Source organism: Ylistrum balloti, unplaced genomic scaffold (genome assembly GCF_031769215.1).
Source record: "Ylistrum balloti isolate Yb309-2 unplaced genomic scaffold, AGI_CSIRO_Ybal_v1 Utg370530, whole genome shotgun sequence".
Lineage (NCBI taxonomy): Eukaryota > Metazoa > Mollusca > Bivalvia > Pectinida > Pectinidae > Ylistrum > Ylistrum balloti.
Window position 1 is genome coordinate 7884 of NW_026782338.1, and position 69406 is coordinate 77289.

The 69406-nt window shown below is 36.5% G+C and overlaps 1 protein-coding gene across 1 annotated transcript; it reads left to right on the plus strand.

The window, feature by feature from the left end:
* Positions 1–22862: 22862 nt before the first annotated feature.
* On the plus strand, positions 22863–60199 carry LOC132555946 (myotubularin-related protein 3-like). The gene is made up of 16 exons (XM_060220316.1): positions 22863–22944; positions 34238–34323; positions 44257–44549; positions 45361–45533; positions 46188–46290; positions 46709–46822; positions 46997–47190; positions 50449–50562; positions 53303–53414; positions 54057–54252; positions 54597–54782; positions 55059–55232; positions 56514–57722; positions 58060–58299; positions 58533–58729; positions 59719–60199. Exons 2-16 carry the CDS (start codon positions 34309–34311, stop codon positions 59903–59905), a joined length of 3507 nt encoding a protein of 1168 aa, XP_060076299.1. The 5' UTR covers positions 22863–22944; positions 34238–34308; the 3' UTR covers positions 59906–60199.
* The last annotated feature ends 9207 nt before the right edge of the window (positions 60200–69406 follow it).

A 69406-nucleotide genomic window follows, 5' to 3' on the forward strand; every position in this document is an offset into this window, starting at 1 on the left:
GAAGTGTCATGAAACGTTTTACCGCTTACTGAAGTCACGCAATAGTTTAAAGAGAAAACTTTTCTAACAGATTTGTCTGGACCAAAGATATTGATTTAGAAGTGCTTTTTTGAAATCAGATACGTCAGCGTGAATTTGTTGTGGCATAAGACAGGGGCGAGGCCAAATGGAACAAAATATCACGGTTCAAACTCTGAAAAGAATATCATGGAAGAAAATGTTATATTTAGCGATATTTTAAAAGAAAAATATTTATCAATATGCACAGCATTTTAAACGTAGGCTAGGAAAAAACAAACAAACAAACAAACAAACAAGGCAAATATCAACTTCTTTGCTCTGGTAAGAGATTGGAAGTTTCAACTCAATGGGGGTGATATTGTGGAATCTCAACCCAGGGGGAAATGTTTAAATTAGCAAACGCATGACTTGCCAAGTGTCTGCAAATTAATAATCATTGCTATTTTATGTCGCCTACTTCACCAACAAGTGGGTGAATGATAATTTTTCTCTTACCGTGTATATATGTAGTATATATATATATACCAATATTTCGTATCGTTGACATGACGTCATATGAAAGAGTAAGCCTCTATCTCAATCCGAGGGTGGGACAAAGAAATTTGACATTGTTAAAAGGGCGGAAACATCTTTCCACGATTTCCAGGGTAGGGGAAACTACCATACCTACTGACAAGGTAGCAATCTAGTGTGTTGCTCTCCGAATAACGAACGTATGTCGGAAATGACGTCATCATATGTCTTCTAAAATGTCACACTCTAGAATGGAAAGGATGACAAAGCATTGAACGAAACCAAGGTCGCCCCCACAAACAACAAAGTATGGAAGATAATTCAAGATTAGATCCCCTAACGCGAGCCGGCTTGAAGCGTAATGACATTTCCGTCGTAAACGTCAGCGACATGTTGGGAAAAAAATCTGGAACCATGATTTGATGGTTGGATGGTCCGGTTTTATGTGGATAAAAGACTGACAGGAATGAAAATTTAAAACAGGTTGATGTTTGAGATATTTCGGCCACATTTTTGTCAGATAAAAAAAACAAAAAAACTAGACTTAGCACTGTATGCAATGTATATTTTGAGCAAGTAACATGTACATGTTGTAAAATGATCTTATCAAATTTTTCCTCACGTGCCAAACCTCTTTATAGAAAACAGGAAGTAACTTTCCACAGTATTTTAAAACGATTGAGGCCATAAATTTAACATGGTTTTGATAAAAAGTGGATGATGCCAGGAACATTTCTGTGTGACAGCGGAAGTTAGCCTGTCTTCTGGGCCTGTCAATATCACTACACACGAGTTGGTGAGACGGGGAAACATTATCTGAACACGTCGTTTTAATGACAGTCTTCAAAGTGCTGATAGGCTATTCTTGTCCGTAACAGTAAACACGTGTTGAATAGGGACAATGACTCGATAGAATCGACCATGTAGAATGCCTGCCATGCGTACTAAAACATACTTATGTAATTATTACAACCTCATGTACACTTGAATTTTGTCAATTTTTTTTTCTATGGATATTTTCTGCACCAACTTCTGGGGGTTATTGATCCGGCACGATTCCCTAAGAAAATCTTGTATTTTACAGAAACGCAGTGCTCTTATGACCTAAAAGAATGTCTAAAAAATTTGGTTTTTTTTTTTTGTGCAATAACAAGTTTTGGAGACAGGAGTCGAGCACGAAGAAGAAAGGAGAACAACATTCAGTTCAGGAAATGATGTGACATCGTACAAAATGCTTGTTTTTATTTACAACCTTTGCCTATCTGTTACTCCTAAATATATAACATTATCGACATTATTATAACTAAGTTATGATGACGTGGGATAATAAAATTTATTGCATATTAGAGGAAACACCGTTACCACGACTCAGGGTGACACTGATCTCTATAAGATAAATTAATAGCGACAGAACAACAGGTCGATGTCCTCAACTCAATTTATATATATATAATATTTCGAAAAAATATGTACTTCTATGTGAATGGCGTATTTCCAGTATTCATTTTAAATGTAGAAAACGATACTCTTTCTGTTTCAGTGAATTCGTAAACGAATGACTGTCTAACACTGCTCTGTTATAGAACTGTCGATCCTTGCGTTGGCGTTTTCTCGTCAGAAAACCGTTTCACTAGGTTAAGAGACAACTCTGATTTCTCCTTACCCTTTCTATCGACTGACTAATGTATAATAGCCGTAGATCACTCGAGAGTTCCTTAACGATTAACGGTAATGCTTGCCGTTTTTTAAATTACGTTGCTCCTCCTCATACACTTTCCGCGTCATTAACCATTCGAGAACGTGTGCACTCTGTTTTGAACTTACCACATCAGCGTTCGCTGATAAAGGGGAGATTATACTAGTGGAAATAGTCAAAGTTAAAAGCCCATAATACTTGTAAAATTCCATGGTAGCTCATGTCATAACAAAATCAGAAAGGTTTTTAAATTCCATTTTTGATTTTTTTTTGGTCATTTACTGAAAAAAGATTCTTCTGAATATAGAATTTTAATTAGATACAGACAATTGAATGTGTGAAATTAGGCACGCACGTGATGTAACTGCGCAAACAATGCACGGAAAGATGAATGCACGTGAAGTTGTTACGCAAGCTATGTAACAGATGATAAATGCACGTGATGTGCTCTTTGTGTTATGACGTACTTGTGCGTTACTATAAGTTTTCTTATGATAGATTATCTATACAAAAGATTTTTTTCAACGATTGCAAGACAAAATCGTGCAACATGTGCATCGTTTTCCTTTATAGAAAAATACTTTCATTTCCTTATGGTTTTCATATATATATATACACACCTGTTTTTATTTAAATGCTTGTTATTTTTAACATGGCGTTGGTGCATTTGTTGCCTTGACGTCATTTCATTGCAAATAATAGGAACGCTTCTTTCTCTCTACTTTCATCGATCTACAATCTGAACCGAGATTTGTCAACCCGTGGTTAACAATTCTAAAGTTAACCACGAGACTTTCCCGGTGCTTAACTTTGAGTTCAGTTGGCGGGTTTTGGTGACAACGTTTGACATTCTATATTTAGATCTTTAAATGTTACCGGAAGTCCATGGATTCCTGACTCGCTCGGCGCGTATACGGCTTGGTCTAGTCCCATTTTTCTTGTTCTGCAGAATGTGCATATTTACAGAACGAGATCACTTAACAAAAGATGTAAACAACATTTGGTGTAAATTCATGACATAAGCTTAGCGTGTCCGATTACTCGTACACTATACACATGTAGCTTACATTATTCTACCAGATATACGATAATAACGAAATTTATTGAATTACAGGGCAACTGACTTGTCCATTTAGGTTTTAGCATGGTTTTTATCAGTTTTTTCCTCGTTCAACTCCTAGATTTTCAGAACTAAGGTCCTTAGCATCATTGACGAATCCTAAAAGGACACAACAGCTGCATACAGCAGCTTAATTCATCGTACTGGTCTACTGTATTAAAACCTGAAATATGTTTTAACCTTTGTTGTCCTATTTTTTTTTTACAATTTTGTAGACACTTACCTGTCGAAGTTCTGTGAAAGAGGTAGAGTAAAAGGTTGGTTGATTTCTATATATATTATCAGGATTTTTCAAAATTTCATAGTCACAGCGATTCCTCATTTTTTTCGTCTGCCATTTTGTAAGAATTCGGAAATCGGGGTGATAGACCCATAACTCCTACCGACTATTAAGAGAGATTCCGAATGGGGGCGACTCGGACGCGCGCCGGCGACTTTATGTATTGTCAGTCCAACACGTGCTCAATTCAATAAGGTATAATATATATATATATATATTGACGGTACCGGTATGTTTACTTTAAACCATCAGTTAATATGCTAAACATCCTTTATGAATGTCTAGATGATCATTACCGGCAGTTCAATTCTCTCGATATAGGCACGAATCGACGGATGATAGTCGTCTCCATGATACAATAATGACGTCATAATGGACACGTAATGAAAATTCCATTAAATAGCAATAGTGACATATATATTGTGGGACTGTCGTTCTAATGTAAATAAATAATAAATAAAATATGTATAAATTTGTGAGATAAATATCGATTTCACTACTTTGTTTGATGTCAGTCACGCAACAAAAACAATGACATTCTCGACTCACTGAGCCTCGTGACAACAGCTGTGTGATACATCAATTTTGTTTATAAGTCTGACGTCGCACCTTTAACTAAAATGAGTATCTCCAAACGGAAAATTAGTTATAACACTTGTTGAAATGAAAAAAAAATTAAGTGTAAAGAGAAAATCACATTTTATTATAATGTGAAAGTTTACAAGTTCATGAGTGGGTTAAATATTTTTTAATTATTGACGAAATCAACACTAATGGTCTTGATATCCATTACATCATTACTGATCAGGTACAGATGAAGCAACTGAAAACTGTCTGGTTGCTCTTGTTTTTCTACCAAAGTTTTCGTTTTGCCAAACGTAAGCAGAAAACACCGGAGTTGCCCAAAGCAACTCATTTACAATAGCACGAACCTTTATCAACCGTGACGTCGAAAGGATGTCACTGTTTTGCTATTTATTTCACCACTTTCTATTTAAAACAATTTTGTCACGTGATTTTCAAAGATAAAAACAACTTAGAGTCTGTTTTAAGATGGAGAATGTCGATAATACAATACGTAAGAAATATATATCTCTAAATGCATCCGCTAGGAATCGAACCCGGAGCCTTTGGTTTTCTAGTGTTCACTCTAACATAGCGGTATACTTCAGATAGTATGTGATTAAAGCTATGTGTATTCATTGTACATCTTTTTATTCTCTACACTTTCTCTCGTTTGAGCTTTAAAAAAGAATAACATGTTCCAAAATCCGAGATGTGTTTAATTCTTTCTGATAATACTACCGTCGAAAGAAATACTACATCGTAATTACTAAACAGAAGATTGTTATTGAATTTGGACTCAAACAACGTTCAGCAGTGTGATGATACAGCTAATCCCTAGCCCAAAACACTAAATGATAAAAAAAAAAAACAAAAAAACCGGAACTGAGGCATTTGTTTCATCCAGATCTAATAGATATAATTTGTTTCCAGATATGTTACAACGTCGGATCGACTCTTAAAAAGGTAGATCCGAAAATCACGATAAATGTATTAAGCTCGCCAGTAATTAACAATCTCTCAGCAATTCACAATTTCTCAAACAAGTTGTCTTGAATCTAAGAAAACCAAATTATCCTGGGATCTAAAAGACGAATTACTCACCTTTTAAAAGGAAACATTGCAAGATTGCGGCTACAAAGCGATGCTCCATGCTTGGAAGTCTACGCGCACAAATCACAGATATGAAGAAATAATTGTATCCAGAATTGTTTCCTTTTCAACGGTGAGCTAAGGTTTATTCTAATACATTCCTAAAAGACTTGGAAGTACGCGGAAGGTTTGTTTCCTCCTGTCGGGTATACGTTAAGAATGATGATAGCAGTTAACCATTACACGTGTCCATATGTTGAATGTAGTATTTTGTTTGTATTGGTAGATCAAATAAATCGAAATTGTGTCTGAAATAGGAGTATAATTCACAATAGATAATCCTTCAGTGTATTCAATTACTGGTTAACGTCATCTTTTTGAAACACAATAAAACTTCTTCTACGCATAATTTCCCTTTGCATCCAATAATGTTGAAAGTTATTTCCCATACTGCCCGGATGCAATAATTTCTAATACAGGTTTCACATAAAAACTTTAATATTTTGTCACGAGCTACAAACACGTGTTTGAATATGTCGATACATCACATAGGGCTTTACTTGTGGAAATCTACGTCTTCCAAATTATTGCCTTTTGATATTTGATGTTTTGAATTCCTGGTTGTGACTTGGAGAACCAGATAGATGAAACCATAATACCACATCCATTATTGCCGCGCAGTTTCCGGAAAGGTGATTTCTTTTATAGAAACACTAAAGCCATTCAGGCATTACTTTAAGTCAATATCTATGTTAAGATAAACTTATATCTATTCTTTTTATTAAAAAATAAAAAAAAATAAAAAATAAGAATATGGTCCTTCAATGGATTAAATTCCAGTTGTCACTGATTTTTTTTGTGGAAAATCACGAAAGATCCGTAAAACAGGCATATTCAATGCATTGATTCAATTGCAATTTCACGGTGACGTTGTCCATTAGCCGTAAATGTCCTCCATAAAGAAATTGGAAGGAGTTCCAATTAAGTACTTAATTCTCCTGAGAAATTTTATCTTGGTTTTAATGTTTCTTTGACAAAGGCGATGTTTCAGGAGACGTTATCCATGGCGTGAAACCTAATGTTGTGTGTGTGCTGTCGTAGCTTCAGAGGGAATACAATAACGTGGATTCTGCAGCAGTCAGAAATAAGCACGTGGCTCCCCTACAACCCTAGAAAGACGATACACACGTCAAAGGCGGATATACATATCAAACACCGTAACAAGAATTTTTCACAACTGTTTCCATTGTAGATATTTTTCAGGAAAAATTATGTATGTGCACACAAAAAATCAATAGTAATTGAAAGACAGTAAGACAGTGCATCTATACACCTGGCACCTAAGTGAAAGAAATTTAAAATAAATAGATAGAATATATGTTTTTAATGTAAAAACATCTTTATCTGTATATTGAAATTTTATCCATGTTAGTAAAAAGCAGGAAAAATTGTCATCAAATTGAATTTCGTCTGTTTATTAGGTATTCCGCGTGGTATTTGATATACAAGTTTTATAATGACTGATAAGACACTGTACAATATTCACAAGGGGTTGTATAGCATGTTTCCAATATATCTGATAGCACGATGCATAGAGTTTCAGTGAGTATGTGCACACGTATTCTATAGCTAAATAAATGCATTTCAAAATTATAAAAAAAACAGTATAATGAGGATATTGTACACGCATGTTATATCAACTGACGGTGACACACACCTCTATTACCATTTCTCAGAGACACATTTCCCTATTACCATCTCACAGAGACACAGTCCTCTATTACATCTCACAGAGACACAGTCCTCTTTTACCATCTCACAGAGACGCACTTCACTATTACCATCTCACAGACACAGTCCTCTATTACCATCTCACAGAGACACAGTCCTCTATTACCATCTCACAAAGACACACTTCTCTATTACCATCTCACAGAGACACAGTCCTCTATTACCATCTCACAGAGACACACTTCTCTATTACCATCTCACAGAGACACAGTCCTCTATTACCATCTCACAGAGACGCACTTCACTATTACCATCTCACAGAGACACAGTCCTCTATTACCTTCTCAGAGAGACACAGTCCTCTATTACCATCTAACAGAGACACAGTCCTCTATTACCATCTCACAGAGACACACTTCTCTATCACCATCTCACAAAGACACACTTCTCTATTACCATCTAACAGAGACACAGTCCTCTATTACCATCTCACAGAGACACACTTCTCTATTACCATCTCACAGAGACACAGTCCTCTATTACCATCTAACAGAGACACAGTCCTCTATTACCATCTCACATTGACACAGTCCTCTATTACCATCTCACAGGGACACACTCCCCTATTACCATCTTACAGTGACACAGTCCTCTATTACCATCTAACAGAGACACAGTCCTCTATTACCATCTCACAGAAACACAGTCCTCTATTACCATCTCACAGAGACACAGTCCTCTATTACCATCTCACAGAGACACAGTCCTCTATTACCATCTCACAGAGACACACTTCTCTATTACCATCTCACAGAGACACAGTCCTCTATTACCATCTCACAGAGACACAGGCCTCTAATACCATCTCACAGAGACACACTTTTCTATGACCATCTCATGGAGACACACACCTCTATTACCATCTCACAGAGACACAGTCCTCTATTACTATCTCACAGAGACACAGTCCTCTATTACCATAACACAGAGACACAGTCCTCTTTTACCATCTCACAGAGACACAGTCCTCTATTACCATCTCACAGGGACACACTCCCCTATTACCATCTTACATTGACACACTTCTCTATTACCATCTCACATTGACACAGTCCTCTATTACCATCTCACAGAGACACACAGTCCTCTATTACCATCTCACAGAGACACAGTCCTCTATTACCATCTCACAGAGACACAACATCTCACAGGGACACACTCCCCTATTACCATCTCACATTGACACAGTCCTCTATTACCATCTCACAGAGTTCTCTCACAGAGACACAATACCATCTCACAGCGACACATTTCTCTATGACCATCTCACGGAGACACACTCCTCTATTACCATCTCACAGAGACACACTTCTCTGTTACCATCTAACAGAGACACACTTCTCTGTTGCTATCTAAAAGAAAGACATTCTCTTTTACCATCTCACAAGGACGCATCTCTTTTACCATCGCACAGGGACGTGTGCCTTTATAATCTTGTAACAGTGACATTAGCTACAGAGGCAGTCCAACCTATTTTATATACCATGTAATAGAGACTTCTATTACCCTGACCCAATGGCGAACTCTTTTGCCACCATCTCTGAAAGGTCACGTGTCCGTTTGAAAATTGACATCTAACCATATATACAAAAATGGTTCCTGTTGGCAGAAAATATAAATCAACGTTATCTATCGAGGTAAAGATAAATGTGTCACTCTTACCCGTGCGGATTACAGGAACGGCCGGCTGGGATATTAGTCTAACACCTTCCTGTTCCGTCTTGACCATAACTGTTAATAGCCAGCTACTTAGGTACGCTGCAAGCGTCCGTTTTATGTCCATACATAGTATACTTTGGGGAGAAGGCAAATTCGAGAGTAATTTCGTTGTTGCCTTACATTTATGTATTGATCAAGTGTGTATATAGATCGTCAGATTTTATTTAAAGTGACATTCTGTCATCTTTCCGCCCGGCCCGTCCCATTTATCCGTGTTGTCGTACATTTGCCCGTGTCTCAGGATTACCAGTCATTAGTAGTATAGTGCAGCAGTGGACAACATCAACAATGGAGATTATGGTATTGGACTAGTAATTACATAGGTAGACTGGTGGGCTGTAATCTGGTCTGTCGTTAAGACTTTTGTTTTCTCGGTAAAACTATATACATGTATACGTAAATCCTTGTATAGAAATTGCTGAAATTCCTGATGTTGTACAACAGAAATAGACATAGTGTAAAAAAAGAATATGAAAAAAGGAAAAAATGCCCTGCTGACAGCAGTTTTGTGTAATAATGGACACCATTGTTGGCGGTTCTCATGAAATGACACCACGCATTCTAAACTCGCCACACTTGAAATTGGCGATCCGTACGAACAATGAGAGATATCTAGTGAGGCCGACATCTTGTTGGGCGAGAGTAAAAACCTGGTCCCAGTGGAATTCATGAAGCCGTAGAGCTGTATTATTCAACAGTAATACTCGCTTAAATCGCCAATCGGACAACTGTGTGTCATTCTCAATCCTCAGACCTTGTTGTCCGCCATTACTGTAGACTTGATATTTTCTTGTTCAGCCAAATACCATGTCCTGATCCTGAAAGAAAAAAAATTGCAGGCTTTATGATAACTTAAATTTTCTGATTTATTTTGCCTTTCAATCGTGTTTAAATAAAGGGTTTGTATACTCCATGAGTCCTACCTGTCTGTGCTCATCTCCAAATCAATATAACGATTGCGACCCTTGAATTTTGATAGCGGATACCTTTGTTTGAACAAATGATCAACTTTGAACTTACAATAATTGTTTGGATTAACCAAAATTGGATTGATTATATATTCATTGTTGTTCTTCAAGGGAAAATGTCACACACTCCCCGATAGTATTTATTTTTTTTGCATTTAAAAAATGTTTAGTTAATATATACCCCATCGATATTTCTTCGATACTTTCCAGGAGTTACAATCACTTTCGCTCTCTGCACCCTTGGAACTATCATCGATACTCCAGGGGTTACAATCACTTTCGCTCTCTGCACCCCTGGAACTATCCTCGATACTCCAGGGGTTACAATCACTTTCGCTCTCTGCACCCCTGGAACTATCCTCGATACTCCAGGGGTTACAATCACTTTCGCTCTCTGCACCCCTGGGACTATCCTCGATACTCCAGGGGTTTCAATCACTTTCGCTCTCTGCACCTCTGGAACCATCCTCGATACTTTGGGAGTTACAATCGCTTTCGCTCTCTGCACCCCTGGAACCATCCTCGATACTCTGGGAGTTACAATCACTTTCGCTCTCTGCACCCCTGGAACTATCATCGATACTCCAGGGGTTACAATCACTTTCGCTCTCTGCACCCCTGGAACTATCATCGATACTCCAGGGGTTACAATCACTTTCGCTCTCTGCACCCCTGGAACTATCATCGATACTCCAGGGGTTACAATCACTTTCGCTCTCTGCACCCCTGGAACTATCCTCGATACTCTGGGAGTTACAATCACTTTCGCTCTCTGCACCCCTGGGACTATCCTCGATACTCCAGGGGTTACAATCACTTTCGCTCTCTGCACCCCTGGAACTATCATCGATACTCCAGGGGTTACAATCACTTTCGCCTCTGCACCCCTGGAACCATCCTCGATACTTCAGGGTTTCAATCATTTTCGCTCTCTGCACCCCTGGGACTATCCTCGATACTCCAGGGGTTTCAATCACTTTCGCTCTCTGCACCTCTGGAACCATCCTCGATACTTTGGGAGTTACAATCACTTTCGCTCTCTGCACCCCTGGAACTATCATCGATACTCCAGGGGTTACAATCACTTTCGCTCTCTGCACCCCTGGAACCATTCTCGATACTTCAGGGTTACAATCATTTTCGCTCTCTGCACCCCTGGGACTATCCTCGATACTCCAGGGGTTTCAATCACTTTCGCTCTCTGCACCCCTGGAAACTCGATCCTCGTTACAATCACTTTCGCTCTCTGCCTGATACTCCAGGAGTTATGATCACTTTCGCTCTCTGCCCGATACTCCAGGGGGGTTACAATCACTTTCGCTCTCTGCACCCCTGGAACCATCCTCGATGCTTCAGGGTTTCAATCACTTTCGCTCTGTGCACCTCTGGAACCATCCTCGATACTTTGGGAGTTACAATCACTTTCGCTCTCTGCACCCCTGGAACCATTCTCGATACTTCAGGGTTACAATCATTTTCGCTCTCTGCACACCTGGGACTATCCTCGATACTCCAGGGGTTTCAATCACTTTCGCTCTCTGTACCCCTGGAACTATCCTCGATACTCTGGGAGTTACAATCACTTTCGCTCTCTGCACCCCTGGAACTATCCTCGATACTCCAGGGGTTACAATCACTTTCGCTCTCTGCACCCCTGGAACTATCCTCGATACTCCAGGGGTTACAATCACTTTCGCTCTCTGCACCCCTGGGACTATCCTCGATACTCCAGGGGTTTCAATCACTTTCGCTCTCTGCACCTCTGGAACCATCCTCGATACTTTGGGAGTTACAATCACTTTCGCTCTCTGCACCCCTGGAACCATCCTCGATACTCCTGGGGTTACAATCACTTTCGCTCTCTGCACCCCTGGGACAATCCTCGATACTTCAGGGTTTCAATCACTTTCGCTCTCTGCACCTCTGGAACCATCCTCGATACTCCAGGGGTTACAATCACTTTCGCTCTCTGCACCCCTGGAACTATCCTCGATACTCCAGGGGTTACAATCACTTTCGCTCTCTGCACCCCTGGAACTATCCTCGATACTCCAGGGGTTACAATCACTTTCGCTCTCTCTGAACCATCCTCGATACCAATCACTTTCGCTCTCTGCACTATCCTCGATACTCCAGGGGTTACAATCATTTTCGCTCTCTGCACCCCTGGGACTATCCTCGATACTCCAGGGGTTACAATCACTTTCGCTCTCTGTACCCCTGGAACTATCCTCGATACTTCAGGGTTACAATCACTTTCGCTATCTGCACCCTTGGAACTATCATCGATACTCCAGGGGTTACAATCACTTTCGCCTCTGCACCCCTGGAACCATCCTCGATACTCCAGGGGTTTCAATCACTTTCGCTCTCTGTACCCCTGGAACTATCCTCGATACTCTGGGAGTTACAATCATTTTCGCTCTCTGCACCCCTGGGACTATCCTCGATACTTCAGGGTTACAATCATTTTCGCTCTCTGCACCCCTGGGACTATCCTCGATACTCCAGGGGTTTCAATCACTTTCGCTCTCTGCACCCCTGGAACCATCCTCGATATTCCTGGGGTTACAATCACTTTCGCTCTCTGTACCACTAGAACCATCCTCGATACTCCTGGGGTTACAATCACTTTCGCTCTTTGTACCCGTGGAACCATCATCCATACTACAGGGGTTACGATAACTTTTTCGCTCTCTGTTACAATCACTTTCGCTCTCTGCACCCCTGGAACCATCCTCGATACTCCTGGGGTTACAATCACTTTCGCTCTCTCTGCACCCCTGGAATCCATCTCTCTGATACTCCTCGATACTTTGGGAGTTACAATCACTTTCGCTCTCTGCACCCCTGGAACTATCCTCGATACTTCAGGGTTTCAATCATACTTCGATAGGGTTACAATCACTTTCGCTCTCTGCACCCCTGGTACCATCCTCGATACTCCAGGGGTTTCAATCACTTTCGTTCTCTGTACACCTATAACCATCCCCGATACTCCAGTGGTTACAATCACTTTCGCTCTCTGTACACCCGGAACCATCCTCAATACTTCAGGGGTTACAATCACTTTCGCTCTTTGTACACCTGGAACCATCCTCAATACTTCAAAGGTTACAATCACTTTCGCTCTCTGTATCCCTGGAACAATCCTCGATACTCCAGAGGTTACAATCACTTTCGCTCTCTGCACCCCTGGAACTATCATCGATACTCCAGGGGTTACAATCACTTTCGCTCTCTGTACCCCTGGAACTATCCTCGATACTCCAGGGGTTACAATCACTTTCGCTCTCTGCACCCCTGGAACTATCCTCGATACTTCAGGGTTTCAATCACTTTCGCTCTCTGCACCTCTGGAACCATCCTCGATACTTTGGGAGTTACAATCACTTTCGCTCTCTGCACCCCTGGAACCATCCTCGATACTTCAGGGTTTCAATCACTTTCGCTCTCTGCACCTCTGGAACCATCCTCGATACTCTGGGAGTTACAATCACTTTCGCTCTCTGCACCCTTGGAACTATCATCGATACTCCAGGGGTTACAATCACTTTCGCTCTCTGCACCCCTGGGACTATCCTCGATACTCCAGGGGTTTCAATCATTTTCGCTCTCTGCACCCCTGGGACTATCCTCGATACTTCAGGGTTACAATCATTTTCGCTCTCTGCACCCCTGGGACTATCCTCGATACTTCAGGGTTACAATCACTTTCGCTCTCTGCACCCCTGGAACCATCCTCGATACTTCAGGGTTTCAATCACTTTCGCTCTGTGCACCTCTGGAACCATCCTCGATACTTTGGGAGTTACAATCACATTCACTCTCTGTGCCCCTGGAACCATCCTCGATACTCCTGGTGTTATAATCACTTTCACTGTTTGTTTTCCCGGAACCAACCTCGATACTCCAGTAGTTACAATCACTTTCGCTCTCTGTACCCCTGGAACCATCCTCGATACTCCAGGGGTTACAATCATTTTCGCTCTCTGCACCCCTGGGACTATCCTCGATACTTCAGGGTTACAATCATTTTCGCTCTCTGCACCCCTGGGACTATCCTCGATACTTCAGGGTTACAATCATTTTCGCTCTCTGCACCCCTGGGACTATCCTCGATACTCCAGGGGTTTCAATCACTTTCGCTCTCTGCACCTCTGGAACCATCCTCGATACTTTGGGAGTTACAATCACTTTCGCTCTCTGCACCCCTGGGACTATCCTCGATACTCCAGGGGTTTCAATCACTTTAGCTCTTTGCACCGCTGGAGCAATTCTCGATATTCCAGCTGTTACAATCACTTTCGCTCTCTGTACCCCAGGAACCATCCTCGCTACTCAAGTGGTTACAATCAATTTCACTCTCTGTACCACTGGAACCATCCTCGATACTCCAGGGGTTACAATCACTTTCACTCTCTGTACCCCTGGAACCATCCTCGATACTCTGGGAGTTACAATCACTTTCGCTCTCTGCACCCCTGGAACCATTCTCGATACTTCAGGGTTACAATCACTTTCGCTCTCTGCACCCCTGGAACCATTCTCGATACTTCAGGGTTACAATCATTTTCGCTCTCTGCACCCCTGGGACTATCCTCGATACTTCAGGGTTACAATCATTTTCGCTCTCTGCACCCCTGGGACTATCCTCGATACTTCAGGGTTACAATCACTTTCGCTCTCTGCACCCCTGGAACCATCCTCGATGCTTTAGGGTTTCAATCACTTTCGCTCTGTGCACCTCTGGAACCATCCTCGATACTTTGGGAGTTACAATCACTTTCGCTCTCTGCATTCGTGGAACCAACCTCGATACTTCAGGGGTGTTGCAATCACTTTCGCTCTCTGCACCCCTGGAACCATCCTCGATACTCCATGGGTTACCAACACTTTCGCTTTCTGCACCCCTGGAACTATCCTCGATACTCCAGGGGTTACAATCACTTTCGCTCTCTTTACCCCCTAGAACCATCCCAGATACTCCAGTGGTTACAATCACTTTCGCTCTCTGCACCCCTGGAACTATCCTCGATACTCCAGACTATCGGTTACCCTCAATCACTTTCGCTCTCTGCACCCCTGGAACCATCCTCGATACTTCAGGGTTACCCTCACTATCGCTCTCTGCACCCCTGGAACCATCGATACCTCGATACAATCACTTTCGCTCTCTGCAGGTTACTCCAGGGGTTTCAATCACTTTCGCTCTCTGCACCTCTGGAACCATCCTCGATACTCCAGAGGTTACCCTCACTATCGCTCTCTGATACTCCAGAGGTTACCCTCACTATCGCTCTCTGCACCCCGAACCATCCTCGATACTCCAGAGGTTACCCTCACTATCGCTCTCTGCACCCCGAACCATCCTCGATACTCCAGAGGTTACCCTCACTATCACTCTCTGCACCCCCCGAACCATCCTCAATACTCCAGAGGTTACCCTCACTATCGCTTTCCGCATACCTGGAACCATCCTCGATACTCCAAAGGTTACCCTCACTATCGCTCTCTGCATCTCTGGAACCAACCTAGATACTCCAGAGGTTACCCTCACTATCGCTCTCTGCACCCCTGGAACCATCCTCGATACTCCAGAGGTTACCCTCACTATCGCTCTCCGAATCCCTGGAACCATTCTCGATACTCCAGAGGTTACCCTCACTATCGCTCTCCGAATCCCTGGAACCATCCTCGATACTCCAGAGGTTACCCTCACTATCGATCTCTCCACCCCGAACCATCCTCGATACTCCAGAGGTTACCCTCACTATCGCTCTCCGAATACCTGGAACCATCCTCGATACTCCAGAGGTTACCCTCACTATCGCTCTCCGGATCCCTGGAACCATCCTCGATACTCCAGAGGTTACCCTCACTATCGCTCTCTGCATCTCTGGAACCAACCTAGATACTCCAGAGGTTACCCTCACTATCGCTCTCTGCACCCCTCGAACCATCCTCGATACTCCAGAGGTTATCCTCACTATCGCTCTCCGAATACCTGGAACCATCCTCGATACTCCAGAGGTTACCCTCACTATCGCTCTCTGCACCCCGAACCATCCTCGATACTCCAGAGGTTACCCTCACTATCGCTCTCCGAATCCCTGGAACCATCCTCGATACTCCAGAGGTTACCCTCACTATCGCTCTCCGAATCCCTGGAACCATCCTCGATACTTCAGAGGTTACCCTCACTATCGCTCTCTGCACCCCGAACCATCCTCGATACTCGAGAGGTTACCCTCACTATCGCTCTCTGCACCCCGAACCATCCTCAATACTCCAGAGGTTACCCTCAATATCGCTCTCTGAATCCCTGGAACCATTCTCGATACTCCAGAGGTTACCCTCACTATCGCTCTCCGAATCCCTGGAACCATCCTCGATACTCCAGAGGTTACCCTCACTATCGCTCTCCGAATCCCTGGAACCATCCTCGATACTCCAGAGGTTACCCTCACTATCGCTCTCCGAATCCCTGGAACCATCCTCGATACTCCAGAGGTTACCCTCACTATCGCTCTCTGCACCCCTCGAACCATCCTCGATACTCCAGAGGTTATCCTAACTATCGCTCTCCGAATCCCTGGAAGCATCCTCGATACTAAAGAGGTTACCCTCACTATCGCTCTCCGAATCCCTGGAACCATTCTCGATACTTCAGAGGTTACCCTCACTATCGCTCTCCGAATCCCTGGAACCATCCTCGATACTCCAGAGGTTACCCTCACTATCGCTTTCCGCATACCTGGAACCATCCACGATACTCGAAGGATTACGATCAATTTCACTATCTGCACCCCTCGAACCATTCTCGATACCCTAGAAGTTACTCTCACTATCGCTCTCTGCACCCCTGGAACCATCCTCGATACTCCAGAGGTTACCCTCACTATCGCTCTCCGAATCCCTGGAACCATCCTCGATACTTCAGAGGTTACCCTCACTATCGCTCTCTGCACCCCGAACCATCCTCGATACTCCAGGGGTTACTCTCACTATCGCTCTCCGAATCCCTGGAACCATCCACGATACTTCAGAGTTTATCCTCACTATCGCTCTCTGCACCCCGAACCATCCTCGATACTCCAGAGTTTACTCTCACTATCGCTCTCCGAATCCCTGGAACCATCCTCGATACTCCAGAGGTTGCCCTCACTATCGCTCTCTGCACCCCGAACCATCCTCGATACTCCAGAGGTTACCCTCACTATCGCTCTCTGCACCCCGAACCATCCTCGATACTCCAGAGGTTACCCTCACTATCGCTCTCCGAATCCCTTGAACCATCCTCGATACTCCAGAGGTTACCCTCACTATCGCTTTCCGCATACCTGGAACCATCAACGATACTCGAAGGATTACGATCAATTTCACTATCTGCACCCCTCGAACCATCCTCGATACTCTGGGAGTTACTCACATCATCGCTCTCCAAATTCCTCGAACCATCCTCAATACTCCAGGTGTTACGCTCACTATCGCTCTCTGCACCCCTCGAACCATCCTCGATACTCCAGGGGTTACTCTCACTATAGCTCTCTGCACCCCTCGAACCATCCTCGATACTCCAGGGGTTACTCTCACTATCGCTCTCCGAATCCCTGGAACCATCCACGATACTTCAGAGTTTATCCTCACTATCGCTCTCTGCACCCCGAACCATCCTCGATACTCCAAGGATTACGATCAATTTCACTATCTGCACCCCTCAAACCATCCTCGATACTCCAGAGTTTACTCTCACTATCGCTCTGCGGATCCCTGGAACCATCTACGATACTTCAGAGTTTATCCTCACTATCGCTCTCTGCACCCCTCAAACCATCCTCTATACTCCAGGGGTTACTCTCACTATCGCTCTCCGAATCCCTGGAACCATCCTCGATACTTCAGAGTTTATCCTCACTATCGCTCTCTGCACCCCGAACCATCCTCGATACTCCAGAGTTTACTCTCACTATCGCTCTGCGGATCCCTGGAACCATCCACGATACTCCAGAGGTTCACCTCACTATCGCTCTCTGCACCCCTCGAACCATCCTCTATACTCCAGGGGTTACTCTCACTATCGCTCTCCGAATCACTGGAACCATCCTCTATACTCCAGGGGTTACTCTCACTATCGCTCTCCGAATCACTGGAACCATCCTCTATACTCCAGGGGTTACCATCACTATCGTTGTTGAAGAGACCTATCATTTCTTTTTCATCTGTGATAATTGCATTTACCAACGAATGTAGTTGTTTCGTCAACTTAAAGGATATACACCCTTAAACTTAGATTTTCTCCCATTCGTTAACACTTCTCTTTCTGATCAAGAAACCCAAACTATATTTTTGCATACTCAGCAATATATCAACGAAATAAACAGATTTCAGCAAGCATATTTCTCTAGCCCGCTTTTCCTCACTCTTCTGAAGCCAAATATTCTATACTTTTAATATATGTGAATGACATCACTGGTATCTTTATGAAAGAAATGCGATGTTGATGACTAAAATTAATATAATCATTATGATGAAAAAGCATGCGTGTACCTGCCCCTTCTCTATGTAAGCGGGAAGTGGAAACAGATATTCCAGAGAGCAACGAGTGACAAGGAGGAAGTATACAAAGTACGGGAAGTGATGAACATTGCCAAGTTGTGAGTTTACATGGAGAAGGAGCAGGTGCATGATCTACATATAAACCAGCTATTCTCAGCATACAGAGAACGTGTTATAACCCCCACTACCCCCTGGGTGCTGATTTCAACACGAGTTTGCGACTGACAAAAAATTTCTAGAATGAAAAAAAAACATATGATAGATTTATTTTATTACTGAATTCTTGTTTTTAGTCATCAATATCAACCATGAGTATTATCACATCAAAATAAATTTACAAACTGCATTAAACTTATTCTTATGATAGCAATGATATCAAAACTTCACAATATGTGTACAAAACAAAATCAATATATTATGATTGTAAGACTTCCATGCTAAAATTCCGTATCAGAATTAAAGTGACTTCCCCTTTAACGTCGGTGGCGATTTAACTAAATACGATTTGGTATTTTTGCTCGTGTCACCAGTACCCTAAAACGTTTTTCATTGGCTGCCTATAATTGATATTGTCCTCCACACATACAAGTAACATTTTTTTACTTATAAGTTAAATAAAAAGTACCTTTATTTTGTTTTCGTTCCGTATGAGAATTTGTGAAAATCGTCTCAAATTTTTAATTTTTTTTTTATAACTGAAAAGCAAATTAAATATCTCCGAATAAAATGTCTGAATTGAAATTTATGACAGGATTTTCAAAAAATACCTAACTTTATGGACTACAACACGCAGGTTGCACGATGTGGGCTTGCAAAATCGTAAAACGAGCCTTGAGCATGTCACAGGAATGTGATCAAAACTACAAAGCTTTTCTACCTCACTGAAGTGAACACTAAACTAAAATATGGGACAATGACAAAAAAGGCATTACGCCGAAGAAAGATAACTAGAAAAAACAAAATGTTACAATTCCAGGTTTAAGTCGCTTCTTCGATTAGGCAACAGGGGCAACACGGTCATTTTACGTCCTACCTGTAAGGCAGTGATAAGCGTGGTTATTTCAATTTCCCTATTGTGAATGTTTCATTTCTGGATAGCAACGATCCTGCATCCCTAAGCTATAGTGTTTACAATTGGTTTGATATTCAAGGGCCCGATCCCAAACTTGTAAGATAGGGTTTCAAAAGATGGTTTTTGATGAAAACTATGGGGAAATTAGTCTAATTAAGTAACATTTCTTTGTGCGATATAGAGCAGTACTTGTTTGATGTTCGTTAGTTTGCCTGTTGCTTCCGTCGTTGTACACCTTGTTTTTATTTGACAATGTGACATTACTTACTTGGATTGACCAAGGTTTTCCTGGCAGGTGTCTATGAAGAAGCACAAGACGCTTACTCTTCCGTAACACCTGGTCTTATTTTATTTGTATTTTTTCAGGAGTCTCCGTGGAAATCTTTCTTTTCTTCATTTTTACCCCTAGTCTTACTGAATTTCATTTTGGATTATGATTATGTTGACAAGTTGGTATTATCTTGGTTTTTATTTATTTATTTGTAACAAACTGCAGAACAGGTTAGCGATTTTGGTCATTGGGCCTCTTGTTTTTTGGATTACTCCGAAATCCAATATGGACGCCATGGCCTTAAATATTACATAGTGTATTATTTTACAACATTTTGATTCAAGAAGAAGAAGAGGCAAAAGACGAAGAGAAATAAATGGAAGAGGGCAGACATTAAAATGATTTTGGCATACGATCCACCAATACTGGAAGAATATGTTAAATACCAAATCTGTCTATTAAATCTGCTTTGTTCTTTTCATTTTTGCGATGGTGAATTTTGTATTGGCTTCGTTTATCTTTCTATGTGTCTTTATAAAGTGTCAATATAATACGGTCATCAACTGCTCACTTCAAAGCCATTTCATCTACAGCACTGATAAATGTCATTTCATTTACAGCACTGATAAATGTCATTTCATCTACAACACTGATAAATGTCATTTCATTTACAGCACTGATAAATGTCATTTCATTTACAAATACACCATTGATTCGTGGATTAGGTAAACATTTTCAGTCAATATTTTTGAGTTCGTGTGAAAATTTGTAAGTAAATCGAGATTGTCATTTTGCTTGAATATTTCAAAAATTGAAAATTATGAACAAAAAGGTCAGCTAACAGGCAACATATGCCTTTATTAATAATCTGTTCTAGGTTGAGACTTTTTATCAATTAACAATATTGTTAGTTTGTTTTTTGTTGGTATTATGGAAATATTCTAATTTTTTTCCTATGTACACAAATAAGAAAACATGATGTTCTCAGTATGAGGAGAACAAATACTGTCGTGATGTCATCTCTTTTTTGAGGTTATTTTAAATATGTCTATATAAACTAACATGACTGACACCCATATTTAGTGTCCCTAGATCATACCACATATCGACCGGATGCAATTTACGATAACTAATTAAAAATTCAAAAAACGGATTAAACAAGCCTGTTGGAACCAAGCATATTGATTAACAACATCATGTACAGAAAAGAACGGTAATAAATACCTCGTACTAAAACAAAGCTTTACAAACTACACAAAAACCTCAAAAGTGTATCGAAATTCAGCAGGTGGACTTAGCACGTTCGACTTTTTAACGGCGATTAGGAATAAAGGGACAAAGAGAACACTACCTTTGGGAGCTTTGTTCATGTGACAACCCATGCTTGCCAGGAAAATCACACTTTGCTTCGTTTTGATGACATGTTGAAGTCCTGCTTTTGTATTCTATATACACAACAGGAAAAATCTTAGACGCGGTGTTTCAAACCATTCGTTTCAAAATACGCCACTTTAAGAATACTAACGGAATCAGACAACAAATTAATGTCAGGTATGTCATTTTGTAAATTGTGACAATCAAATTCGGTTTCCACACTCGTTCAACTAATTGTTTTTAACTATGTTTAGATGATATCATTGTGTATCATGAGAAATGTAACGTATATTGAACGTATGTAAAAAGGATTCACTACACCAGAACCCATTAGCTTCAAAATCTCCCCATATTTTAGCTTTATTTTTCCTTTGAATTTTTTGCGAAAATATTGCTTCGTAGCTAGTTATTTTAAATGTGAATACCTTTCGATAGGTTGCTTTTAAAGGTTGCATTGAATTTTATGTGGAACAGCACCATGTATGCTAATGCCTCTACACCAACATACACGACTTCTGGAAAACAATATGAGAAATTCACCTAAGGGTGAATGGGGGCGTGTCTTTGTCTCAAATAGAACATTTAAACGTCACTATGTCCAAATTGTACAACATATTTAAATGAGTTATTTAAATATGCAACAGATTTTTCCCGGTATTCCCGGTCTACGCTAGATCAGATACTATATATTATAAAAAAAGTAATTAACAAGGACTAGAAAGGTTAGCTTTTAATCTGCGAGCATATATAACTGCAGATTTACTTATTACCTTTTCATTTTCTATTAAACCTTTTTTCATTATTATTGAATTATTGTGTGTGTTTTTTTTCTGATTTTCTTTTCTTGGTTTCTATTTCGCTTGTTTGATTGTCTGTTTTGTGTGGTTTTTATTTTTGTTTTTGTTTTGTTTTGTTTTTCAATTAGGCTTTTTGTTTTTTTATTATTATTTTGTGTTTTAGGTGTTTGATTTGTTTTATTTTCTTATTTGCTTGTTTTATGTTATTTACTGCAAACTTCCTTTAATAAAATAAATATTCACAATTGTGTGAAAAAATATTAATAGAAAGAGCAACAAAACCACCTATTCGTATAACAGGGAACAACTAAGGTAGAGTTTTACGAGTAAGTCGAATTTAAATCTTTTAAAACAAAACATTTTTGATGAAGAAGAGCAGTATTAACTTCTATAGCCGTTTAAACAACACCATATATAGTAGCACATAACAATTTGTAGCCAAGAAGATCAAAATGGGGAGAGATTCAGAAACAGTTACAAGAAATAAAACCTTTTAAAAAAGGTTATCTGAAAGGTCATCTGTATAAAAAAAGCAACCTGTTAAGCAATACATGGCATTACACGAACAAATGTTACTAAGATTTTTCAATGTTGACGTTACATGGTTATTCGTCTATTTGATAAGTCCAGATCGGTTCTGTGTGTAATATCAATATTAAAGGAATTTAGCCACGGTTTTTCATGTAATGACAATCATGATGCTTGTAAACCGCTGTATCCTGTCTCTCTCAGGTTAAACCTGGTCGCATCCTCAAAATCGCTTAAACCTTTTTAATCCGATTGGCTTCCCTATTTTTCAACGATTGAAAACATTTTCCTTTCATTAATAATCCAACAATCCAAGGAATGGAGATTGCGTTTCGGTAATAATCAGCTTTATGCTTTCGTAAATTGTATTTACCAACAACAACCTTGACCTAAGTCATATGACAACTCCCACCCTGACGTCACCGTCTGTTGACATTCTGTACCGCCATCTTAGGAAGTGCCGGGGTAATATAGGACAACATTGTGTATATTGGAAATTACGGCGATTCTTAGCCACATTTGGTGGGTCTTGCCCGAAAGGGCCTGAGATCGAGATCTGCAATACCATTCTGCTTACTGGTGAGTATGCAAATGTATCATAAAGTACGTAGAGACTCAAAACATTTGTGTTCAATGCGTGCACTTTCGATTTGTGTTTGTGTTTTAGCTAGGTAAGCAACTGTCAAAACAATATTGCTTACGAGCTTGATTTCTGTCGTTGTTTTGTAGTCGAAAGAAGATGACCTTCTCCATTTTGTATGGTTATTATTCATCCAAATTGGTGAAATGAATTTCAAAATTGCAGTTTGGCATCGCTAACTCTTCAAACAATAGACTGAGGTCAAGACGCAATATAACTATCACCTTTAAACCGTACAAGATGTAGTTTCCGGAGGCACATTCTAATAGTTATTCAAGTGTTAAACTGTTTTAGATGAGAATAGTATATATGATTGACAAGTACACGCTGTCCATATTTAGTACGAATGTGAACTCTGACATCGTCAGAAATCGGTTCTCATAATGTCTTCTTATGTTAAATTATGTATTGCGATTTAAAACAGAGGTGTCATTCACAGCATGGGACATAGTTAGACGTATCATTCTATAATTATACTTAACTTAATCATACAAAAAAACACAAAACGTGATATAATTATTGAAAATAATACAGTGATTGTAATTCTAACACGACATCAGTTTTAATTAACATTGTTAATAAGTATCATATATAGGTGATCAGTTTAAGTTGAAATAACAGGTAAATGTGAAAAACAGTAATTCATAATATGCATTTTTTTTACTTATGTCTTTTAATAAAATAATATATTGAAAAATTATCAAAACCACTATAACATTCACACAATAACAGTCACGCAAAAACATGCATGATGCAACATTTTCATTGTGGTTATCAGCTTTTATATAATAGATATTGATATTTTGTTGAAAGAGGTAGGTGAAATTATGTCAAGCTCAATTGAATTTGGAAGATAAAAGTAATAAAGTCATTATATGTAGTTTGAATTTTCGAATAATTTGTTCAATCTTCTAATTATATACTTTCTATTTAGATGTTGACATTTTGTAAATAATATTCCAAATCATTCTTTAGACATTTGTGTCTTGATACAGCTAGTGAAATATTATTATACAAGTACAATTTTGAGATCAACAATACTAAGTTTTGTTTTTTTTTAAAATGACAATTTGCCAACATTTTTGGTGCCTTAGACTAATACATTTCTGGGAAAACCAATATCTAGCAAGGAAATCTAAATATAGAAACACAATGATTGTTTGGAAAACTGAGTGGTTTTATAAATAAGAACAAGTTTCAGTTTTGTTTTGGATAAACCGTGTACAGGATATTGTGAAATAGTATGATTATACATTTACTTCCTATTGTTGAAAGTTAAATGTTTTTATGATACTCCGCGTGTGTGTGATAGCAGCTGGATTATCATCTGTCCTATCTGTCACTGTGGTAAGGTCATGATTATATGTGAAGCTTTTAAAAACCTTCCCATGTACAAGTTGTCTAAATTGTTTTGACAAGGCTTAAAACTCTCTGCTTTATTGAAATAGATTTTCCTCAGATTTTGAAATATGTACAGAATCTTGATCATGGGCCAAACTGAAAAAGAGTGGTATGATATAGTTATATTTTCAAGGTTTGAAGTACATCGTTCAGCTAAGGTATGTTTTGAATGGAATGTCTGAAAATCAACTTTGAGGCTTTGAGTTTGGAATCAGACAGGCTGTTCAAAATTTAATGAGTAGTTTTAATTATGTATCACTATCAGTTTAATTCTGGCCATTCTGTCTTTGAAAAAAAAAGATAAGGAATAACTATATTATGTAAAATTTTATGTTATTGAAATTGTTTACAGACTTCAAATTTTTTTTTTTTTTTATTGAAGATGGGTCATTCATTATGTTTCAAAATATTAAATACATGTTCACTCAGACTGTATTACACGGATTTGCAAAATCAGGTATTGTATATTTATCAGCCATTCGGCATTGATTTGAAAGGAATCTACCCAGGATCTATTTACATAGTAACGTAAATGTTAAAGAATTCATTATATAATTTTCTTTGTCAGTAAGTCTGCTTGCCATGGGCATCACATGCTTTGATCTAGAATATATGCACTTAAACCCTGTGGTATTCATCAATGGTCTACAGAATTCACAAACCTGAAACCTTTGCTTACTAGTTATTGTATTGTTTGTTTGTAATTTCTGATGAATAGAATTTCCTACAAAAACACCATCCAGTTTTAATTTCGTTGATTTGTTGAGAATTTTTATGAAATTTTTGGAAATTTGTGTTTCAGTTTGATTGTTGTAGTGTCACATCAATTGATGTAAATATTGAACGGTTAAAAACAGTAGCATCATGTATGTTTCTAGATCTCCTGTTATACCAATTAGATATTTTTGAAAATTTGTTAATAGGTCCACAGGCGGTACTCGTTATGGATTGAATATAAATGCTTTATATATTGTACATGTACTGTAAAATATCTGTACATAGCTTGAATGCATTGTTTTGAAGGTAAGATTAATCACACTGTACGTATCAAGACTATTTTTATACTTCTTTGGAAATGGAGCAATTTGCTTTTAATTGAGCTAGGGAAAAAGTACAACAAAATCGCTGAAATCATCAAATAGTACAACATCTGTCGGGGTAGGTTATATTTTGATTTTCAAAGCAAATACACAACCTGCTCAACCTAACCATGAGCTGTTACCAAAACGATTAAGATTTAACTTCTATTGTTTTGGTAATTTACAGTCGAAATCGGGAAAATATGATAGATTTTGCTATTGGGAGCAGGCCTCATATTCAGCTCCAAACGAAAGAACAGTGTGCATGTGCATACATATGTCTAGTGATTGTGTATCCAATCGCATTAATTAATGTACATATGGATTTAGTGTTGACCTGAAATTGTAATCATGTGTATATATAACCATAATTGACCCATTAACCACAAGTAAGAAGATCAGAATTGGTCATGACGAGGTATAATACACTTTTTCATTAAGGACAACGACAGTAAATTCTTTATATTTCTGTTACAGTTACCAATGGTAAAATAGTGTTCTTCTGTTACTGGGACCAAAGGGGTGGAGTAGGGGGTGGATTTGCTTAAACATAAACTAAAACCTTCTTGGTTGTACACAAAAATGTGTATTTAAGCAGACCAAATGTTGTGCTAGGTATAAATGGGGGAGGGGCATTTATAGGGACATGGACACTTAATGGGTTGACTATTGTAATAACAGTACTAGCTACCTTAAATCTAAGACCATGAAAATATCTTATTTACTGGCGTGTGAAAAAATGTGATTAGAATCAAAATTTATACACTTCTGTCATACATGTACATGGTATATACTGAATTATACTTTGCATGCTGAATATAGCCTCTGCCTATATCTGCACAACACTAGGTAGGTCTTGCTACCAGACAGTTACAGGAAGTAGACAACACTGTTAACAGTGATGCAAGTTTTGAGGTTTAGCAACTCATGACAATCTGTATGTACAGGAAGACTGTAGATTCACACTTATAATGTACATACTAATAGCACTTAAGTTTTCTCAACACTTCCTGGTTTTGAGGTTAACATTTTTTTTTATCAAAAAAAAATGTATTTACAATAAATTGGGTCTGTTTGTATTTTTAAAGGTTTAACATTTCAGAAAGTTTGAGTATTTCAAAATAAAAAAAAAAACCCAAGTTGACAAAGGATAAAAGAGTTATGTAAGTATGGAGCATTTCATACTTTTTCAAATAACTCTGATCACCTGTATTAGTAATAAGGAAACAAAGGATTACAGTGATGTATCTACCTTGACAATCTTGTCAGATTGGTAAGGGCCGAGATGGCTTCACAGTAAATTATTTGACAACCCTCCTACGTTAGTATCAGTTGACATGGCTGGTACAATGGAGAATGCTTCTTTGGCTAATTTAGTGAATTTTCACACTAGCTACCTATAAGTTCAATTCCTGTCGGGATGCTTGGCAGTAATGCATTTTCTCCATGTTCTGTTACATTTGTACAAAATAAAATCGCACAGTTTGTGTGGCATTTTTTTTAAGATTCTTGGCTGAATATTAAAGAACTATTATGGAAAAGAGGGAGTAGTGTTGAAAATAACAGATTTTGTTGTGTGTACATAAGTTTTTCAGTACAGTGTAGATCTCTAGAGATCTGTTGACTGACAGAGCTTGCTTCTTTTCCTTAGTTGGGACTCAGTGGACTATCACATCGTAGAATGGGGATTGATTCCTGCTGGACCATATAGTAGAAATACTATTGAATTTCTTGGGATCAGATTTATGGAGTGTTGTGGGTCCCACAGGAAAAGTCTGTATATATGTAGCTAGGAACTCCAAAAATCATCAGTACATACTGGTATATTTATGCATACTCAGTATATAATTCTGCTTTAAATATAGGGGAAACAGACATAATTTGCTTTTGTGAGACTCTTTAATGAAAATTATGCTTCAGATAACATCTTTTTAATTTTTTTTTTTTGCCGTAATATGTAAAAAAAGATTGTAAAATAATGAAATACATAACTATAGTTAATGTGTCCAGGGCTCTCATGCGCCATTTTGGGACTGGGGCCCGGGGCCCTTTGAATTGGGAAAAATAATGCTGTTTTTCTTAGAATTGGGAAAAATTGGGGTCTAAATTGGGGAAAAAAAGATACTATTTTGCATTGGGAATCCCCAAATCTGACAGATCGAGAGCCCTGGTGTCAAAATTCTTTTTTTAACAGGACAATTTATTCTAAAGCTTTTAGATTCTAAATGTGTGCTGCATGGTGTGCAATGATCCTTTTTAGTCTTTTTCTAAAAGTACATCAGACAGGTGTGTGTGTACTGGTACATACAATATAGGTAATACTATGTGTGGTGTACAATTTGTGAAATGGCTAAAGGACATTCAGGAGACAGATCCTAATGATAACAAACAATCAATTATCTGTACTGGTTTTAGTATAGTGTGTATCGACCAAAGAATTTTAAATAATTTGTCTTTGTCACAATACACAATATCCGATACGGACACCGATACGGACATGTTTCACTAGCAATAGGATTGCACCAAGTATGAAAATAAATACATAGAGTTTATTGTTTTACACAATGTCAATCTGCATGGAAATTTACAGTGAATACCAGACTAACTTTGTATTTCTTAAGTTATTATATGGTTAGACATTCAGAAAATGATTTTGAAGTCAATTTGATAAATTTTTTTTATTAAACTCCAATTTTGTACGGATTGAAAAGAAGAAAGATCGAATGATCTCACAATGTTGAGTCAAGTGTACATGCCTAGGACATCTTCCTGTTCTGTTGATTATTTAACATTAAAATGTAATATGGTACAATAGTTGAAGTAAATTGCTAGGAAATAGCTCAATAATTAATTTCATGTCATAAGTGTAATTTTTTACTGATGGCATTTTTTTGTTGGATAATTTAAAAACAAGAAAATACCTACAAGTGAACAAAATCTTAATCCAAACTCAAATTTAAAAATACAAGAAGAATAAGACCAGGTGTTTTGGAAGAATAAGCGTATTCTGCTTCATCAACGACACCTGTCATGTAAATCCTGATGAATCCAAGTATGTAATGTCACATTCTCAGATGAAAACAAGGTATAGGGCAGCGGAGCCAACAGCTAGAAAAATGAGCATCAGACATGTCCTGCTGCAAAAAGTAATATTTCTCGATGAGATCAGTGTATGAGAATCACAAAACTTCACAATTTTCATCAACCTGTGTTGTTTGAAACCCTAAGTAATGTGTTTCTCTGTCAGTTGGCCATATCTTGCATGAAAATTCTGATATATGAAACATAATACTAATTCATACACATTGACCCACCACCTGCAAGCTGGCAGTGATAAAAACAGTTGTTTTCTGTATTTTATCACCAATGAATAAGTGATAGTAACTTAATATTGAACATGGGAAGGGTATCATATTTTCCAGCCTTTAAATTGCATCCGGGTATTCGCTACATGACAGGTTTTTAGCAATTTTCACGATATCAACCACATATAAACTACACCTTTTCTTATGATATGATGACCACTGTTGTTGACGTTTGATATACCGGTAACAGATAACGAGAGGCAATTTATCAAGATTGTCAGTGTAACATTTAATAAAGTTTACTGATGAATTTTGTGCTAATAATTCTTTATTTTATGGTTGTATTTTTAGCCTACCATCATCAGATTAAGGTTGTTATCACTATTTCTTGAAAAGTAAGAGATGGATCTCTCTCTCCAATTTAATATATAGTTGTGCCCATGTAATTTTGGGACTTATCAGAAAAGCAAAATGACTGAAAGGCAGCCATCTTGGATTTCGACTTTGAAAGTTTGTTATTGCTATTGCTTGAGAAGTACTGGATGGATCTTTCTTAAATTTCATATGTAGGTCCAAATTGGTTGTGCTCATTTGATTTTGGGTTCTAATGAAACAAAACAAAATGGCTGACAGACGGCCATCTTGTATAGTTAACTTTGAAAGAATGTTATTGCTATTTCATGAGATGTACTTGAAAGATATTTCTTAAATTTCATATGTAGGTTCAAATGGGTTGTGTCAATTGTTTTTTTGGTCTGATCAAAGAAACAAAATGTAGCATAAGATTGCGATTGGTTCTACACAATTTGTTTCAGTCACAAACTTATAGTACCCGTAAAATCCAGTTTATGGCCTCTTGTACTGGTATTACATTTTTTTCCCCATTCTGCCAATGTTTTGGTTTGGCAGTACTGGCATATAAGCAGCACACTCGACTCACAAGGAAACATTTGTCATTACCTAAATTACGCACTTGAGGGATCACAAATCCAATATTAAAATGTTATTTTATATATATATCTGTGAATGATGCAGTATACTTAATACAAGGTGCCTTAATTTTCCACCAGAATATCTAATGTAAGCTTTTCGTTTTGTGTAAAAATATAAGTTTTGAAAGATATTAATTAATGAATGGCATTGATTGGAATTCATTAATTTGATCAATTTTGATTTGATTTAAAAATAAATGTTTTGAAGTCCGGTGTGTATAAGCAAGGTGATAATTGTATTGATAAGTCTTGTACTCTGATTTGCTAATTAATCTTACATAACTTACACTAATTAAAGATTTAAAGGAAGATAACTTTAACATAAATCACGGCAGCAAAGGACTCTGTTTTTGCATCTTTATTCGAGAAACACAAATTTCGTAAATGTTGTTGCTGAATGTAGGACAAGCTGAATTCTTGATAAAATGGTGATTCATAATAGAATGTTTTGACTTCAGTTTGAAAATATAGAGTTCAACACGTACTTTTGCAATGGACCAAGTGTTACATATCTATGTTACTGTATATCAGAAAGAGATCTGAAATTTACCAAGTTGACATGCTAAAAGAATTTTATCTTTATAGTTCGTCTTGTAAATACTGTTTAGAAAATGATAAAAAACGATATCTTACAGACCTTCAAAGTATATTTTATGTGTTCGTTGTGTAACAAAATTAAATATATATTATTAAATGTAATGAAGCAGTGCTTGCTATGTACCTGGAGTTGGAGAGAACAAAGAGATTTAAAAAAACATTCAAACTTTGTTTCTGATTTAGCCATCTTCAGTTTTTCATTGAAGAAATGGACATCAATTTTTATCTTTCATATTTGCGTTCTGAATAATGGTGAAAACTAACGAACCTCTGGAAATTTGACTGTACAGTGGATGTACATTTGGAAAATTGCCGCGATAGCTCAGTCCGTTAAAATGTTGATCTTCACGTAACCTCAGGGGAAGATCCGAGGACAGTAATTCAAAGCCTTACCTGTAGCCATTTGTGTTTTTCAGGAAACTTTGCGAAACAGACCAGTCTGTGCTAATGTGGTGTCATTTGGTAAGACACTTTAGCCAAATTGCTCTTGATAGCATGTGACGGGCCGCCTGTATGGTTTTCAGTGAGGTAGTTCCTGCTACTTTAAGGAAAACTCAGCTCGATATGACACTGGTTGTTCACAAACGATAAAAACTCAGTAGATGGCATTTTTGTATACAGTTTCATTACAATTCCTGCTACCTCTCCATACATACGTAGTATTATAAATATCGCATTTATTGATCTTAAAACCAGCTTTTTATTCGACCAGCTGGGTTCTGCAGTGCAATATCCGTTCAAACCTCCAGTCCAGTTTTGTCTGGCATGCCTTCATGTTAATAATTTGGTTCAGATGGTGACAAAATAACAATGTATTAGAGTATGCAGCTTTCTGACATCTGCAGGGCACGATTTTACGAGAATCTTGTAATCATCGATCAATAAGGACATGGAATTACTACAACCATACCACAAACATGGTTATCAAAGAATTTTTCGATTACATGGTTAATATTTCACACCCGTACACGGATCAATTTTCTTGGTCCTTATTCTAAACTACAAATACCAAACCAAACCTTTTTCATATGAATTCTAGAATATGGGTTTTGATGCATTATTTGTAAATTGAACAAATCACCAAATAAAATCAGTTATCATTTCTGCATGCATCACACAAGGATACGATTCCCAACTGTGGGTCAAAACAGAACTTTAAATTTAATTTTTGCCATTAGCTTTCCCACATTGTACACTTTTTCAGCTGTTTCTATTTCTTTGTCAGAATGAATGTTTTATCTTCTCAAATCGATAACTGGCAGAGTTTGTAAAGTACTTTCTGAGTGTAGAACACAAATGAAGAATGTGGCTCCAGACATGTATTGGATCTGTATTGTGTTCAGAATTTCAGGCTTTGCTGAACATTGTCTTACCATATTTGGGAGCAGAAATGGAAATATATATTTATAGAACTGGACAAGTTTATGTGTAGACTGTATGGGTTTTTTTTAGGATATTTTGTCTTTGCGGCAAATATTGTAGCAAAATATTGCAAATACAGCATGGATAAGGCATGGAGTGGTTTTACTAGAGTATGAATGATTGTGTAAGACAGATGTGGTTTGACGGTAAGGTTTTCTGTACTTTAAAGAAAATCAGCATCAATATTTAGTCTTAGATTTATGAGTGGAGTATATGTATACATTGTAAATGATGGAGACATGGTTTCATCCTCTCTCCTTAATCCACAAGGTGAGTCCATTATGACAGCATGTATATCATTGTGAAATATATATACAAATGCGTTGCTACCTTAATGCAAATATACACAGGTGCATTTATACATAGTCACAAAACGAAGCAAGTTATTTGCCAAGTTACTTTAATTTCTTTCCAGCATTTCATAGGCTGCTCCATGCATCCTGAATTCATTCCTTTTACCATAAAACATGCTTGGTTAGGCACTTTTTATACCACACAACATGTCTGTCATACGAGTCACTGCTGTATAGAGATGATATACATGTTCTGAAAGATACAGGATAATGATATTATCCAATTGAATATCTTTCACAAGTATCACAGAATACTGATATTTTTTACAAATTTTTTTATTTATTTATTTTTTTTTTTTTTGAAATTTGGTGTGTTGTATTGGTCCTGTCCTAGCTATAAACAGCCTAGTTAAAAGGATTATCAATGAAAACATTGAATTTTCTTTTTGTTACATTTCCTAATGAATAGTATAGAAAAAAATGTTTCTTCATCCAAAAATCGCTGAATCAATGGCAGAATTAATTTAGAAAATTGATGGCCAAGACAGCACCATTTTGAGAGAAATGTGTTCTACCATTTTATTTTGGTCTATTGATTGTTAGAAATGAATTGCCATACTGCTTCTACATCTAAAATTAAGTGAAAATGGTGTACATCATGTACTATATTCTGTCCTTTCATCGAGTTATCTGCCCTTGTGTAATTGAGTGATTTCTTTAGATTCCGCAAATTTAGGTTCTACTGAAGTTTATTCTGTCCTTTCGTAGAGTTATCTGCCCTTGTGTAATTAAGCAATTACTTTAGATTCCACATATTTAGGTTCTACTGATGTATATTATGTCCTTTTGTAGAGTTATCTGCCCTTGTGAGTTGGTATTGATTGTTAGGTCATATGTTAAAAGTAACGTCATAGATTTGTGTGAAAATGACAATCAAAAGCAGCTATCTCTGCATTACGAAAAGGTGGAATATGAGTGTATGAAAGTCAAAATAGTGTTTCTTCTTTTGTTATAATGGAAAAGTTCCTAGAAGAAATAAAACAGTAACATGATTGGTTAATTTTGGTCAACAGAAAACATTGAGGGTCACCAAAGGTGACGTCCCCTTAAATTCTCACTAACCCTCAAGCTATTTGTGTTGACCACTTGATTGCGACAGTAACTACAAAATATATGCAATTAATAAGGATGTACGATTCTGTATACAGTATGTGTATATATAATAATAATTTTTGAAATACCAACAAAGGAACATATATTTACATAAAATAGCAATCTATTCAACTATCCCAATGGATGACCGCACAAAAACAGTTCTAAAAAAAAAAAATGAAATAGAAACCTTCACATCCATCAAAGAAAAAAAAATTCCTTTATATATTATCAGAATCACTATACAATGCAATATGCTATTATGAGGAATTTGCTGACACAAAAGATTTCACAGATTCTTGGAATAACTCTGTATATACTTACAGCTTGTAGTGTTCAGCATTCAAATAATCCATACAATGGCTGTGTTTTTAAATTGTGTCAGAAGTGTTGATTTTGTCTCTCCATCTATGGAATTTTCCAAGTCTGATTTAGAAAGAAAAATCATTAGCCTTGTTGAGTTACTAATTTGAATTTATTAGTTTTATCATATGGGATTACATGTAATTATCAAAATGTTGTTTTACAGAGAAAATATCAATACAATTTTAAGTTATTTATTTCTATCACAGAGAGTGGCAGTGATTATCAGTATTAAGTTTAAAAGAAAGGATTTTTTTTTCTCACAAAATGTTTAGGGTTTTTTAGGCTAGAGATCTCATAACTTTACGTTTGAATTTAAGGTTATGCACCAAAATACAGCATGTTTGAAAGATTTGGTGTATTGTAAGCAAGGGTTAGCTCGGTTACGAGAAACACAAATACATGTCTTCTAGCATTTGCCTAACTTCAAAAAAGATGCTTCAAGGCACAGTTTGTGGGAGGAATTTCATTGCATGATTTTGTTTTCAGGATAATGAAAGCTGATTGTTCTAGACGAGAACCTATTAGCAAAAGTCAGTAAAACCAAATTAGATTCATTAGGAATTTTATCACAAATAAAGTTCTGATGTTAGCGTGTTTTACAAATGTGATATTATGTTTGTTTCAGACGAACACTTACAGGTACTGACGACGAGACGGGGTGTGTGGTGCCGGCGGTTCCATCAGTATATATGCCAGATGCATGACAAAATGGTGAGTTTTATATATCGATTCGTCTACTTCTGGATTCATCCCCTGCTCAGCTGGAAATATCTCTTATTAAGCAATTCTTATTTTGTTGCAGCCATTATGTATATTAAGAGAAAAAGATAGAATAGAGAGAGAGGGAGAGATAGAGAGATGGAGCAATAGAGAGAGAGAGAGAGAAAGATAGAGAGAGGAAGAGATAGAGGGAAGGAGAAATAGAGAGAAAGAGAGAGAGGGAGCGATAGAGAGAGAGAGAGGGAGAGATAGAGAGAGAGAGCAAGAGAGAGGGAGAGAGAGGGAGAGAAAGAGAGAGGGAGAGATAGAGAGAGAGAGCAAGAGAGAGAGAGAGAGAGAGAGCAAGAGATAGAGAAAGAGAGGGTGAGTAGTGATAAAATAGCAGAAACTTTCAAATAAATTTTCTAGAAACAGCAGCTGTTTCATTTCCTTGTTTTGTACATGCAAAGCAAAGATTTTTATCAAAAAATATTTGGAATTTATAGATGAGAAATACATATGTGCTCTTGTACATATCCATGGTTGGTAGTCCTGATAATATGGTATAAAATGTAGGTAGTTTAGCTTATAGAAGATAGACCATGTGGCTGTAAAGACACAATTAACAAGAAAACACCGAGATTTGCAGTTTCGATTTTTTACGGAATTTCACATAAACTGTGTATTAGTTTTTAATAACACAGCTAGTGTATTGGTCTGTCTGTCATGTTATTTGTAACATGCATCTGGTACACTTGTATTGTGTACTGTGCTGTAAGTAGCAACATGTGCAAAATTTATGAAAATATGTAGAAATGCACTTCAATTGACTTTTATATAGTATTAGTAGTACTATAAACCATGGCCAGGTGTCATCGTTTTTATTGTTTAAGTTTATCCTACATCAGCAAATAAGCTTCATAAGTCTCATATTTAGTTTAGATTTATCGTTTTATGTGACATTTGAAATAAAAAGAAAAAGGATAAAAATGAAACAAACAAACAAATCGAATGTAAAACAAAAAAATACAACTTGTGTTTGATTCATATGTAGAACTATCTCAGCCTTTGTTAATTGAAAACGCTTTTTAACTCCAAGTTTTTCTCTAGTCCTGGTCAAATTCATTTCTAAGGTAATGATTAACTCTCACAATTTGAAAATTTTCATGAACTGACTTTGAGATAACAAAGTTTGACTTCATGACCTTTGCCATTTTACATCCTCACAGCTACAAATTAATCACATTGATGAGGTGTTGATACGGAGACTCACCAATGGTTGTGAAGGGGTGAAATTAAAGTACCATCATACCAACTTGCCATATCCTGTAGGCCTTGACACAATACATACTTGGTCACCTTAACTACCCAGTCACCTTATTTACATGAACAACAAGACTTATCAGTTCTTATATGACAACATCCCCACCCTACTCCATTTTTTTCCCCAAGTTTTCTATGTCAAGCTAAGAAAAGATTGATCAGGGTAGATAACCAGTATAGTCCTCTCAATACCTGGGAAAAAAACAAGATTTACAGTAAAGTTTTAAAGAAAGAGTAGAGAAAATAAGAAACTTGAGTTTTGCATTTAGCATAGAATCATCTTTTAGGAAGCATATTTTCTTCCTCATTTCCAGATCTGAATGACCACGATTATGAAATGTCAAAAACTATTAAGTGTAAGAGGGAACAACTTAGAAATATCTTAAGAAAAGATGGAAGAACACAATTCAAGGTCATTCGAGATATCAAAAATAATTTTTATCCTGGCTTTATATACATTGTATATCATTTCATATATACTGTCCTCATTATGATGTCATAGGTTTTCGAAGGTGAACATTCTCATTTCAATATTCTTGAATTAAAATGTATTTCACAACAGAGTGAGTAATTGTATAATTAAATTTAAACTCACTGTATATGTAGGATTGTTATTGTGTAGGATCTTGGTAAATTAAATGTCTGTAGATCTTAGTACATATATACCTGTATGTACATTAAATGTCTGTAGATCTTAGTACATATACACCTGTATGTACATTAAATGTCAGTAGATCTTAGTACATATACACCTGTATGTACATTAAATGTCAGTAGATCTTAGTACATATACACCTGTATGTACATTAAATGTCAGTAGATCTTAGTACATATATACCTGTACATGTACATTAAATGTCAGTAGATCTTAGTACATATACACCTGTACATGTACATTAAATGTCAGTAGATCTTAGTACATATACACCTGTATGTACATTAAATGTCAGTAGATCTTAGTACATATGCACCTGTATGTACATTTAATGTCAGTAGATCTTAGTACATATACATTAAATGTCAGTAGATCTTAGTACATATACACCTGTATGTACATTAAATGTCAGTAGATCTTAGTACATATACACCTGTATGTACATTAAATGTCAGTAGATCTTAGTACATATACACATGTATGTACATTAAAAGTCTGTAGTTCTTAGTACATATATACCTGTATGTACATTAAATGTCATTAGATCTTAGTACATGAACAGGTGTACGGTTGAAATCTTATACAAAAAAACTTTTATTATCTGAAAAATGATTCCAAAACATGTTGTGTTAAAGGACTCAAGGTCTTGCTAGGTAAATGAATGCATTTAGCTGAATGACAAAGATTGCGTAATACACAGAAGATTTGCCATGTAGTTGTTTTTGTTGAAAGGTAAAATTGCGGTCATATATAAATAGATTTCAGTTTAGAGATAACTTCTAACTTTTGGCAGAATTTTTTTTCTTTTTCAGAATTTGTCTTTTATTTACCTAGAGGTCATTCTTCAACAATAATTGTTTATTTGATTAGGATTACCCCCCCAGTTATTGTTTATTTTCCAGAAGTGAATGTTTATATAAACATGTACATTTATAGATAATATGCAAATCAGCAGTTTACACGGAAATATATCTGGGTCAAGGTTGACATTTAAAATGACAAATGACCGGGCATATATTTTACTATCATTTAAGAGCTACCAGGACAAAAGCTTTATTCATCTTTGTTGTCATTTTATTGAAGAAGAAATTGCTGACTTGTGATTTTATTTTGTTTTTTATTTTGTTAGTAAAGAATCCTGAGATACACCTTTAATTTATTGTAAAGCTACCTGTACTTATTTACGTAAACAGCCATTTCTATGATAAAATGCTTCAGTATCTCGGTGAAGACTGAAAGCTATTTGCCTAAGCATATTGAGATTACATGATCAATAGATCTACCACTGTGTGTAATTTCTTAGACGTCCTAACGACAGCTCGAATCTTCGGCTGATCCATGAATGTACGTGAATACACACATGGCAGTCTCGACAGACAGATCAATACAGGTTGTAGACACAACTAACGATTTACTAAAATTAGAATGTGCTGTGCACTTGATCTTCATGTGTGAAGATTTGAGCATTATGTATACGTCACACACATATACAAATGATGATCAAACCCGCTATACTGTAAAGCCTACATCATATATATATTTCACAACAGAGCAGAAATGGAGGAATTTTATAAACCCTATATATATACAGTGAAACCTGTGTAATCAGACGCCTGTTGGACACGGATCATAATTAGATCAGATTAGGCAGGATTATATACAGGTTGAACTTGGTAGTTTTCAATAGAAATGGATATAAAGAAAATACATGAAGTCCTTTTATTTATCAAATTTTTTTTTGTCATTTTGCTTAACAGATCTCTTTTAACTTCTTTTGATGTCCTCATATTTCACCATATTCTGCCTACTTTGTACTTTTTGTTTAAGTACTGTAAGTCTGTCTATCAATCAATCAATTAAGCAATCAGTCAATCAGTATAAATTTGATATTAACACTATATTTAGGATAAGATATGTACAGGGTGCCAGAGTACTCGAAGATTGGCTTAATTAGGCAGGTTCTACTGTACGTGCCAATTCTCTTTACATTAGATGAAAGGAGAAAGCATGTTTCAAGGGAGGTTTTGAAGGGCTCAGAGCTGACTTCAGGGACTACGTCCGTTCATCAAGGAGATCTAGACCTCGTTGGTATTCAATGAACCCCCATCCCTTAACCCTTTTGATGTTAACCCTGAAATGCTGGTTCAAAAGTGTTGAAACAGTTGTTAACTATACAGTATAGGCTAGCCATGCTTGTCTAACCTTAACCATGTACAAAAATGTAGTGGTCATTTATACCTCAATGAAATGGTAAAATATAGAAATATTGTGTCTATGATAAAGATGAGGGAATATTACTGTCTTATTTCCTTTTTTGTTTTTGTTTTTTTTTCTTCTTGCGGTAAAGGAACTTTAGATGTGTTTTTTAATTCAATCGAAACTACCTATTTTTGTAAAGCAACAGGAAACAGGGAAAGATTTGAAGTTTATGTTTAAAATTAAACATTGGAAATTGAACATTAAAATATTGAAGTTTATGTTTTAAGTTAAACATCCTTAACTTGCACCTTTGTCAATTGTTTAGATATTTTTGGTTATCAACCTGACTTTGAGACAAAATAAAAATCTTCCCTGGTATGTCATGTAATTAGGTTGACCTATATGGCCATAGATGACCGGAGAATGTAGCCAGAGAAAGCCACTGGTTAATGGAGGCAATGACACCATAAGTTATGTACTTATTTGTATGTAGATATTCACTGTTATAACACTTGTTTTACTAGTGTTGTGGTGTAGTCCACACCAAATCCACTTGGTTGTACTGGCTCATTTCTTCATTTCCAGTGGCATATACTGCGAATGTACAAAATTTTAGCGGTAATCTTGTTTTAGTCCTTTTTGGCAGGGGTTAAATGTAATTTACTAAAATTATTATCACAAAGAATTGTTATGAATCGGATGCCCTTTTTATTATCACAAAGAATTGTTATGAATCGGATGCCCTTTTTATTATCACAAAGAATTGTTATGAATCGGATGCCCTTTTTATTATCACAAAGAATTGTTATGAATCGGATGCCCTTTTTATTATCACAAAGAATTGTTATGAATCGGATGCCCTTTTTATTATCACAAAGAATTGGATTAGGAAGGATGCCCTTATTATTATCAAGAATTTGTTATGATGTCTGGATGCCCTTTTTATGATCACAAAGAATTGTTATGAACAAAGGATGCCATTGTTGTTTATAACAAAGAATTGTTATGTATCATAAGAGTCTTTAAAAATCATGGTAACTCACAAAGAATTGTTATGAATCGTGATGCCCTTTTTATTATCACAAAGAATTGTTATGATATATCGGATGCCTGATTTTTATTATCACAAAGAATTGTTATGAAACAGTCTTTTTTTATTATCACAAAGAATTGTTATGAATCGGATGCCCTTTTTTTATCACAAAGAATTGTTATGAACGGATACCCTTTTATTATCACAAAGAATTGTTATGAATCGGATGCCCTTTTTTTATCACAAAGAATTGTTATGAAACAGATATTCTTTGATTTTATCACAAAGAATTGTTATGAGAAACAGATATTCTTTTATTTTATCACAAAGAATTTTTATGAGAAACAGATATTCTTTTATTATCACAGAATTGTTATGAACTTGAGTTAATTTTATTATCACAAAGAATTGTTATTTGGCCTGATCTGAAACTTGAGTTAATTTTATCACAAACAATTTCTTTGATTTGGCCTGATCTGAAACTTGAGTTAATTTTTCATGAGAAACAGATATTCTTTTATTTGGACTGAGCTGAAACTTGAGTTAATTTTCAAGAGAAACAGATTTCTTTGATTTGGCCTGATCTGAAACTTGAGTTAATTTTGATAAGAAACAGATATTCTTTGATTTGGCCTGTTTATAACTTGAGTTAATTTTTCAGAGAAACAGATATTCTTTTATTTGGACTGAGTGAAACTTGAGTTAATTTTCAATGGATTAAATAGCATAAGTGATTGACTTGGTTTATTTATGCATTAGTTAATTTTCAATGAGAAACAGATATTCTTTGATTTGGCCTTATATGATATATTAATTTTTTGGAAACAGATATTCTTTTATTTTTGAAACTTGAGTTAATTTTCAATGAGAAACAGATATTCTTTGATTTGGCCTGATCTGAAACTTGAGTTAATTTTCAATGAGAAACAGATATTCTTTGATTTGGCCTGATCTGAAACTTGAGTTAATTTTTCATGAGAAACAGATATTCTTTTATTTGGACTGAGCTGAAACTTGAGTTAATTTTCAATGAGAAACAGATATTCTTTGATTTGGCCTGATCTGAAACTTGAGTTAATTTTTCATGAGAAACAGATATTCTTTGATTTGGCCTGATCTGAAACTGTGTGAAAGTTTATGGTATATTTATATACATGTTAATGTTAGACCAGTTTATTGGCATACATGTAATGATCACAGGCTAATATCAGTCAACTCAGCATGTAAACAGTTAAATGACATGTAGTTCAGACAACCATGGTGTTCCTAGTCAAGCCAGGTCACTTTATTTTACCTGTGGGACATACACAGGTAAGTCGCAGTTCAAGTTGAAGCTAAGGTGTTTATATTTGGAATGTCAAATAAATTTCAGTCTTAAGATATTTCAGATTCCACATTCTCAATGGAATCCTGTTCATTACTGTGGTATACATTTGAAATCAAAAGTCACGAGAAACGTTTTTTTCCTTAAGTCAATAATGGATTTAATTGCCACAGTTTTTTCATATGCTTTATTATATATAAACGTACTTGAATATCAGAAGTGAATTTGTCCAAAAAAAAAAAAAATTTCAACCATATATATGAAAAAATAATACATGAATATTTAATTAGGAATACACTGGTATTAGAGGAACATTTTACAAGGGGAACTCTATTACCATGTGAAAGTTACCTCTGGGGTACACAGGTACTATGTAAATGTTGTGGTAATTATACCACAGTTCAAATCAAGCTCTTGATAATTAGGGCACTTGCTTAAAATTTCAAAACCTTTGAAACATTTTTCATCGAGCTGATTTACAATTCGAAAAATACTGCACACTTGTTGTTACAGTAGAAATACGGTTCATAGGCAAGGTAATGTGATATATGTCTGTGTATATAAGTATTTACTTAACATACTAAATCCTCTATCAGTGTGTACAGGATTAGAGAACTAGGCATTTACCAGGTACTTGTCAAGCATGGAAATCATTGGGATATTACTTATATACACTATGATTTCCTGCCAACTGACATTTCTATAAATGTTTTCAATTGAATTTGATGGCCAAGCAAATGCAATTCAGAATGCTGAAATTGACATTTTTGAGAGGACAGTTAAAGAAAAACAAATTTAAAACAGTATAATAAATTACGTTTGTGTGTGTTAAATGAACACTTGAACTTGGGTCCAATATTACATCTCCATAAACAGACAGTGTTTACACATGTATCCTTAGTGAAGTATCTATTGCAGTCAGCTAACACTTTTCGTTACTTAGTACACACCCAGGTCAGATCTAGTGCACACTGTCACCTACATATGCCATATTCATTTGCATGTCATGTACTTAAGTTAAGTTTCTTCCACAGTATTTATAGAGAGTAATTGCCCTTTGTTCGTTTTGCATTTCCTTATCTGGGGCATATCTCACATTCTGCTTCACCTACATTATATATCCAAATGTTGTATGTAGGTATCTATTGGGATGTGATAGTGTATGTAGGTATCTGTTGAGATGTGATAGTGTATGTTGTATGTAGGTATCTGTTGAGATGTGATAGTGTATGTAGGTATCTGTTGAGATGTGATAGTGTATGTTGTATGTAGGTATTTGTTGAGATGTGATAGTGTATGTAGGTATCTGTTGAGATGCGATAGTGTATGTTGTATGTAGGTATCTGTTGAGATGTGATAGTGTATGTTGTATGTAGGTATCTGTTGAGATGTGATAGTGTATGTTGTATGTAGGTATCTGTTGAGATGTGATAGTGTATGTTGTATGTAGGTATCTGTTGAGATGTGATAGTGTATGTTGTATGTAGGTATCTGTTGAGATGTGATAGTGTATGTTGTATGTAGGTATCTGTTGAGATGTGATGATAGTATGTTGTATCTGTTGAGATGTGATAGTGTATGTTGTATGTAGGTATCTGTTTGATGTGATAGATATGTGTATGTAGGTGTTGAGATGTGTTGTATGTAGGTATCTGTTGAGATGTGATAGTGTATGTTGTATGTAGGTATCTGTTGAGATGTGATAGTGTATGTTGTATGTAGGTATCTGTTGAGATGTGATAGTGTATGTTGTATGTAGGTATCTATTGAGATGTGATAGTGTATGTTGTATGTAGGTATCTGTTGAGATGTGATAGTGTATGTAGGTATCTGTTGAGATGTGATAGTGTATGTTGTATGTAGGTATCTGTTGAGATGTGATAGTGTATGTTGTATGTAGGTATCTGTTGAGATGTGATAGTGTATGTAGGTATCTGTTGGGATGTGATAGTGTATGTAGGTATCTGTTGGGATGTGATAGTGTATGTAGGTATCTGTTGAGATGTGATAGTGTATGTTGTATGTAGGTATCTGTTGAGATGTGATAGTGTATGTTGTATGTAGGATGTGATATGTATGTTGATAGATGTGATATGTGTATGTTGTATGTAGGTATCTGTTGGGATGTGATAGTGTATGTTGTATGTAGGTATCTGTTGAGATGTGATAGTGTATGTTGTATGTAGGTATCTGTTGGGATGTGATAGTGTATGTTGTATGTAGGTATCTGTTGGGATGTGATAGTGTATGTTGTATGTAGGTATCTGTTGATGTGATAGTGTATGTTGTATGTAGGTATGTGATATGTTGTATGTAGGTATCTGTTGGGATGTGATAGTGTATGTTGTATGTAGGTATCTGTTGGGATGTGATAGTGTATGTTGTATGTAGGTATCTGTTGGGATGTGATAGTGTATGTTGTATGTAGGTATCTGTTAGTGTATGTTGTATGTAGGTATCTGTTGGGATGTGATAGTGTATGTTGTATGTAGGTATCTGTTTAGATGTGATAGTGTATGTAGGTATCTGTTGGGATGTGATAGTGTATGTTGTATGTAGGTATCTGTTGGGATGTGATAGTGTATGTTGTATGTAGGTATCTGTTTAGATGTGATAGTGTATGTTGTATGTAGGTATCTGTTGAGATGTGATAGTGTATGTTGTATGTAGGTATCTGTTGGGATGTGATAGTGTATGTAGGTATCTGTTGAGATGTGATAGTGTATGTTGTATGTAGGTATCTGTTTAGATGTGATAGTGTATGTAGGTATCTGTTGGGATGTGATAGTGTATGTAGGTATCTGTTGAGATGTGATAGTGTATGTTGTATGTAGGTATCTGTTGGGATGTGATAGTGTATGTATGTGTATGTGTTGTTGTATGTAGGTATCTGTTGAGATGTGATAGTGTATGTAGGTATCTGTTAGTGTATGTAGTGTATGTATCTGTTTAGATGTGATAGTGTATGTATCTGTATGTAGGTATCTGTTGAGATGTGATAGTGTATGTTGTATGTAGGTATCTGTTGGGATGTGATAGTGTATGTAGATATCTGTTGGGATGTGATAGTGTATGTAGGTATCTGTTTAGATGTGATAGTGTATGTTGTATGTAGGTATCTGTTGGGATGTGATAGTGTATGTAGATATCTGTTTAGATGTGATAGTGTATGTAGATATCTGTTTAGATGTGATAGTGTATGTAGATATCTGTTGGGATGTGATAGTGTATGGTGCCTAGATGTGAGTTAATGGGCTGCTGTTAATTTTTGATAAGGTAGAGGTTTGTGTAGATTCGGTTGCATTGGTCAGCCTAACTGATGCTCCAGACCCAGTGCTTTTTGTGTCTCATTGTTGTAGTGTTGTTTTTCCTACCATAATACTTGACAACATGTTGTTGTTTAACTGCTAGGCATATGCTGAGGAGCCGTCCAGTTTGGACTACATTCAGCGATCAGAGTTGTATCCGAAAAAGTTACTTGTGACAGAAGATGCTGCTCTCCATGTACCTTTCCCACTCCTGAGCGGAGAAGCTGTGGAATTCCTTGGGCACATAGACGAAGGCGTGATCGCATTATCCAACTTCCGCCTCCTCATCCGCTTCAAGGACAGCTTCATCAATGTACCACTAGGGCTGGTGGAGAGCGTGGAATGTCGTGACATATTCTACCTTTATGTGTACTGTAAGGATGCTACAGTGGCTAGGTAAGTCGTCGATGATACAGATGTGACATTGAAGAATACATTTAACTTGTGGTGTTCTCACCTGTAACCATGTACATCATACACAGCTTATCTCTGATCATAGCCTCTGTAGCTCCATGTGTCTGAGTGAAAGTGGTACACTGTACACATGTCTGCCTTATCCAGGATCTGTATTAGCTCAGTCAGAGCATTGGCCTATGAAACTTAAGTGAAGATCTGAGGTTTGTAGTTTGAGGCTTCCAATTGACCCATGGTGGTTTGTTTTTTCTCAGGAAGCTGAGAAACAGACCAGTGTATGCCTGGGTGTGCCTTTTGGCAGAACACCATAGAAAGGCATGTGATGTGGCCACCAGCTACTACAAGGATGCCCAGCCTCAAAACGACCCTTGATTTTCATGGGCCAATAAACAAACTGAAAAATACCAAACAACCCTAATGGAAATAGATGTTCTACGGGATGGGAAACTGATCTTGTTATTTTGTCACTGGTTATGCAGCAGTTAGAGTTTAATGATTAAAAAACGGACACCATAATGAAAATAACAAATAGTGAAAGTCTTTAGGAATATGTTAAGGTCATCGTAATATTGAAAAAATACTTGTCACTCAGTGATGTAACTATGACTGTTTCTTGAGCATACCAAAACAATCCTGAGCATGACACTACAAACAGATGTGATATTTGTTTTGACTTCTATGTAATGCACATTGGCAGACAAATAATTTCTGTGTGAAATTCATTTCTGTCACAATTACTTATTATTTAAGCTGTTATATTCCATTTGAAAAAAATTACTCTTTTTGATTCTAGATGTGCATTCAGTAACAATGACAGCTGCCAGGTATGGTTCCGTCGTGTCAGTGATCGAGTGGCCCCACCCCAGGAACTCAAAAGTTATTTTGCTTTTGCCTTCCATGCCTGGTGTGTTGACGGCTATCCTGCGGGATCGGAGCTGGACCCCTGTTACCAGCTGTGTAAGCAAGGTACAGCTACCAAAGAAGGATTTTTGAATGGGATTCTTAGACAGTAATATTTGACACAGATGTATTGGGATGTAAAGGAAATAGGCACAGAATCTAAATCAGAAAAAAACAGAAAAAAAAAAGAAAATTAGAAAAATCTTTGGAAATATAATTTATCAGATGTTGAATTATGATGAGGAATTATTTACCTGGAATAATTGATCAGATCTCTATTTCATCTTCTTAGACTACAGTAAAAACTCACACAATATGCTTTTTTTCCTACCCTATAATCAAACAGAATGTAATTAGAAGTAATGACATGAAAAACAATTCTGAAGAGAATGCTTTCAAGTTTTGGATGTTCTATCATAGGTGTGATGTGTAAGCTGAACATTCTTAGATCGATTTCTTGGCTCCCGGAAATCAATTTTTGACTGAATTTTCGGGTGCACTCATTATGTCAGTAAGAGCATTTTATACTATCATCAGCTCCAAAAAGTAACTGGGCACATTACATGGGTTTTTTCGATAGCTGTATAATTCAATGAAGAATCAGCTCTACTGGTGCTGATGGGAAAAAACCCAGCTCATCAGGTGCTGACAGAAAAAGAGATGTGAAATGTTGGATGTCTCATTATGATGTTTGATGATTTTTTGTTTTTATTTTTCCAGATGAGAATTTTCACTTTTCATTTGGGAAAGAAGTGGACAGAATGAAGTTTAACTTGAAGAGTAAAACAGCGTGGAGGATCACCTACCTGAACGAGTCATTTGGGTAAGACTGATGGTGCAAACACACATTCTGTTGATGGCCACGCACTGATGTTTATCCTCTTTGAAGTACCTCGTGTGATAAACATGGTTGAGTATCGCTGGATGCTTGTATTTCTGTAATATCAACGATTAAATTTATTTATGGTGCCACAACTAAGTGGAATCTTTTACATGCTTGGAGATTAGATGGAGGGATCTCATCCTTAAGGAGAAGATTTAAAGTTGACACATGAGGCTTGCCATATGTTCAGCTACTAATAATCTTTCCCAGAGAGTTGAGATCCCCAGTATCATCCTCTCAATCTTATCCTATTTGCTGTCTTTGTGTTTGTAAGTTGTTGTTTCTCAAATCCTGGCTTTTTTTTTACAAGAGGTCATTGAACTGATGCTGGAACATAAAAAATGATTTTGTTTTTCAGAGTGTGTCGGTCATACCCAAAACACCACATTGTACCATCAGATATCACAGATGAACAGCTGAAGAAAGTGGCTAGTTTCCGCGCTCTTGCCCGCTTTCCGAGTGTGGTATGGAGGTAAGTGTTGAAATCGTTAATTTTGTTCATATCATATACACAGTGAAGCTCTGATAAAAAGTAGTGGAAAGCTGATATTCAATAAGAAAAAAAAAGTTTTTAAAGAAATTAAATTTGCCTTCAGTCAAAATGAAATGCAATTCTGGACAAAGAAATGCTTTCCAAACGTTTCAGAGATCAGCGTAATGGTGCAGTTTTGGTGCGCTGTAGTCAGCCGGAGGTCGGATGGCTAGGCTGGAGGAATCCAGAAGACGAAGCCTTGTTACGTGCCATCCCACTGGCATGTGCCCATAACCCAGGTTCATACCAGCGTAGTAACACAGTCCATGATGATTCTAGTACATCAGAGAGTGGGTCACAGAATGGGGGTAAGATTTCTACAATAAATTCTTTTCAAGATGATGTTTATCTCTGCAAAATTTTTCTTCGTTTGTTATTAAGATATTGAAGAAAGAAAATGTTTGCTGCAGATTCTTAAGACCTATGATTGCCCTCAATAGAAATTTCATCAAAGTAACAATTGTTGAAGATCCTCCTTCACATATGTGTAATTTTACTGGCTGATGTAATTTTACTGGTCAATGTAATTTTACTGGTGGATGTAATTTTACTGGTCAATGTAATTTTACTGGCTGATGTAATTTTACTGGTCAATGTAATTTTACTGGCTGATGTAATTTTACTGGTCAATGTAATTTTACTGGCTGATGTAATTTTACTGGTCAATGTAATTTTACTGGTCAATGTAATTTTACTGGCTCAATGGTGGATGTAATTTTACTGGCTGATGTAATTTTACTGGTCAATGTAATTTTACTGGTCAATGTAATTTTACTGGTGGATGTAATTTTACTGGTCAATGTAATTTTACTGGCTGATGTAATTTTACTGGCTGATGTAATTTTACTGGTGGATGTAATTTTACTGGTCAATGTAATTTTACTGGTGTATGTAATTTTACTGGTGGATGTAATTTTACTGGCTGATGTAATATTACTGGTCAATGTAATTTTACTGGTGGATGTAATTTTACTGGTCAATGTAATTTTACTGGTGGATGTAATTTTACTGGCTGATATCAAAATACTGGACTAAGTTAAAATAATATTACTGGCTGGTCAATGTAATTTTACTGGTGGATGTAATTTTACTGGTGGATGTAATTTTACTGGTGGATGTAATTTTACTGGCTGATGTAATTTTACTGGCTGATGTAATTTTACTGGTCAATGTAATTTTACTGGTGGATGTAATTTTACTGGCTGATGTAATTTTACTGGTGGATGTAATTTTACTGGCTGATGTAATTTTACTGGTGGATGTAATTTTACTGGCTGATGTAATTTTACTGGTGGATGTAATTTTACTGGCTGATGTAATTTTACTGGTCAATGTAATTTTACTGGTCAATGTAATTTTACTGGCTGATGTAATATTACTGGTGTATGTAATTTTACTGGTCAATGTAATTTTACTGGTCAATGTAATTTTACTGGTGGATGTAATTTTACTGGCTGATGTAATATTACTGGTCAATGTAATTTTACTGGTCAATGTAATTTTACTGGTCAATGTAATTTTACTGGTGGATGTAATTTTACTGGTCAATGTAATTTTACTGGCTGATGTAATTTTACTGGCTGATGTAATTTTACTGGATGTAATTTTACTGGTCAATGTAATTTTACTGGTGTATGTAATTTTACTGGTGGATGTAATTTTACTGGCTGATGTAATATTACTGGTCAATGTAATTTTACTGGTGGATGTAATTTTACTGGTCAATGTAATTTTACTGGTGGATGTAATTTTACTGGCTGATGTAATATTACTGGTCAATGTAATTTTACTGGTCAATGTAATTTTACTGGTGGATGTAATTTTACTGGCTGATGTAATTTTACTGGTCAATGTAATTTTACTGGCTGATGTAATTTTACTGGTCAATGTAATTTTACTGGTGGATGTAATTTTACTGGCTGATGTAATTTTACTGGCTGATGTAATTTTACTGGTGGATGTAATTTTACTGGTGTATGTAATTTTACTGGCTGATGTAATTTTACTGGTGGATGTAATTTTACTGGCTGATGTAATATTACTGGTGTATGTAATTTTACTGGTGGATGTAATTTTACTGGCTGATGTAATTTTACTGGTCAATGTAATTTTACTGGTCAATGTAATTTTACTGGCTGATGTAATATTACTGGTGTATGTAATTTTACTGGTGGATGTAATTTTACTGGCTGATGTAATTTTACTGGTGGATGTAATTTTACTGGCTGATGTAATTTTACTGGTCAATGTAATTTTACTGGTGGATGTAATTTTACTGGCTGATGTAATATTACTGGTGTATGTAATTTTACTGGTGGATGTAATTTTACTGGCTGATGTAATATTACTGGTGGATGTAATTTTACTGGCTGATGTAATTTTACTGGCTGATGTAATATTACTGGTCAATGCAATTTTACTGGTGGATGTAATTTTACTGGTGTATGTAATTTTACTGGTGGATGTAATTTTACTGGCTGATGTAATATTACTGGTGTATGTAATTTTACTGGTGGATGTAATTTTACTGGCTGATGTAATATTACTGGTGATGTAATTTTACTGGTGGATGTAATTTTACTGGCTGATGTAATATTACTGGTGGATGTAATTTTACTGGCTGATGTAATTTTACTGGCTGATGTAATATTACTGGTCAATGTAATTTTACTGGTGGATGTAATTTTACTGGTGGATGTAATTTTACTGGTCAATGTAATTTTACTGGCTGATGTAATTTTACTGGTGGATGTAATTTTACTGGCTGATGTAATATTACTGGTCAATGTAATTTTACTGGTGGATGTAATTTTACTGGTGGATGTAATTTTACTGGTCAATGTAATTTTACTGGCTGATGTAATTTTACTGGTGGATGTAATTTTACTGGTCAATGTAATTTTACTGGTGGATGTAATTTTACTGGTGGATGTAATTTTACTGGTCAATGTAATTTTACTGGCTGATGTAATTTTACTGGTGGATGTAATTTTACTGGCTGATGTAATTTTACTGGTGGATGTAATTTTACTGGCTGATGTAATTTTACTGGTCAATGTAATTTTACTGGTCAATGTAATTTTACTGGTCAATGTAATTTTACTGGTGGATGTAATTTTACTGGTGTATGTAATTTTACTGGTGGATGTAATTTTACTGGCTGATGTAATTTTACTGGCTGATGTAATTTTACTGGTCAATGTAATTTTACTGGTGGATGTAATTTTACTGGCTGATGTAATATTACTGGTCAATGTAATTTTACTGGTGGATGTAATTTTACTGGCTGATGTAATATTACTGGTCAGTGTCATTTTACTGGCTGATTTTATTTTACTGGTGGAGGTAATATTACTGGTCAATGTAATTTTACTGGTCAATGTCATTTTACTGGCTATTTTATTTTACTGGTGGAGGTAATATTACTGGTCAGTGTCATTTTACTGGTCAATGTCATTTTACTGGCTGATTATATTTTACCTGGGGATGTAATTTTACTGGTGGATGTAATTTTACTGACTGATGTAATTTTACTGGCTGTGACCTCCCTGTCAATTTTTCTGCAGATTGTGGTAAGGAAAACCTAGAAGGAGAAGACAAGAGGATGTTGGTGATTGACTGTCGATCTTACAGCGCTGCCTTTGCTAACAGGGCCAAGGGTGGGGGCCTCGAGTGCCCTGGTAAGTCATATTACTAGGTCTAGTAGTAAACTGGGCCAAGGGTGGGGGCCTCGAGTGCCCTGGTAAGTCATATTACTAGGTCTAGTAGTAAACTGGGCCAAGGGTGGGGGCCTCGAGTGCCCTGGTAAGTCATATTACTAGGTCTAGTAGTAAACTGGGCCAAGGGTGGGGGCCTCGAGTGCCCTGGTAAGTCATATTACTAGGTCTAGTAGTAAACTGGGCCAAGGGTGGGGGTCTCAGGTGCACTGGTAAGTCTTATTACTAGGTCTAGTAGTAAACTGGGCCAAGGGTGGGGGTCTCAGGTGCCCTGGTAAGTCATATTATTAGGTCTAGTAGTAAACTGGGCCAAGGATGGGGGCCTGCAGTGCCCTGGTAAGTCATATTACTAGATCTAGTAGTAAACTGGGCCAAGGGTGGGGGTCTCAGGTGCCCTGGTAAGTCATATTACTAGGTCTAGTAGTAAACTGGGCCAAGGGTGGGGGTCTCAGGTGCATTGGTAAGTCATATTACTAGGTCTAGTAGTAAACTGGGCCAAGGGTGGGGGTCTCAGGTGCACTGGTAAGTCATATTACTAGGTCTAGTAGTAAACTGGGCCAAGGGTGGGGGTCTCAGGTGCACTGGTAAGTCATATTACCAGGTCTAGTAGTAAACTGGGCCAAGGGTGGGGGCCTGGAGTGCCCTGGTAAGTCATATTACTAGGTCTAGTAGTAAACTGGGCCAAGGGTGGGGGTCTCAGGTGCACTGGTAAGTCATATTACTAGGTCTAGTAGTAAACTGGGCCAAGGGTGGGGGTCTCAGGTGCACTGGTAAGTCATATTACTAGGTCTAGTAGTAAACTGGGCCAAGGGTGGGGGTCTCGGGTGCCCTGGTAAGTCATATTACTAGGTCTAGTAGTAAACTGGGCCAAGGGTGGGGGTCTCAGGTGCACTGGTAAGTCATATTACCAGGTCTAGTAGTAAACTGGGCCAAGGGTGGGGGTCTCAGGTGCCCTGGTAAGTCATATTACTAGGTCTAGTAGTAAACTGGGCGAAGGGTGGGGGCCTGGAGTGCCCTGGTAAGTCATATTACTAGGTCTAGTAGTAAACTGGGCCAAGGATGGGGGTCTCAGGTGCACTGGTAAGTCATATTACTAGGTCTAGTAGTAAACTGGGCCAAGGGTGGGGGTCTCAGGTGCACTGGTAAGTCATATTACTAGGTCTAGTAGTAAACTGGGCCAAGGGTGGGGGTCTCAGGTGCACTGGTAAGTCATATTACCAGGTCTAGTAGTAAACTGGGCCAAGGGTGGGGGCCTCAGGTGCCCTGGTAAGTCATATTACTAGGTCTAGTAGTAAACTGGGCCAAGGGTGGGGGCCTGGAGTGCCCTGGTAAGTCATATTACTAGGTCTAGTAGTAAACTGGGCCAAGGGTGGGGGTCTCAGGTGCCCTGGTAAGTCATATTACTAGGTCTAGTAGTAAACTGGGCCAAGGGTGGGGGTCTCAGGTGCACTGGTAAGTCATATTACTAGGTCTAATAGTAAAACAGAATTAAGGGTGGGGTCTTGACTGCTGATATTAGTGATAGATTTGATTTGACCCACATGGATGGTATGTGTCTACTTAGTTAATGCATTTTATAAACATTTTATCACTGCAGGTGTACTACTGTAGGAAAAACAAATTATAGTAATGTGATAGAAATTCACTGGAAATTTATTTGAAATTTTATTTGAATAAATCACATACCAGAGAACTCAAGTGCTGTTAGCTCAGTCTGGTAATTATGGTATAATAAAGTTAAAAAAAATGCACCATTGTGAAGATTGAGTAGACTTTGGCTGAAAGCACTTTTCCATAGAGAACTTAAGTAAAAACTCATGTTTCCTAAAACGCTTCAGAAAAGTTGTAAAACTGGATTATTTGTAACTAGTAACTTGTTGCTTGTAAGTTCAGAAAGTTTTAATGTTAAATTAATGTTAATCTCTTTACTTCTATCAAGGAATGTCTGGAATGTTCCCCTCACATAACACTTTGCCTTGTCAGCACCACAGCATCTTCATGCCTGGAAGAATTTAAATCAAACTGCACACATTGATATAGGAAGATTATAACTCGGACAAATTTTAATTTCAGGGTCAAGGTCAAGGTCAGGGTCATTGTTATTTGTAGAAATTCTTGTTCAGCACTCTGGCAGTGTGATTTGCTAGAGGCATTTCAGTCAAATTTTACATTTTCACCTTTTTTTGCTGCCTAATTGCACATCAGTCATTGTTAAATCTAGAGGAGATTTGTATCTATTTAACGGGGTTTATATCCACTATTATAGCCTTTTGGCCTTTCAGCAGATGACGGGAGTTCAAGATTCCCTTTTATAGGTCCAAATTTTTTAACATTAGGAAATCATTAATTGAATTGACAGCAAAATGTAATTTCATGAAATATTCTCAGTGTTTTCCTGTTGTTCAATAAAAGAGAACTTATGACTTTGAGTATCTGTATTATTGGTTAGTTTTAGGACAAAGGAAGCAACGATTAGGAAATTCTTTTCGATTTTGTAAACAAAGTATACAACGCTAAATTTGAAAAGAAAAGAAAATGAATAACATTTGTGGTATTTGGAGCTCTTCAACTTTAGAGGTTTGGACTCAAGTCATTTACACTCTCCCCTTTAAGAAGACTTGTCTGCACTGCAAGGGTAAATAAGGTGAGTTTTTGTTGAAGGAAACAACAGATATTATGTACTTGTTTTCTTTTTTTCCAACAGAATATTACCCAAATTGTGAGATCCAGTTCATGAACCTGGCAAACATCCACTCCATCAGGAAAAGCTTCATCGCACTCCGGACTCTCTGTAGCAGTGGTCCAGACCAGGTCAAGTAAGTGTCAAAGGTCATACCGAGTATCAAGGGTCAAAGTTCATGTCAGGATAAGATGCCAAATTAAGGATCAGTGTTTTAGAGTCAGCGGACAAATTGTTTAAGGTCAGGGGATATGAGTTAAAAGGTCAAGTGGTCAGAGTTTTAGGGTCAGGGTTATTATCAAGTCACATTACATAGGTTTATATGGTAATAGGTGTCATAAAAAAAGTGAGACGGGGGGATTAAGTAACATAGTATGAGGTAGGTAATAAGAGAAATTTACCACATTACTTTGTAGACAAAACACTTCAAATTGTGTAGATATTTCATACAAATACCACATTTTAAGTGAGAGTGTAAGACTCTACTTTACCTTTCTGTCTATCTGTTACTTCATCTAGAAAGTTTGTCAGTACCCTAGCAGTTTCATTCCGTGACGGATTTTCATGAAACGTCACACATTTATTAAACATAAAATTATCCACAATACATTTGAGTTTCAGAGTTGTTGGTTCAAGATCAAGATTACTAATTATTAGAAAATTTATAAATTATCAAAAGTTTGTGGGGACCAATAGAGGATATGTATTGCTTCAGCAATACTCAGTATGCATGTTTCCATGACACTTGAGAAGATGAGAACTAATTCTGTTGTTGTAGCTGGTTGTCTGGACTGGAGACTTCCAAATGGCTCCTACACACATCGTGTCTAATGAAGACAGCCAATATAGTGGTCAGTTCTATCGACAAGGAGGGGCGTCCAGTCCTTGTCCACTGCTCAGACGGCTGGGATCGAACCCCGCAAATTATTTCCTTGGCAACTCTCCAACTAGACCCTTACTACAGAACAATGGAGGTAAGAATCATCACCTTTGTTTTCCCAAAAAATTGAAATAAAGTACTGATAAACAAAACATTAATTTTGTTTGGCCTTATAATGGTCTCCTGCATATTTTGTAGTATTTATTGCTGCAAGAGTTGCTAGATTTTATTTTATTTTTTTTTTTTTTTTTGTCCAGTGTTGAAGTCGCTTCAAAATACATTAAGACAGATTTGAGATTAAATGACAAGATATACCCGTGTACTTTTGTAGTCCTGATGGTGAAATGGGGAAGTAGATAAAATATAAATTTAGGCAAAAGTTTTAATTGTTTGGCCTGATAATTATTACCACCTCAACATTTTCTCTCCCTTTTGTAGGGTTTTCTTGTGTTGATTGAACGAGAGTGGCTGGACTTTGGTCACAAGTTTGCTGACCGCTGTGGAAATGGAATTGATATTGAGGACACTAACGAACGATGTCCCGTGTTCCTGCAGTGGATTGACTGTGTATACCAGCTTTATACACAGTTTCCCACAGCTTTCCAGTTCAATGAAGCCTATCTAGTAAGAAAATCACACATTTCTTTTTTAAGAAGCATTTAAAGTGATATCCAGCTGGACTGTGTTGATAGCATTAAATGATGGAATATTCCGGTGGGCTAAGAAATATAGAAGAAACCTTAAGTTTAATTTAAGTAATTGTCTTAGCAATCCAATGGGTACTAGGAGATGCATGGAAGTATGTTCTATTTGTTTTTGAATGAAATTGTAACAGTTGTGAGGATTTAAGTGTTAATTATGTACTCTTTGAATTTTGAATTTTTTAAATGTGTTTTTTAGGTGAAGCTGGTGCAACATACATATTCCTGTCTGTTCGGTACATTCCTCTGTAACACGACACAGGAGAGACAGAAGGAGGAGTTGGACAAACGCACTGCCTCTGTCTGGTCACTCCTTAATCTTAAAAACAAACGATTCCTCAATCACCTGTATTGTCCAACAATAGAACAGCAGGTACCTAGCATATTAACAAGATGTGTCTTCATCAAATAATACATTCACAAGAGATTTTCAAGGTCAATGTCATAGTAACTATTTATACAATAATCTAAAATAGGTCATCTGTTTACCATTTAGGAAGCGTGGGCATTGACGTCTTATGACATGTGGGAGTTATCTCCCTTCATACAAACCTTACAAGTGAACAGGTTCTTATAACGATCAATACCTTGTTTACACAACTGGGTATGTCCAATCAACCATGACATTAATAAACACTACTCACTAACTATTGAATGTAGGGGGAGCTGCTATCTCTGAAGTAAATATCGACTTGGTGCTTTACCACAATGAAGTCACCGGGGGCCAAATGGCTCGTAGAAATTCATGATTTCTTGAACAGTCATCCTGATATGTGATAAATGGATTTCTTAAAACTTGTATCAAGAAAGCTGTAGGAATACTAGAGAAATTATAGGCCTTCATATGTAAGTGTGTGATTTTGTTTGACCTGACATATACAGATCAGTTAGGCCTAGAATCTATGGCAGATCAGCTAGGCCTAGAATCTGCGGCAGACCAGCTAGGCGTAGAATCTGCGGCAGACCAGCTAGGCCTAGAATCTGCGGCAGACCAGCTAGGCCTAGAATCTGCGGCAGACCAGCTAGGCGTAGAATCTGCGGCAGACCAGTTAGGCCTAGAACCTGCGGCAGACCAGCTAGGCCTAGAATCTGCGGCAGACCAGCTAGGCGTAGAATCTGCGGCAGACCAGCTAGGCCTAGAATCTGCGGCAGACCAGCTAGGCCTAGAATCTGCGGCAGACCAGCTAGGCCTAGAATCTGCGGCAGACCAGCTAGGCCTAGAATCTGCGGCAGACCAGTTAGGCGTAGAATCTGCGGCAGACCAGTTTGGCCAAGAATCTGCGACAGACCAGCTAGGCCTAGAATCTACGGTCACCACTAATGATCCCAGATCAATTTATAGCTCATATAATGTACATACACAGTAGGAGATTAATATTCCTTGGGATTTTTTTCTCCTTGCCCCAAGGAAAATCACAAAATTTAGGTGTCACAATAATAACCAGATATACAGTATCCCTAATTACAGTAATAACATATTTGATGGATAAATTTGTTGTCACATACGTAAGTTTTAAGTTAGACTTACATATGAAAGCATTCAGCTTCTGTTCGTACCATGATGAATACTAAAAACAGCAGAAGTTCTTTCTCACTCCAATTTAATTTAACCTGAAGATTGTGATCAGAAATTTATCATTGAAAATTTCCACAGGTGCTGTATCCCTCATGTCATGTTAGAAGTGTTAAACTCTGGAGGGCAGTGTTCCTATCTAACAACTCCTCCTCCATGGGCCCAGAAGAAGGCTCCCTTGATAGACCCTCTCTTGTCACTGAGCCGGAACGCTCCAACTTGCAGAAGACGAGATCATGTGATAATTTAGCTGCTAATCATGACCAGGAAGTGACAGTTCTTGCAAGTCCAAGTCGTAGAAAAAGTGATCCCAACATTACATTGGACTTCGCAGATCAAAGTCTTCACTTCGCAGCCAAAGATATTGAGCAAAATTCAAGTTGTACTAGCATTCCTAATTCTATCAATAAAGAGGAGACAAATCAAGTCATTACAAACAGTGACACAGGTTTAGTAGAGAACGGACATGATGAATTATTTGACGACAGCAGGAATGATGATGTCATCAGTGAAATGCAAGGAAACGGAGGAAGGGATTCCACTGAGGACTATGAAAGTGTTAAAAATGATGGCAAGATGGAACTTCAAAATGGCGACAGCGGAGTAGAGGAGGAAGTGGATGACAAAGGGAAACATCTTTCACTGATAAACGGACAAGAAGTCAAAGAGAAACATTTGGCGACAAATGGATATACAGAAGGAACATTGACAGTGATTAGTGGTGAAAATGTGGTATGTAATGGTCTTAGTAATGGAATTGAGACTGAAGACAAAACATGTCAGACAATTAAGATAGAGAGTGGTGACAATTTAACAAATAAAACGGGGTCTCGTGAACTCGTAATAGAGAGTTCCACAGACACTTTATGCGAGGAAGAAAGTGAACACTGCCGGTGCAGCTCATCACGTTCTGCTGACCGACCACACAGTCAAGTGTCATCATGTAGTCAGGAAAATTTACACTGTGATAGTGACTGTAGGAGTAAAAAGCCTGTAACCAAAATTAAGTCGTTAGAGAGTTGCTCGAGTATTAGTACAAGTACAAGTGACATAAGTAACTCACATGTTCACATGGACTGCGTACGGCAGGCAGCTAACCTTCTACAGCTGCAGCAATGTCTCTTGTCACAGCCACCAGCACTGCGGCTCGACTGTGGCTCCAACGGCTGTGGCAAGCTGTCCAGTATTCCAAACGGAGGCTCTCATTCCCCTTCTACACAATTTCCGACTCCTGTTAGCTCGCAAACCCCAAACTCTACGTGCCCTCCAACACCTGGCACAGAAAACAAGGTAAACAGTGTTATTTTTTTTTTCATGAGTCAAAAATGAAGATTTCAATGAAGAAAAGAATTCATTCCAACAACTCAACATGTGTGATATTTAAAATGATAAAGATTTAGTCTTAAATGACCTCTACTGGTCAAGCAGTAAACACAGGAGGAAAAACACTGTCTTTATGATATAAAAGACAAATAAATGTCCATGTTGGATTTGTAAATTGTAAAATCAGATAGCGAATCCTGTTTAAATCAATTTTCTTAAATGATTTTATCCACTTCTGATTATCATAGTAATTGAATAACACATTTGAGTCGAACTTTTTTAACTGTTTCCTTTGTACCTTCAGTCAACAGAGGTTCCTTTACAACGCCATCTTAGCGGTATTGGCCGGCATCTCGACATAGACGGCTTAACAATTTTCCAGGAACCTGTTCAACAGAGAATGCGCCAAATCGAGAATGATTATGAGCGGCAAATTCACGCTTTAAAGTCACACCTGGCTAATGCCCAAGCCCTTTTGCTACAGCACGCGTCGGCTTGTAGTGGAGCAGGAAGGTGTGCTCTAGATCTGGCCAAAGATGACATGGTAAGGAATGAGATAATGCCTTCTTCTGATAATTAAATTGGGTATGTACAGATGTAATTTATGATATTTTGTATGAGAAATTTTGAAATTTCACCAACAATGACCTCGGATATATGTCTTTGTTTTAGTATGAACAAGAATTCTTTTTTCAAATTTGACCTTCCTTTGAATTCAAGTGTGATTTTAAAAGTTTTTCTTCTGAAAATGTAAACAACATGATTTTATTGTTTCAGTTGTTGCTTCCGGAAGCAACAGGATATGGAGATTTCCAGTCCCTAGGTGGGTGTAGTAATGCTGCATCTGATGCGAGTTGGGAACAAATTGATGACATGGAATCCAAATTGGTAAAGTGGGTCCCAGATCATGCTGTTACTCACTGTGGAAATTGTGATCTAAGCTTTGGTATGATTAACAGGAAGCACCACTGCTGGTAAATTTGAGTTCCAAGTAATTGCTGCAAGTTAGCTTTAAGTCCAGGAAAACTGATCCTGAAGTTTGATTGTTGGGTAGGATTAGTAACACACCAAACACGCCAAAACATGGTGCTGCCTAAGTACAGTTAGCTTTTGGAAAATGGTTTTTCTAGGGTGTAAATCATAACATATTTTGAAGTAAACCTTTACAGGTCTCATTTGGTAAATTTCCTTTGCAAAGAGATCATAACTCTCGTGTGGCAAGGAAAGAGTTATAGAATTAAGTCCCATAGGAATGAACAAATGGTTATTATTTGGCTGGTATGTTTCTAGGATGAAGCCCATCAAAGGCTGCAAAAAGAAATGACTTCAACTAATATTCAAGGTCGCAGGGGTCAGATTTGTTAAAACATTTAAACAATTTCTCATGAAGTAAAAAGCCTAGATCCATGATATTTGGATGGGTTGTTCCCAGAATGAAGCCCAACCAAGTTTGTGGAAAGAAATGACCTTGACCTAATTTCAAGATCTCAGGTGTCAAATTTATTGAAACGTTTTAATGACTTCTTCTCATGAATTAAAAGGCCTAGAGGCATGATGTTTGGTTGGTAGAAATATACCAGAAGAGCTCTGCAGGCCCATTGGGTCTCTTGTTTGTAAAGTAATTTGATTTTTATATGAACTTTTCAAAAGTTAATTGCTTTTTTTTATTAAAAAACTGTTAATTACTAATTATAGTTTATAGTAAAATATAATATTTCCACATATTTCTCAAATGGTCTGTTTTGCATATCAATTAGTGGCATATCGCTTCAAGTCATATCTACATGAACAAAACACAGGTATAGAACAAGTAAATTTGTCATTGGATTTTAATTGGTCATTGATTGTGGTACAAACAGGTCACATAAACTTTTGGTTGTAAATGCTGAAACTTTTTTAACTTTTGAATAAAAGAAATATGCAACATTCACGCATTGTATTACCTCTGTTATATATTTAACAGGAACTGCGGAAATATTTTCTGTCTTGATTGTACAAACTACTACACGTCGATTCCACAACAAAATCTCATGTCCCCGGAGCATGTTTGTCAGCGATGTTACAAGGTTCTGCGGTACCAGGGTGGGAGGAGTTCTCTGGAAAATGGAGTCATCGATGAACGACCAATGGCCGCAGCTGCCTCAAATTAACTGACAAAAAAAATTATGATAAAACTATTTACAGATGATTTCCTATCAATTCAAAATTGTCGTTGTTAATTCAAGGCGTATATGTATTGTTTTGTTGTTTAGACTTCTTGTTGTGTTAAAGGAGGAATATTTGAATGCAAGAGGTTTAGAAAAGTTCAGGATCTCAATGCGAGTAGACGCTGCAGTAATATTGATAAGTAAATGCTTATACATGTACTAGAAAAATATGGGATTTTGTGGAAATTTAAAACATGTAGAAATTTTGTTTCATTTTCTTCAGGAAGAATAAAGCAATTAACGTTTGAAAATATTTTGAGATTTAAAAAAAAAATAACAATTTATTATTTATTTAATATTTGTTCTATGTTTTTTTGTTTTTTGTTTTTTACATCTTTTTGAAAAGAATCATTATATCCACTGACTGAGAATGTTTAAACATAATTAGCATTTAATCCAATTAATCAAATCATATGAAATGTATATTATGTAGAAAATTAAAGGACGTTTAGAATGATGAGGTTATTTATCATTATCTCCACAATACACTTAAGTATTTAGATAAAAGTTAAATCGAGTTAAAAAATAGAGGTTGTTTTTGATTTGCAAATGATTTGAAAAATTCTCCAAAAATATCACTGAAAAACAGCGGGAAGCTGTTAAGATGTTGTAAAAAAAAATTGGATGTAGTAGTGTTTCATTGGTCCAAATATGGTCATTGTCCTTTTTTTATCAAGTCATTGAATACCAGTTATTTATGTGACCAAATTTATTATTTGTTCGATGAATAAGATTATTACTTGATAAAAACTATGAACATGTTAATGTCATATTAGAATCTGTTTTGTTGAGCAGTCAAATTTTGTTACTTAAATTCTGCTATGTTTTAATCAGAGAGGGAGTCAATGCTTGGCTTCAACATTTTTTGGAAACATTTGAAAGATTTTTAATTTATATTTAATTTTTTAATTTCATGTTTCCTGAAACAAATTCTTCAGTGTTGGATTACCTCCCTTCTCTTGAACCGCAGATAATTTTATAATGCTTTGCCTTGAAATAAGGACGGTACTGGATTACTTCCCTTTTAAAATTTTACAGAGAAAGAGAGAGAAAAAGACAAGAGACAAGAGAGAGAGATAAGTGAGAGAGAGAGAAAGACGAGAGAGAGAATAGTGAAATACTACAGCAGGTAGATTTTATTTTCTTCAATAAGCTTCACTTTTGCTATCACAGCAGTTTGGCCTTTCAAGCAAACCTACAGTTAACTACAACTCAACACATTTCATCATGAAACATTGTCAATCTTTTTAGAACTTTGACACAATTTTAAACTTCATAGAAAAATCAATCTAAGAAGTTTATACTTGTGAAAGAAGTGAACTTTCAGGTTCTGATTGTCAACTTTTTGTAAAATAACCATTATTCAGATCTAAGAAATAGGCAGGCAAATCAAAACAGGCAAAATTAACAGAAAAACTACGTGATTTTTCATCGCATCAAAATATCCCCTAGACAAAAATTTGATACCATTTTGAGTTGAAGGAAATTTTTTTTTGAAGAAACAATTAATCAAGCTCAGTCATAATTAATAGTTTAATTGAAATTTAATTCAAATGTTTATGAGTCAAATATACATGTACTTGATTAAGAAAAAAAAGTTAAAGTGCAAAATTTGGGAATTAAATATGATTGTCAGATTTTTTTGCTAAGAGGAGGTAATCTGTATGACAATGTGTTTGATTCATCAGGAATTAAAGTAATCGCTGATAATTTTTAAGATTATGTTTGAATGATAATTTTCATTTACCTGCTCGCCAAAAGATTCAGTCTTAGTCTTGCAATGACCAAGAGAAGCGTATGATTTGACAATCAAAATTATCACTTTGACAGCCAATTTGCAGAATTCGTAAAACGTTTTGTTTTCATTATGTCCTACTATTGTTATTAGGGGCATATATGGTTACCAATGTCTGCCCTGTCATGTCTTGTCTCGTATTGGTATGAAACAATATCATATCTTGCAAACTTCTCTACAGATTTGGTTCATATTTACTCCCTAATATCACAACATTAAGTTCTTAAGTTTCTTATTAAGGTGGTCATCAGTCAAGGTTAAAGGGTCAAAGGTCACATTTGAAAACTTCTGCAATTTCATCAGTGATACTTACCTTTTTTGCAGCGGAGGCATTCATATCCTACAGATGTTTCTCCGTAGAACCAAAATTTTGAAAAGGAACAACTTGTCAATATATTTTTTAAAATAGAAATGCTGTTATCGATCCAGAGATTTCTTTTATTCGCCTCTTGTTCACTTAAGAGATAAGGGGTTAGAATGATTATAATTTCATTGGTAAACAGGGGAACTAAACACTCAAAGACGTATTTCAAGCTTCCCTTTTTATAGCAACTAATTTCCCCACTTCATGGATGTTGGATATTGTTTAAACTGTAAGGGAAATCGCAGTGATTACTACTGCTATTTGAAAGGAACATCCCTGAGATTACTTCTGATCTTTTTTTTTTCTCGAGATCTTCTGCAGCAAGAGAAGTCATTCCTCTTTAAACCCTCTTTAAAGAAAGTTTTTGTCATTTTTAGAATTTAAGTTATTTTTGTTTTCATTGATGAATATTATTTTGGAGTTTAAATGTGACTGTACTCTGAGAGTACTGAGAATAAAGAAACAAATAGGGCAAAAACATATATCTGTTAATTAAGATAAATCAAAATTGTGTGTTTGTTAGGATTGAGTGTATATGGATTTTCTTTCCATTTTTTTTTTTTGTTCTCTGCAATCCTTTGCTTCAAAACAAATACATCTATAACAATAGAAAAATAAAAAAAAAATTAAAAATCAAGGTCAGTTTAAAAATATCTGCCTATATTTATGGTATGTTTTTGAAAATAAACTCAAATTGATCAGATATGTTTCCAAACAAAGACTTATTTATTTATCACTGATAAACAAGTCAAAACAAGGCTGTACAAGACTTTACAGATATAAATTGCTTACTTTTAAACATTTGTATAAATCATTTTTTGACCTTTGAAACAATAGTATTGCTAGGTCGTATGGTGAGTCATTTGGTCAATTTTGGTCTTGGCTATGTATTTTGGTTTTAGTCTGTCCAGTACTGACTTTTTGACTAAAAAGATCATAGCTTGTAATGAAGAAAAAGATAAAAATGATAATTATGATGAATTTATCATCAAGGTCAAAGTAAAAATGATAATTTTTGAGGTCAACTTAATTTATGAGGGAAAGGTAGAAAGGACACAAGACACAACATTTATAACCTTATTACAGTTCAAGATCATTGGCCATGCTCAATGAAAATAGGTTGCTCAATCCGAATCTATAACTGAAGCAGAATAGCCCTATCCTATATAGACCTAACTATCTGGATACTCCAGTTGTCGATTGTCATTATATTACTGAATTGTTGGTTTGCTGGGAATTCAATTTTGCTATATTTAAGGTTATGAAAGATAACACGAAATTAGATTTCCCAACAAATCAAAATATCAGAACCTATTTGCAATTTCTGTTTAAATTTATCAGAATTGAAACAGAAATGCAGATTACTGTGAAACTGGACAGCAACTAAATCAATATATGCCCTGTGAAATCATACCACTAGACAGTATTATAATCTTGTTTTTTTCTTTTTTGGTTAGCTGGTGATCATAATTGTAATTCTTTTAAATTTAACATGTCTTTAACAATCGAAAAAATACCTATACATTAATGGTCAGTCGTTTTCATCGGCAGAATTTTTAAAAATTCTTATATAACAACAATGTGTACCTATATTCTAAATAGTTGAAAACATAAACATTCTTATCATTTGTTTTTTTAAGGAAATAAGGCAGAGATTGTTACGTTTTCTGTTTTGTGGTTTGTACGTGATGAATCTTGCTCAAATGTGGTATTGTTTGTTTTTACAATTTCTTTTGCACTGGTGATTGTTGAGAGATCATATAACCCTTGGATGCGAGTGTGGCGATGATGGTGGTATATTTGTTTAATAGGATATCACTGTATTGAAATTTTTTAAAGATATGCTAAAACAATTGAAATTCCATTTGAAGCGGATAAAAATTTCCAATTTAAGTAAATAGAAACAAGATAAATGATATTTATGTTTATGAATCTGAGTGAAGATTTTCATTTTTTGGAATAACTTTTTTTGTGCTAGTGTCAAGTATTATAATAAGTGGTACCATAAGTGAAGATGTTAACAGGTAGGGAATTGTCTTTATGTTAAACCCTAGAAACAAGAATTGTTTATTTTATAAATCAAAATTTCAAAGTTACATATGTATATATATGTTTCAGAATTGATTATAAATTTGTATTCTCTACTTTCAATACTAATTTGCCATGAAGAAGGTTTGTTATATATTCAAGCTAAATGTCATGAAAATTCTATAAAATTACAGAATTAATATAATATATTGTTTTCAAAAATATTAAATTCAGATTAATGTTGACTCTCATATCTCAGATATTATAAGTTTATAATTGACCAATTCTAAATCCTTTTCAAAAGTTTGTCTTTAAACAGTACATGGTTTGGGTAAAAGCTTAGACAGTGTAAATACAATGAAGCATAGACCCTTGCTTTGCGTGATGTGTGACATATTGTGTGACATGTGACATATTGTGCGACATGTGACATGTTGTGTGGCATGTGACATGTTGTGTGACATATTGTGTGACATGTGACATATTGTGTGACATGTGACATGTTGTGTGATAAGCATGGCCTGAAAGCCTGGTGAGATCTGCTGCATGGACTGGTTAGGTGTATTGTTTTATAATAAGTTTCCTTGCACACTTAAATAAGCTTCAATTATTTTACTTATTTTTCAATGTAGCACATTTGCTTTTAACAGGTGTTAATTCATTTTTTTATTTTATACATTAGACAAGAAAAATCACAACTTTTATTGAGAATTAAAAGGCAATTTCCAATTTATCAGTTAATTGCAATTTCTCATTTTTGCCTCAATGATATTAGTGTATTTCTTAGTTGTTACATTTATGTTGCATTTGAGGTAATAATTCCATTGTTCAGTAAGATCAAGCGTTTAGAATCTGCTAACAGGTGCTGCAAAATTGCTTTGTAGGTGGCTTGGGTCCTTGTTTAAATTGGAAAGAAAGAAATTTCTTTCATTAATGTGATCACATCTAGTCTGTTTAAAATTTTTGCTGTCTTTAATACTTGATGTTTATGAATAATTTGCAGAGATGAAGTTTGATGGTCCTTATAATGAATATATAACCCTCTTTATATTGCCATTGTCTGTTCAGGAAAGTGTGTTTTGTCAATATAAAGGGATTGGCAATATGTCTAAAGAAAACTTTAGAAACAAGAGAGAATAACTGTCAGTATAAAAGAATGTAGATGAAACAAGTGGCATTATATGGTGGTTTTACTCTAAAGTTTAAATAAAATCTACTTAAATTGATGATCAGGTGAATAAGACAAATTTTAGACTATATTGTAAGATAGTAGTTTTTACGCAATTAAGCACTTGGGCCTCTCATTACTTTGAAACAAAAATTTAATCGGATGAAGTTGAAAAAGATGTTTGGAGTTTGTTATTGATTATGGATAAGTCTTTTTTATGAAGTGACTTATTTGTCAAGTTTTAGTTAAGGTCTAAACAACACTGATGTAGTTGGGAAGTGGTTCTGTTTTGCCTTTTCTGTGACATTGTGATAGAAGTTTTCTTGAAAAGAGATAAATTTCTGAATGAGAATTATCTCCAGAATTTAGAAATGTGAATATTATTTGATGATGGTCTTGTGGCCTTTTGTTTAAATGTTGGAAAATGCAATTCTTATGATGCTGAGGTTGTTGGATGGGGAATAAGTGATTTATAAACAAGTAGTACTGGGTATTAGGTTGTGGTGTATGTCATTTATAATGTGGTGTGTGTGTGTGTGTGTGTGTGTGTGTGTGTGTGTGTGTGTGGGTGTGGGTGTGGTGGGGGGGTAACTGGGTGGAGGCATGTCACATGACTTACAAATAATGTGTACATGTTCAAGTGACATGTGCATTAATCTAAAATTACAATGTCATGTGTGTCATATGACTTCTACAAGGTCATGTCATGTGTACCAGGTCACATAATGTATACATCATTTGAAGTGTACAATGTCATTTGTGTTTCTGGTTAAATGGGAGGTATTAGGTACAGTGGTAATTAATTTCAAGTGTTTTGAATTTACATACATGTAGGGAATATGAAACATGATCAGAAAAATTACACATGTTTCATTATTATTAACAGAGAAATGTTAATTCTTAGAGACAAGTATACACTCAATTATAAATTTGTGGTTTTTTTTTTCAAAATTTCTCTATATTACTGGTATCAGTGCTAATATAGCAGCTTCAGTTTTTAAGTATTTATAGATAAAATTCACAAGCAGAGCTCCCAGAAGTGTTTTTTTTTTATCATCTTGAGGACTTACTGGTGATAAATGATAAAGATTAACATGAATTTTTATAAATAAGTGACACTTATCTGGTTCAGATCTGAAAGCATTGCTTAAATATATCAAAATATGGGTGCGATTCAGGTAGGATTTGAAAATGATTAAGAAACAAAAAGTATGGCATAATAGATGTATGGTTAGATATATCATTATGGAGAATTACAATGTCTGTACATGGATAGGACACATACAATAGGCTGATGTATGGATGGAAGTATGTGGTGGATGTGATTGACATACGACTGTATGAAGGAACTAGAGCTTGTTATTACATCGAGAGGTTCTCATTCAAAAGACAAAAGTCAGATGGGCCTCTGGTTTTTTATTTAAAAAGTAAAAATCCTTGTTTTGATGAATTTCCGTTCATTGTATACATTCAGCTGAAAAGATGGGAAAAAAAATTTAGATGAACCAATTGAAAAAAGAATATTGATGATTTAGATATAGACAGATTTTGAAAATAAAAAAGTACCAACTTGAATAGATATGCATGGTTTCACAGTGAAACAGCACATGTTTCTTAACTTCTGAAATTAGAATGACATTAGTGTGAGTCAAGAGCACAAAATATTGGGAGGTATGTGGGGGTAGAATTTGGGTTGGCTGAAAGGTAGTGAGATTGAGGTAAAGGAAAGGTAGTGAGATTGAGGTAAGGTGAAAGGCAGTGAGATTGAGGTAAGGTGAAAGGTAGCAAGATTGTGGTAAGGTAAAAGGTAGTGAGATTGAGGTGAGGTGAAAGGCAGTGAGATTGTGGTAAGGTGAAAGGTAGCGAGATTGAGGGAAGGTGAAAGGTAGTGAGGTTGTGGTAAGATGAAAGGTAGTGAGATTGTGGTAAGGTGAAAGGTAGTGAGATTGAGGTAAGGTGAAAGGCAGTGAGATTGAGGTAAGGTGAAAGGCAGTGAGATTGAGGTAAGGTGAAATGTAGTGAGATTGAGGTTAGGTGAAAGGTAGTGTGATTGAGGTTAGGTGAAAGGTAGTGTGATTGAGGTAAGGTGAAAGGTTGTAGCATTATAACCTTGTATTGTATGTATTTGTGATGGCTTGTAAACAATCTGCAAAAATCATTTGTTCTCCTTACTAATAAATCTGTTAAAAACAGGAAATTCTTCTGTTGACTTTATTTATTATCACCTGCCAAACAAAGTTGGTAGGGGACATACAAATGGGTTCCATCCTTCCGCCCATCCTTCTGTCCATCCGGATGCACTTCCTACATTAATTCCTTGTCCAAGTTCAATTAACCATAAATTGCACATATATTTAATGGTGCTGCTGTGACCTGATTGACTGATTTCTTTAATCACTCTTTGGGAAATCTTTCTGAATGATCAGATTTTTAGAAAGCTTGCTTTGTAGACTTATTACCTTAATCCTTTGATCAAGTTCGGCAAATTCTATGCATATTTTATGAGACGTTTGCGACCTGATTGTCTGATATCTTTTGTTACTCTAATTGAACGCTTTCCACATGTTTGAAGGAACAAATTAATTATGATGAGACTTGCTTAGTAGACTTGTAAGCTAAATCCCATATTCATCTTTGATTATCAGCAAATTTTGTGCATATTTCGTGAGGCTGCAGTGACCTGATTGGCTGATATCTTTTCTGGTTTTCCGTGTTGCTCACTTTAAATGTATGTTTTACAAATGAACACGGGCAGGGTATCTTTCTTCTTCCTTATTCATTTATTACTCTATACAGTAAATTCTGGAATTTTTAAAGTCGATTTATATTTAGTATTTTTGCAACTGGCAAAGAAAATGAGAATAAGAACTGCAAAAATACAAACTGGAGAAGTCAATCAGAACACTGCAGGCCCAATGAGCCTCTTCTTCTCTTAGACAGTATAATGAAGAATTTGAGAAATCATCCTGGTCAGTACTAGTTGGGAAGAAGGAATGTACTTGTACAGGCCAGGAAACTGATATAGCAATATCTCTTGTCTGACTGTTGGAGGTGTACTGATGTCTCCTGTCTGACTGTTGGAGGTGTACTGATGTCTCCTGTCTGACTGTTGGAGGTGTACCGATGTCTCCTGTCTGACTGTTGGAGGTGTACTGATGTCTCCTGTCTGACTGTTGGAGGTGTACTGATGTCTCCTGTCTGACTGTTGGAAGTGTACCGGCCTCTCCTGTCTGACTGTTGGAGGTGTACTGATGTCTCCTGTCTGACTGTTGGAGGTGTACCAATGTCTCCTGTCTGACTGTTGGAGGTGAACTGATGTCTCTTGTCATTTTTAATAGATTAATATCCACTTGACAGCTTTTTATCTCTCTCCTCTATACTCTGTACCCCATTAGACCCTGTTCTACCTATCAATTATCTGTACATCCTATCAAGAAATGTAGAAAAGACAAGCAGCGAATGTACCAAAATCATTCGGGTTGACTGTCGAGTTTGGTGATGAAATCTTCTAACAGACTATTGCAATACCTGTGGGTAAAAAGTGTATCTTTCTCTTGGCTGACATGTTTTTGCTTTAAAACGAGGCTAAATCTCTCGAAGAGCTTATCAAGACAGGTCAAGATCAAAACGTGATTATTTCAACTTACCAATTGTAAACTCTATATTTCTGGATAGCAACACGCCAGCACCCCTACCTTTTATTTCTGGATAGCAACATGCCAGCATCCCTACTTTTTATTTCTAGATAGCAACACGCCAGCATCCCTACATTTTATTTCTGTATAGCAACACGCCTACATCCCTAATTTTTATTTCTGTGTAGCAACACTCCTGTATTCCTACTTTTTATTTCTAGATAGCAACACGCCAGCATCCGAATTTTTATTTCTGGATAGCAACACGCCAGCATCCCTACCTTTTATTTCTGGATAGCAACATGCCAGCATCCCTATTTTTTATTTCTGAATAGCAACACGCCAGCATCCCTACTTTTTATTTCTAGATAGCAACACGCCTACATCCCTAATTTTTATTTCTGTGTAGCAACACTCCTGTATTCCTACTTAATGGTGTTTACATATTGCAGTT

Bases quoted from the DNA above. Each gene is read 5' to 3' on its own strand.
- LOC132555946 (XM_060220316.1), top strand. The intron at 44,550-45,360 runs GTAAGTCGTCGA...TTTTGATTCTAG, and splicing joins AAGGATGCTACAGTGGCTAG to ATGTGCATTCAGTAACAATG. The intron at 50,563-53,302 runs GTAAGTCATATT...TTTTTCCAACAG, and splicing joins TGGGGGCCTCGAGTGCCCTG to AATATTACCCAAATTGTGAG.